A 70,082-nucleotide genomic window follows, 5' to 3' on the forward strand; every position below is an offset into this window, starting at 1 on the left:
ACGTTTGTTGATATGGTTCTGAGGAAGAGTGTATGACAGTGCCGTGCCGTCCATGTTCGTGTGCCCTCCCATTGTGTGTATGCTATTGTCTGTGTACTTGAATGATGTATGTAGGTGTTAGTGGACATGTTTTACCAGTGGGGGGAAATGGATCGTCGATAGTTGCCGTCACTCTGTCACGGTCGAGATGACGCACCCTCCGTACAGAAAGGTGTCGGGAAAGTGTGTGTGTGCGTCCGTGAATTGGCAGTGTTTGGAGGTGGGCGTGCCCTGCATGTGGCCCGGAAAAGGCTGTTCGTTAGGCGGTAGTGTTGTGTGGACAGGGGAGGGGCATGCGTAACGCTGCTGGCATGGCATTTCGGGAGATGGGAGGGGGCAAACGAGGAAACGAGGAGCGGCGGCCAAAGACGGGACGGGGAGGGGCGCGGTGTGGGTGGCTTGCGCCTGTGCTCGGCGTTGTGGTTTGTGCAAAAGAGGAGGAGAAAAACAATGTGAGTTGCCAGGGAGGGGAGCGGTGTTGTGTTGTGGTTGTCGTGGTGTAGCCGCAGACGCGGCTGTCAGTGAACGTGGCGAGACGGACGGATGCGCGGAGGGGCGGGGGCGGCGCATTTCGCCGGTGCCGTGCCGTGCCGTGCCATGCCTGAAAGCCGCGTGGTCGCTGTGTTGTTGGTGGCGTGGGGGCGAGGAGAGTACCGTACGGGTGTGCTTGTGCGCCGGAAATGGCACACTGCGCCCGCCCGTCTTGGAGGCTGATGGCTGTGGTGTGGAAATGGGGCGCGGTGATGTTGAAGAACAGAAAAGAAACCAAGAAAACGGAAGGCGTGATGCGGCGGTGGTGGTGAGAGCGGGAAAAACAAAACAAAAAAAAAAAAAAAACAACAAGAAACAAAAAAGAAAACAAAAAGTCTATCAATATTAAAATGTAAATGGAAATGGAAATGGACCCAGGTATAACCTCCCTGCACAAATAGCAGAGAGTCCGATGATAATAAAAATGTGCCAGAATGTTAACGTCCCTACAAAACAAACCCAACGATAATATTAATGAAAGAGTGAACCGTATGTAACATTGCAACAGACATAATGAAACCTGATAAATTGTATAAGGGCAGCAGCGTTGACCTTTGGCCCTGTATTCAGAATAAAAAGAGCCAAAGATCGTTACCCCAATGAAAAAGACACTGAAACACGTATGTAACATAGTAGCGATGGCGAGACATTGTAGCATCTGTGACCAGAGAGTTTGCGCTGGACTGCGCGAGTGTTGCGAGCGGTTCTCAGTCAGTCAGTCTGTCAGTAGTCGTTGCGAGTCCGTAGCTCTGTGTAGTTGAGGGCTGTACTCTGTCAGTAGTCGTCGCGTGCAGTACGCTAATAGTCGTCATGCAGAGCGGTCGGTCAGTAGTAGCAGCCGAGTGCGGTTGTGTGATGTAGGCGGTCGGCAACACTGGTCAAGATGGTGAATAAGGTATACTGTTAATTAATATAATCATTAGATAATGAAAAATTGTAATTATTCTCCAACAAGTTCCCCAATAATAATCTTTATTTCAAAAGCATTTTTCAAACATTTAATTTTTTATTGAACTAAAGAGTTCGTTGCACTTCACATTTCATTCCACGTCTTTGAAGAAAAATGTCACTAAAATCACAAAAAAAGAGAATATTATTATTTGCAATGCAGTTCCTCCAAGCGCTGCGCAACAACCAGAGCAGAAATGTGACATCCATTTATTCGGAGGTAAGACTTTAATTCTGATTGTTTTGCACAGGGCCAAAGACCGATATTTCGGTTTAATTGAAGTTTCTTGTCACTGAACGGACTTTTGTAAATGTTGTGTGAAGACTTTATATTTGAGTCAGATTGCGAATTTCACATTTTTGTTGCCATTTTCAATACCTCTCATTGTGGGCGAGGTTACAATTAGCGCAATGTCCATTAGCATCCGTAAATAACATTGTCCATTATTTTAAATTTTGCTGGGAGGTTACAACACACACACAAAAAAAAAACAAAAAAATTGCATTTATATCCGCTCCTCAATTGTAGATACCCCTTACACAGCTGTGTGCAATGAATGAGTGCTGGCTGGTAATTAATTGCACTCCTTGGAGGGAAATGCCATAGGAAGTAGTCTTTAAAAAGTGAATGTTTTTCGTTAAGAGACAAAAGTTACTTTAGAAAAAAAGTAATAGTGGGGCTTTTGTTGTTGAACAAAAGAAGTACAATGAACATACGTTATCAGATTTGCGCAATGCAGCGTCACACCACCTTTTTGATTATAACACAATATACTATACATCGTCCCGAACCGTGACCAGAGTCGCGAGACGAGCAGAGCACGCCGCCGACGCCCGCTCAGTACAACCGTCCACCCGCTACTACTGTCGACCGACTACTACCTCTCCCGACTCGCGCTACAATATATATAACAACTGTTCCTGGCGACCCGGTGCGTGCCACTACTGTCGTCTGGCGCGGTCCAAGCGCCGACTAGCAGCGATAAAGAACTCTCTGGTCAGACAGAGATGCTGTCATGCCTCGCCATCGCTCTGGTAATGAATACATACGTGTTGCAGCGTGCGTACCACCGGAACACGCAGTGGCGGAGCCAAAGACTGTGTTGTCGAGGTCGAGTGCGAGTGGGAAGAGAGGCAGCGTCGGCACGGAGATGCAAGCGAGCGCGAGACGCACGGGGGCTGCGGCGTGGCGCGTTTGCGGTCGGCGCCTTTGGTGGCAACGGCCGGGACAAGCAGCGGTGTATGGTGTGGTGCGGGGCGGACAGGGGCGGCGGTGGACGGGGAGGAGGCGGCGCGACGACGGCATGGGGGCGAAAACGGGACGGGGGACGGCGGATGTTGAGAGGCGTCACGCGCGGACAGGACACAGACACAGAGACACACAGATTGGAAAGGGAGGGTGCGCGGTAGTAGTTGGGAATGTGCGTACCGTGCGGGATGGGAGTGGGCGAGGAACACGGTCGTGGCCCCTGTTTTGGGTGCGTGTGATGACGTCGGTGTGTTGTGGGAAGGGAAGGTGCTGTGGCGGCGGCGCGTAATGGGCGTAGGCCGAAAAGAGAAAGGAACGTGGGCAGTGTGTTGGCAAGCGTCGGTTCGACTGCGACGTTGATGGGCAGGGCAGGGCAAGGTTAATGGTGGTAGGAGTAGGCGTGTGGGCGCAAAAAATCTGCCGCTGCAGGCGGTGCCGTAACCGCCATGGCGGGAAGGAGAGAGGGCCAAAGAAAGAAAGAAAGAAAGAAAGAAAGAAGAAAACAAAAAAAAAAAAAAAAAAAAAGGAGGGGGGGGGGGCGAAAGTGGAGAGGCGGTGGTGTGAGAAGGGCGGGGGCGGAAGGAAGGCAGGAAGGACAAGAGGCGAGGCGACGGCTTGCTTTGTGTATCGGTCGGTCTCTGGCTATGCTTCGTTTTCTGCAGCAGGGTCGGTGCGCGGCGTGGCTCGCGGCAGTGGGAACGCCTGGTGGCTGGACGGCCAGCAATGCGGTTGGATGGGCGGCCACAGCACCGCACCTGTGCCCGAGGAGGAGACGCTGGCGGCGGGCCCTGAGGTGAGGCCGGCTCGGCTGGGGCTGTGGATGTGTAGGTGTGCGCCGCTGCTGCAACAACGAGTAAAACGCGAGAAGGAGGGATGGCGGTAGAGAGAAAAAAAAAAAAAAAAAGGTCGTGTTGTGTTGATGCGCAGGCAGACGCGTACAGAGGGACGAGCCCGGTCTGCAGCAGGGTGTGGCCGTGCCGAGTGCAGAGCAGCGGCGGCTCGGTTCGGTTCGGCCCGGCCCGGCCCGGCGGGCCGCGCTGTTGTCGCGGACGTGAGCGCCCCCTGGCGGGTGGCCGGAGGCGGCGCGGCGTGTTGGACGTGTGGCTGGTGGCAGTGCACAATTTGCGAGTGGCTGGCGGTGTGGTGTGGCGGTTGGCGCGTCGGGCGGCGGAGAGGTATGTGTTGCGGGCGCCCTTTGCTGCGCTGCGTCGTTGCGTGTGCCGTACAGGGCGGGCGCTTGTCGACTGTGTGGGCGGTGTGGCGAATTGGCGTGAAACGGCTGCCGAGAGGTGTGTGGTAGCGAGCCGGTCGGTGGTGTCAGTGCGAAGGGGAATGTGCGTGCGTTTGGCGGTTTCGGTGTGCTTTTTGCGGCGTGAGAGTGGGAATTAGTGGGGCCGGCTGTTGTGTTGGTTCCTTGTGTCTTGTGTCGCGTAGCTTGATGGCAACGTGGAAGGACGCCGGTTTCGTTTCGAGCCTTGCGTGTGGTTGTCGACGTTGACTGGTTGGCGTGTGCCGATGCACGTGCATGTGTGGGTCGCGAGTGCGTTTTTGGCTGGCTGTGTGTGTGTGTGTGTTTTGGGGGGGAAGGGGGAGGCGGTGGTGAAAGTGCAGTCGTTGCCACGGGCGTCGTCGGGTGGGGCTGGGGCTGTGCGTCGTGGCGGAAAGGTGGTAGGTTGCGGGAAGCGAGCCCGTCGTTGACGGTGTCGCGTGAGTTGTGAATCGAGTGGGGCGCGGGGCGCGGGACAGGAGCAGCGTGCCGCTGCGTCGTGGTCGTCAGCAGAGGCTGTGCGTGTGCTTGTCCTTTTTGTGGGCGGTTCGTGCGAGGCGTTTTTGTTTTGTGTTGCCCTAGTTGTTAGTTTATTTTGTTTGTGTTTGTTATTTTGAGACGACGACTGGTTGGTGGCGTGCGCGCGAAGTGGCGGTGTGCGCTTCCCGTGTCGTTTGTGTTGTTTGGTTTTTTTGTTTTTGTGTGTTTTTTTTTTTTTTTTTTTTTTGCACTGGGCCCCGGTGGGTGGGTGCGTGTGTGTCGATTGCCGGCTGGCGAAAGGTGCGCCATCGGCGGGGTGGGTCGCCGGCACAAGTAGAGGCGGCGGCGTTGTTGCTGTTGCTGTTGTTGTGTGGTGTTTGTTTTGTTCGGCTGTGTCGGCGAGCTGTGTTGCGGTGCGTGTGAATGGTGGTGCAAAAGTGCTGGCGTTGGGGCTGCGACTGCGACGGCGGCGAGCCGCGGGCGCGCCATTGATAGTGATGTTGTGAACAGCGGCTGTGTACGGTAGTGGTGTTGTTGTAGCACGACGTGCATCCGGGCCGGCGCGGAAAGCGCAGTTGCGGGCGGTTGCCCTTCGGTGCCAGCCATGTCGCGTGAGCGGCGGGTTGCTCTGGTGTCGACACGTGGTGCTCTGGGTTGTTGTGTGGTGCCCTTTGGCCGGTGGGGGTGGTTCGCGTGTGTCTCGTTCGCGCTCGGTGTCTGGTCGTGGTCGTGCTGCTCCCCCGTCTGTCGGCGGTTTCCGACGTCGTCTGTACGTTTTTGTTCGTTTGCGGCGTGCCTGCCGACGTCGTCCCGTCGCGACCTTTCAACCGAAAGTGTGGCGCCCGAAGGTGAACGAACGTAACCCTGACCTCGGCGCTTTACGCTGAGCCGAGCGAACCGAACCGAACCGAACCGAACCTAACCTGTGGTGTGGCGAGGTGAGCTCAGCCTGTGAGCCCCTAACGTCTACGTAAGGTAAGCTGTCCGGCTCACGCCTCACGTTTGAACGCTTTTTTAACCTACGTTTGACGCTTCTTAACCTAGCACTGACCCCTTAACCTAACGTGTAACCTAACCTAACCTAACCTAACCTAACCTAACCTAACCTAACCCAACCTAACCTAACCTCTGACGCCTGACGTGTTTGAATGCTTAACCTAAGTTTGACGCTTAACCTAACCCAAGTCCCCTTAACCTAACCCACGTCCACCTAACCTAACCTAACGTAGACGTGTAAACGTAATGTGTAACGCGTAACGTGTAAGGTCGGCTGTCGTGTGTGCTTGACGGCAGATTGGGTTGGTCTGTAGATTCGGATTGCGGTTTGCCTCGGTCGAGGGGTTGGGTCGGAAGCGGCGAGGGGCGGCGGCGCCTGTTGCGCAGGCGGCGTCCGTTTGCGGCGGGCAATTGTTGAGAAACGGCTGTGAATGTTGGCGGGCGAGAGGAGGAGGACGGCGCGCGATGTGGCCCGACGGCTGCGGGCCGATCGGGAAACGGCGGGAGGGCGACGGAAGGCGATGGGGCGGCGGAGGCGCGTTTGCACGGCCGTCATCGCCGCACGCCTCGGCTTGTGTGGCTGTGGCGCCGGCCGCGCTGGCCGGGCTGCCGCGGCGACGGTGTGGGAGTTTTGCCGAAGGTTTGGCCATTGTGGCGGGTCGTCGGCTGGGGCTGTGGGGGCGGCATTTGGGCGGGGGCGGCGATTCTCGGCGGGCCGACCCAGGCTGTAGCGCGCGGTAGCTGCAGTTTGGCCGTGGTTTGCGGCGCTGCCGTGGCGACTGGTTGGCGACTGTGGTGTGGCTGTGTGTAGCCCCATCCTCGGTGGTTTGAAAGGCGCGGGCGGTTGTGGCGCAGGTTTGGGGCTGCTCCGCACAGGCTGTCGGACGTTGGGCGGTAGCAAGCGCGGGAGGCGCGGCGCGGCGGCGCGCAGAGTGGCGGCCGCTCTCTCGGCCGTCCGCGCCCGCCCGCGACACTGGCTGGGCCTTGTGATTCTCTGCTCTGCTGCTGTGCTGTGCTTGCGTGCCTGCCGTCCCGCTCGCTCTCGCTGTGTGTTACGCGCGTCGTCGAAATGGCAGATCAGGCGGCTACGAACGAGACTGCTGCGGCACCCGCCGCCACCGGCACTACGAAGAAGGCCAAGTCTGCGTCGTCTGCGAAGAAGCCGCGCGCCAAGCCTGCGCACCCGCGCACCTCTGAGATGGTGACGGCCGCCATCAAGAGTCTGAAGGAGCGCGGCGGGTCGTCGCTGCAGGCGATCAAGAAGTACATAGCCGCGCACTACAAGCTGGACGCGGAGAAGCTGGCGCCGTTTATCAAGAAGTACCTCAAGTCGGCCGTCGTGGCGGGCGAGCTGGTGCAGACGAAGGGGAAGGGCGCGTCCGGCTCGTTCAAGCTTGCCGGCGCCGGCGGCGGGGGGGCGGCCGAGGGCGGCAAGGCTCGTGCCGGCGGTGCCAAGAAGAAGCGCGCCGCTCCGGCCAGCAAGGAGAAGAAGGGCGCCCGTGCGGCCGGCGCAAAGAAGGCTGGTGGCGTGAAGGCGGCGACCGGTCGGAAGGCGGGCGCCGCCAAGAAGGCGTCTGCGGCGTCGGCCGCTCCCGCGGGTGCGAAGAAGGCGGCTGCGGCCAAGCCGGCCAAGGCCAAGTCGCCGTCGAAGGCGAAGAAGGCCGCCAAGGTTCCGACGAAGAAGCCGAAGGCGCCGCGCCCGAAGAAGGCGACGACGCCGTCTAAGGCGAAGGCTTCGCCCAAGAAGAAGAAGTAGAGTAGAGGAGAAAGAGATGGGAAAGGAAGGGTTTGGCGCTTGACTCCGTCGTCCCCACCCCCCGTCGTCGTCTAGTGGCGCGCAAGAGACGCGCGGCCCAAAACGGCCCTTCTCAGGGCCATCAAAGCACGTCGGGGAAGGTTTTGATTGTCGTGTTGCGTTTGGTGTGGGTGTCTGTCTGGCGTTTCTGTATGCCCGTGGGGATGCTGTTTGCGTGCCGTGGTGGTTGGATTGCGGGGGTCGGTGGCGGGTGTGGGCGGCGGTAGCGGTAAGCGGTGTTGTTGTTGTTGTTGTTGTTGTTGTTGTCGTGGTTGATTGTCGCCGTGTTTGTGGCGGCGGCCGACGGTTGGTTTTCTGTCACGTTGTTTTGTTTGAATACGTTGGTTGGCTTGCCTGCGTTCGTTCTTCTCGGATGTCTGTCTTGTCGAGTCGTGTCTGGTCTTTGTTTTGTTTTGTTCCTTTGTGTGTGTGTGTGTGTGTGTGTGTGTGTGTGTGTGTGTGTGTGTGTGTTATGTTTTGCAACGGGGGGCACGTTGAGATGCGGAAGGAGTCGGCGGGGATTTCGGTGGCGTGTAGAGCGAGCGAGCGCGCCTGCCTGGCCGTTGGCCGTCGGAGTGGAGTGCGGGTTGTTTTGTTTTCGAAACGAAAGCGGCGGCCGGCCAGCCACCCGTGCGGTGTGACGTCGGCCGTTGGGTATTGTGCGCTTTGAGCGCCGGGGAGGGATGATGTGTGATTGTTGCGCGCTGCTAGCAGGCAGGCAGAGTGAGCGGGTGTGGCGGACGGACGGGAAGTGGTGGTTTTTGTTTTTGGGTTGCGGGGCGAGAGGCAGGCGACCGACAAAGTTTGCTCGCGACGGAGAGATGTTAGTGGCCCTGAAAAGGGCCGTTTTTGTTTGTGCGGTGCGGTGCCGCGGCGCGGTTTAGGCGCGCTCGCCGCGGATGCGGCGCGCGAGCTGGATGTCCTTGGGCATGATGGTGACGCGCTTGGCGTGGATTGCGCACAGGTTGGTGTCTTCGAAGAGGCCGACGAGGTAGGCCTCGCTGGCCTCCTGCAGGGCCATGACTGCGGAGCTCTGGAAGCGCAGGTCGGTCTTGAAGTCCTGGGCGATCTCGCGCACTAGGCGCTGGAATGGCAGCTTGCGGATGAGCAGCTCTGTGCTCTTCTGGTAGCGCCTGATTTCTCGCAGGGCGACGGTGCCCGGCCTGTAGCGGTGGGGCTTCTTGACGCCTCCGGTGGCGGGCGCGCTCTTCCTCGCCGCCTTGGTGGCGAGCTGTTTGCGCGGCGCCTTTCCGCCGGTGGACTTGCGGGCCGTTTGCTTTGTGCGGGCCATGGCGGTAGCGGTAGCGGTAGCGGAGCGGCGTGCGTGGAGGTTAGGTGCGGCGCGGCGTCCGGTGCTGCCTTGACAACGGGCCCGCGCGCCTCCGTGCTGCGCTTATATGCCCTCGGTTGCGCGTGGTGGGGGGAGGGCGGGCCAGAGTCTATATAGGGGGGCGGCGGGCGCGCTGGGCGCAGACCGTAGCCGACTCGCCAGCCGCTGCAGCTGCTGTTTGTGCACGTTTTGCTTTGCCCGAGGAAGGAAGGATGACAGGCCGCGGCAAGGGAGGAAAGGGGCTCGGCAAGGGTGGCGCCAAGCGGCACCGCAAGGTGTTGCGCGACAACATCCAGGGCATCACGAAGCCCGCCATCCGCCGCCTGGCTCGCAGGGGCGGCGTGAAGCGCATCTCTGGTCTGATCTACGAGGAGACCCGCGGGGTGCTGAAGGTGTTCCTGGAGAACGTGATCCGCGACGCGGTGACGTACACTGAGCACGCCAAGCGCAAGACTGTGACGGCCATGGACGTGGTGTACGCCCTGAAGAGGCAGGGGCGCACCCTGTACGGTTTCGGCGGTTAGGCTGCGTCGCAGCGGGCGCTGGCCTTCCCGCGGCCGTGCTTGTGGGTGGGAGAGACTAGAAAACGGCCCTTTTCAGGGCCACCACACTGTTCGGAAGTTGAAAAGTGCGAAAGAGTCTGTGTTGTTGCTGCGTGTGTGCGCTGTGTTGTTTGTTTGTTTGTTTCTTTCTTTCTTTCCGTTTGAGCGACGTGATGTGACTGGGAGGGGAGAAGGAAAGGAAACGTGTCATGTGGCTGGCTGTGTGTGGAGCTGCTTCGTTTGTGTGTTTGTTATTGTGTGTCTTTGTATCGATCGCGACGGAGATGGCGGGCTGTGTGTTGTTGTGCGAGAGGCGGTGATTATTTGCTTGCGTGGTTTGTCTCTGTGTGTTTGTTTGCGGCGGCGTTGGGGTTTCCGAGGCAAGGCGTGTGGGCATAGGCGGCCGGATCAGCTGTTTCGTTCGTGTCGACGGCCGTTGCGCGCGGGAGTGGAGGGCGGTGTGTCGACACGCCTCCCTTTAACAATGGTCATTATTGCTGCCGTTGTCGGTTTGGAAGGCGACTGCGACCGTGCAAAATGTGTGTGTGTGTGTGTGTGTGTGTGTGTGTGTGTGTGTTGGGCCACACGGGCTGTGTGGACGACAAGATGGCGGACGTGCGCCGGCGGCGGCTGTGCTGTGACAGTGCAAAGTTAAAACAAAACAAGGTGCGGCGAGGACGACTGAAATTTTGCTTTGGACGTAGGTGTGTGTGGTGGCCCTGAAAAGGGCCGATTGTTGTGGGCCGAGCCGGCAAAGCGCGTTGCGTGCAGGGGAGCACGCGGCGCTGCGATTGCCTGGCCTCCTTTAGGCCTTCTTCTCGGTCTTCTTTGGCAGCAGGACGGCCTGGATGTTGGGCAGGACACCACCCTGTGCGATGGTGACGCCCGACAGGAGCTTGTTGAGCTCCTCGTCGTTGCGGATGGCAAGCTGCAGGTGGCGCGGGATGATGCGCGTCTTCTTGTTGTCGCGGGCCGCGTTTCCGGCCAGCTCGAGCACCTCAGCCGCGAGGTACTCCATGACGGCGGCGAGGTAGACGGGCGCCCCGGCGCCGACGCGCTCTGCGTAGTTTCCCTTGCGCAGGAGGCGGTGGATTCTGCCGACCGGGAACTGGAGCCCAGCCCTGCTTGAGCGGGACTTTGACTTGCCCTTGACTTTGCCTCCCTTTCCGCGTCCGGACATGGCGATGGGCTAGCGACGGTGCACACGAAACGGAAACGAAAACGACCGGTGCGAGCGGCAGCGAGTCGAGCAGCGGAGTGCGTGCCGGCGCGCGCGCGGCCTCCTTTCGTCTGGACTGGGTGTGGAACATCCCAGGCTATCGTGAACGTAGGGTTTACCTAGAGGCATTTCCTACCAAGGCTGCAGGGTGTGGTTGGTTGTGGTCAGCGCGTATGATATCTGGAAATCGCTGAGAGGAAGAAGTGGTGGTGAGTCTTCTGGGCTGACCTGATTATTCGATCAGGGCAACGGGCCGCCTGTAGTGGTCGTGAGGGTCATTATGGCGTCCTAACCTCCGGACGAGGGGATTGTCTGAAGTGCGGGTGGCAGTATAAAACCGGCGCGCTGCGTCTTTAAATCTCTCCCGGACGAGGGGTTCCTCAGCCGCCTGATGGAGGGGGCGATGAGGGAAATCACGCGGCACATGGTAAACTCGGCGCAAGAGCTTGTTTTGTAGTTGCTGGAGCCTCTGAATATGGGAGGGGGCAGCATTGCCCCAGACTTCACAGGCATAGTCCATAACCGGACGAATGCACGTGCGATAGATATGCAGTCCGTTGGCGACAGGGAGCGAGGAAGTTTCGTTGAGCATGGGGTACAATGCCCCAGCCCTCTGAGATGTCTTCCGGTGGACAGCGGTGACGTGAGGCTTCCATGTCAGGGTGCGATCGAGAATGACCCCGAGGTAGGTAGCAGTCGTGGTCCAGGTGATGGCCTGATTACAAAGCACCAGGGGCGGCACGTCAGGTGGGAGACGGCGAGTGAGGAGCATCGCCTGAGATTTGGTGGCGTTGAAGCCGATCCGCCAGTCGGCGGCCCAGCGCTCGAGGTCCTGCAGAGCAGCTTGCAGACGTCGGAGGACGGCGTCGATGTTGCGATGGCGCGAGAAAAGGGCCGTGTCATCAGCATAGATGGCACGACCAACCCTCGGGGAAATCGGCAGGTCAGAGGTGTAGACAGCATACAATATCGGGCCCAGAACACTCCCTTGTGGCACTCCAGCAAGGACCGGGCGAACAGAGGAAGTCGTGCTGCCAACTCGGACGACAAATGTACGGCCCTCAAGGTAGGTGCCAAGTAGGCGGACGAAGCACGAAGGGATGCCGAGATGGAACAACTTGAAGAGCAGGCCGTGGTGCCAGACGGTGTCAAAGGCCTTGGACACATCAAGCAAGACAAGGCCGCAAAACTCCCGATTGTTGAACGCCAGTGTCGCCTCCTCGACGACGCGGAGCAACTGTTGAGTGGTGGAGTGGTGCTGGCGGAAGCCAAACTGTTCCCGAGGAATGATGTTGTCCTGGTGAAGCAGCCGGCCGAACCTAGAGAGGAGGATCCTCTCAAAAACTTTGCTCAGCGTCGGGAGGAGACTAATGGGGCGATAATGCTCCGGTACTGTCCTGTTTTTGCCCGGCTTCGGGACGGCCACAACGACAGCCTTCTTCCAAGCTTCTGGGTACTGCAGTTGGTGAAAGACGGCGTTGAAGAGAGCGACCACGTACAGGATGGCAATCCTGGGCAGCATGCGGAGGACTCTCCCGTCAACGTTGTCGTGCCCCGGGGCCTTCGTCTGGGGAAGCCGGCGAAGATGGTCAGTGACCTCCCTTTCCGACGTTGGCACAATGGTGGCGTCACCGTGGTCGCCGTGGAGGAAGGCATCAAGTCTGGTCTCAACTGTGCGGACGTTCTCGTTGTCGACCGGCGCCGCAAGGGGCCGGAAGTTGGCCTCAAAAGTCGTCGCCAGGGCCTCGGCTTTAGCGGCGGGCGTGGAAGCAGGTCCATCGGTAGTTGTGAGCGGCGGCATGTGTGGGCGATGCCGTGTGAGGGAACGGACCAACTCCCACGTGTCGGCCCCAGGATCAACTGAGGCAAGCTTCTCCTCCCACCGGCGGATACGGTGAGCAGCAAGGGCAGCCTTGATGACGCGGCGGAGATGATTGATGCGCCGCTTCAGCACGGGCTGGCGTGTTTCATGCCAAACTCTGTTGAGACGGTTTCGTTCTCGGATAAGGTCCCTTAAGTCGGCAGGGAGTGCTGGAGCTGCCACTGAAGAAACCCGTGGAGGCGGAGTGGAGTCAGCAACAGCCGTGGTGAGAGCCGCAGTCAGGGTGTGAAGAGCAGCATTAACATCCGTGTCCAGTGGAGGTGACTCATCTGGGAGGCGTTGCAGAACAAGCTGCCGGAAGCGCGGCCAGTCGGTCTTCCGGGTGTCGAGCTTCGCCGCTGGTGGAAGCGGAGTGACATGTAGTCGAAAGAGCACCGGCAAGTGGTCGGAGCTCAAGGCGTGCAGAACGTCAGGGGTGACAAACCAGTCGACACCCTTGACGAGACAAATGTCCAAAACGTCTGGAGCAGAGCCGTTCGAAGGGTAGTGCGTCGGCTCAGCAGGTCCATACACAGAAGCTCGTGCCCTCTCAGCAGCGTGATAGAGCCGCCTCCCACTGACGTTCAGCGTCCGAGAATTCCAGAGCTGGTGCTTGGCATTCAGGTCTCCGGCGAGGAAGAGCTTGACCCCAGCACGAAGGAGAGTGTCAGCATCATGGACGGTGAGGTGGCCTCGTGGCGGCCGGTACACGGAGAGAAAGATGACCGTTCCAAGGGACGTCTCCACTGCAACGGCCGTGGCTTCACAGGAGTCCAACCTCGGCAGAGGGACACGATAGTGTCGGAGTGTCCGCTTGACATAGATGGCTGTCCCACCGCCAGCCGTCAGCCTGTCGTCGCGATAGCAGACGTAATTCGGTGCGTTCGCTCGAAGTCCAGGCTTGAGATGGGTCTCGGTGAGGAGACACACATCCACGCTGTAATCCTGGAGGAACTGCCGGAATTCGAGAAGCGCAGGAAAGAGGCCATTCGCGTTCCACGTTACAGCCGTGAAGGTCTGGTGGCGCCTAAGGTTGTGAGCCATGGCCAGCGGATGCGATCGCCGTGGCAGTGGGGAAACTTCGGAGGGCTGCATGGACTGCAGCAGTGATGGCGGTCGGCAGCTGGGCCAGAGCGGCAGAAACAGCCACGAGGGTGGCCTGGACTTCTTGCAAGACCGCGATGAAATCAGCAGCTGCAGCAGGTGGAGCAGGCCCGTCTTCAGAGCGTCGCAGAGGCTGGACAGCAGGGGCAGGAGGAGGCGTCGTCCGGCCCTGGAGGACGTCGGCGTAGCCAAGGTCCGCCCGAGCAGCAAGCAGGCGCCGCTGGGCGGGTTGCCGCGGAGGAGTAGCAGGTGGAGCAGGCGGTGGCGCAGCTCGGCGCCGCTGCTGTTGACCATCGGAGCGGGACGTCGGCCGCAAGGGAGGTAGTCCACGCTGGCGGCGGCTGGCTGCCTTGTGGACAGCGCAACCGCGGTAACTCGCAGGATGAGCCCGCTTGCACAGGGCACAGGTGGCTGGTTCGTCCCGGGACCGGGTACACTGCTGGCTGAGGTGACCCTCGCCACACTTGACACATCGGGGCCTCATGCGACAGAGGCGGGAAGTGTGGCCCGGCTCCTGGCAATTGTAGCATTGGACGAGGCCCTTCCGTGCGCGTAACTTCTCGACAGTCACCGAGAGGTCATAAAACCGGGTGACTTGGTAGATTTGCCTGTTATCAGGCGTATCAGGCAACACGATCTCCATCAAAGGGATGGGGCGCTGGGTACCAGGCATCTTCATCCGGGTGACTGCAGTAGGCGCGAAACCCATGGTGATGAGGCCGTCCTTAAAGGCGTCCGCCTTCATCTTCAGCGGGATGCCTCGCATGGCAATCTTGAGAACTTTGGGTCGTACGGTGGGGAAGGTGTAGTTTGGGATCCCACGTGCGCGTGCCGGCGCAGCCGGGGTGGGGGTGCTTTATGGGGTCGGGTGCGGCGGCCGGTTGCGCGCGCGCCCCATTGGTCGGCGGCCGCAACAGGGCGAGCTGGTAAAGGTGCGGCGGCGGCTGGCGGCGGGTGCCACTGTGTGGGGAGACGCTGACTAGAGCGGAGCGCTTGCTACTGGTGTTGCTGCTGCCGTACGTTGGTTCGAGATGCCGCCCAAGACTAGCGGGAAGGCCGCCAAGAAGGCTGGCAAGGCGCAGAAGAACATTTCGAAGGGCGACAAGAAGAAGAAGCGCAAGAGGAAGGAGAGCTATGCCATCTACATCTACAAGGTGCTGAAGCAGGTGCACCCTGACACGGGCATCTCGTCGAAGGCGATGAGCATCATGAACAGCTTCGTGAACGACATTTTCGAGCGCATTGCGGCCGAGGCTTCTCGCCTGGCGCACTACAACAAGCGCTCGACCATCACGTCCCGCGAGATCCAGACCGCTGTGCGGCTGTTGCTGCCTGGCGAGCTGGCCAAGCACGCCGTGAGCGAGGGCACGAAGGCGGTGACCAAGTACACGAGCTCCAAGTAAGGAGGTGGCTCTGGAATGGAAGGAAGGATGGAGAAGGCTCCTCCGTTGCGAGAGCGGCAAAACGGCCCTTTTCAGGGCCACCAACTTGCCTTTTGCGGGAAGGGCGGAATTGTTGTTGTTGTTTGTGTGGACGGCTGTGATGTATGTGTGCATTTTGATTGTGGGTGGGGGGGCGCGTCAAAGCGTGTTGCGCGGGGTACGGCCACGAGGTTGGTCGCCGTGGCGTGGAATGGTGGCACGCCTCGTTGGCGTGGTTTTTGACCCATTGGTGTTGTTGGTGTGTGTGTGTGTGTGTGTGTGTGTGTTACCCGTCTGCGAGGGGGGACAGTGTGATCGGCGACTTTTGTGTCACCGTAACGACGGCCGTTTGCGGGTTTGTTTTTTTGCACATCATACATGGCGAGGGTGAAATGTGAAATGTTTTTGTTTGGTTTTTTTTGCCGCCCACTATTCCCTTTGCTGTACGCCGAGTTTGACAATGGTGCGACGTAACTGCAGCGTGGAGGTGTGTGAGTGACGTTGAAATGAACGTGCCATTAAGACGCATTGTTTTGTTGTTGTATTGTACTGTACGTGTACGGCGACACGCACGATGATGTACCATTCGACTCTGATGTTTGATAGCCGTGTCTGACTGATTGCGTACGACGCACGCACACCGATGTCGTCATTCAAGATGCACGCTAGACGACGACGGCGGCGGCGGCGGTCGTTTGTTTGGCGAATGTCTGTACACGTGTTTGTCTGTGTCCATCCGGTATGTATTTGTTTGTTTGAAAGTGTTTTGTGTGTCGGTGACGTGGTCCGATCCGTCGCCCCCTGAGTAACTGTCGATCGGCGCGATAGACCGGCGTCACGCAACTGAACCGAAGTCTTGGGCACACCCGTCATACTGTTGTACACCGTCGCGCTGAGAACGGTAACGAAAGGTTGACTTTGATCGGTCGAATGTCTGGGCAGAACGTGAGGAATGAGGCAAGAGTGCAAGGAGGGGGGGCAAAAGAGAGAGGAAGGGAAAAAGGGGAGGAAACGCATTCGTAGAGCAACGGAACGTTCCCGTGTCGGAGGCGTATTGGAGCCGCACTGAAATGCGTTTAACGGCGGCGCGGCTGCAAGTGTCTGCCGTGGTGAACGTTACCTTTGACGGCTGCATTGGGCTTTGCCTTTGCTTTTGCTTTCGCTTTCGCGTTCGCTTTCGCTTTCCCGGATGTACGTAACGTTTGTTGATATGGTTCTGAGGAAGAGTGTATGACAGTGCCGTGCCGTCCATGTTCGTGTGCCCTCCCATTGTGTGTATGCTATTGTCTGTGTACTTGAATGATGTATGTAGGTGTTAGTGGACATGTTTTACCAGTGGGGGGAAATGGATCGTCGATAGTTGCCGTCACTCTGTCACGGTCGAGATGACGCACCCTCCGTACAGAAAGGTGTCGGGAAAGTGTGTGTGTGCGTCCGTGAATTGGCAGTGTTTGGAGGTGGGCGTGCCCTGCATGTGGCCCGGAAAAGGCTGTTCGTTAGGCGGTAGTGTTGTGTGGACAGGGGAGGGGCATGCGTAACGCTGCTGGCATGGCATTTCGGGAGATGGGAGGGGGCAAACGAGGAAACGAGGAGCGGCGGCCAAAGACGGGACGGGGAGGGGCGCGGTGTGGGTGGCTTGCGCCTGTGCTCGGCGTTGTGGTTTGTGCAAAAGAGGAGGAGAAAAACAATGTGAGTTGCCAGGGAGGGGAGCGGTGTTGTGTTGTGGTTGTCGTGGTGTAGCCGCAGACGCGGCTGTCAGTGAACGTGGCGAGACGGACGGATGCGCGGAGGGGCGGGGGCGGCGCATTTCGCCGGTGCCGTGCCGTGCCGTGCCATGCCTGAAAGCCGCGTGGTCGCTGTGTTGTTGGTGGCGTGGGGGCGAGGAGAGTACCGTACGGGTGTGCTTGTGCGCCGGAAATGGCACACTGCGCCCGCCCGTCTTGGAGGCTGATGGCTGTGGTGTGGAAATGGGGCGCGGTGATGTTGAAGAACAGAAAAGAAACCAAGAAAACGGAAGGCGTGATGCGGCGGTGGTGGTGAGAGCGGGAAAAACAAAACAAAAAAAAAAAAAAAAACAACAAGAAACAAAAAAGAAAACAAAAAGTCTATCAATATTAAAATGTAAATGGAAATGGAAATGGACCCAGGTATAACCTCCCTGCACAAATAGCAGAGAGTCCGATGATAATAAAAATGTGCCAGAATGTTAACGTCCCTACAAAACAAACCCAACGATAATATTAATGAAAGAGTGAACCGTATGTAACATTGCAACAGACATAATGAAACCTGATAAATTGTATAAGGGCAGCAGCGTTGACCTTTGGCCCTGTATTCAGAATAAAAAGAGCCAAAGATCGTTACCCCAATGAAAAAGACACTGAAACACGTATGTAACATAGTAGCGATGGCGAGACATTGTAGCATCTGTGACCAGAGAGTTTGCGCTGGACTGCGCGAGTGTTGCGAGCGGTTCTCAGTCAGTCAGTCTGTCAGTAGTCGTTGCGAGTCCGTAGCTCTGTGTAGTTGAGGGCTGTACTCTGTCAGTAGTCGTCGCGTGCAGTACGCTAATAGTCGTCATGCAGAGCGGTCGGTCAGTAGTAGCAGCCGAGTGCGGTTGTGTGATGTAGGCGGTCGGCAACACTGGTCAAGATGGTGAATAAGGTATACTGTTAATTAATATAATCATTAGATAATGAAAAATTGTAATTATTCTCCAACAAGTTCCCCAATAATAATCTTTATTTCAAAAGCATTTTTCAAACATTTAATTTTTTATTGAACTAAAGAGTTCGTTGCACTTCACATTTCATTCCACGTCTTTGAAGAAAAATGTCACTAAAATCACAAAAAAAGAGAATATTATTATTTGCAATGCAGTTCCTCCAAGCGCTGCGCAACAACCAGAGCAGAAATGTGACATCCATTTATTCGGAGGTAAGACTTTAATTCTGATTGTTTTGCACAGGGCCAAAGACCGATATTTCGGTTTAATTGAAGTTTCTTGTCACTGAACGGACTTTTGTAAATGTTGTGTGAAGACTTTATATTTGAGTCAGATTGCGAATTTCACATTTTTGTTGCCATTTTCAATACCTCTCATTGTGGGCGAGGTTACAATTAGCGCAATGTCCATTAGCATCCGTAAATAACATTGTCCATTATTTTAAATTTTGCTGGGAGGTTACAACACACACACAAAAAAAAAAAACAAAAAAATTGCATTTATATCCGCTCCTCAATTGTAGATACCCCTTACACAGCTGTGTGCAATGAATGAGTGCTGGCTGGTAATTAATTGCACTCCTTGGAGGGAAATGCCATAGGAAGTAGTCTTTAAAAAGTGAATGTTTTTCGTTAAGAGACAAAAGTTACTTTAGAAAAAAAGTAATAGTGGGGCTTTTGTTGTTGAACAAAAGAAGTACAATGAACATACGTTATCAGATTTGCGCAATGCAGCGTCACACCACCTTTTTGATTATAACACAATATACTATACATCGTCCCGAACCGTGACCAGAGTCGCGAGACGAGCAGAGCACGCCGCCGACGCCCGCTCAGTACAACCGTCCACCCGCTACTACTGTCGACCGACTACTACCTCTCCCGACTCGCGCTACAATATATATAACAACTGTTCCTGGCGACCCGGTGCGTGCCACTACTGTCGTCTGGCGCGGTCCAAGCGCCGACTAGCAGCGATAAAGAACTCTCTGGTCAGACAGAGATGCTGTCATGCCTCGCCATCGCTCTGGTAATGAATACATACGTGTTGCAGCGTGCGTACCACCGGAACACGCAGTGGCGGAGCCAAAGACTGTGTTGTCGAGGTCGAGTGCGAGTGGGAAGAGAGGCAGCGTCGGCACGGAGATGCAAGCGAGCGCGAGACGCACGGGGGCTGCGGCGTGGCGCGTTTGCGGTCGGCGCCTTTGGTGGCAACGGCCGGGACAAGCAGCGGTGTATGGTGTGGTGCGGGGCGGACAGGGGCGGCGGTGGACGGGGAGGAGGCGGCGCGACGACGGCATGGGGGCGAAAACGGGACGGGGGACGGCGGATGTTGAGAGGCGTCACGCGCGGACAGGACACAGACACAGAGACACACAGATTGGAAAGGGAGGGTGCGCGGTAGTAGTTGGGAATGTGCGTACCGTGCGGGATGGGAGTGGGCGAGGAACACGGTCGTGGCCCCTGTTTTGGGTGCGTGTGATGACGTCGGTGTGTTGTGGGAAGGGAAGGTGCTGTGGCGGCGGCGCGTAATGGGCGTAGGCCGAAAAGAGAAAGGAACGTGGGCAGTGTGTTGGCAAGCGTCGGTTCGACTGCGACGTTGATGGGCAGGGCAGGGCAAGGTTAATGGTGGTAGGAGTAGGCGTGTGGGCGCAAAAAATCTGCCGCTGCAGGCGGTGCCGTAACCGCCATGGCGGGAAGGAGAGAGGGCCAAAGAAAGAAAGAAAGAAAGAAAGAAAGAAGAAAACAAAAAAAAAAAAAAAAAAAAGGAGGGGGGGGGGGCGAAAGTGGAGAGGCGGTGGTGTGAGAAGGGCGGGGGCGGAAGGAAGGCAGGAAGGACAAGAGGCGAGGCGACGGCTTGCTTTGTGTATCGGTCGGTCTCTGGCTATGCTTCGTTTTCTGCAGCAGGGTCGGTGCGCGGCGTGGCTCGCGGCAGTGGGAACGCCTGGTGGCTGGACGGCCAGCAATGCGGTTGGATGGGCGGCCACAGCACCGCACCTGTGCCCGAGGAGGAGACGCTGGCGGCGGGCCCTGAGGTGAGGCCGGCTCGGCTGGGGCTGTGGATGTGTAGGTGTGCGCCGCTGCTGCAACAACGAGTAAAACGCGAGAAGGAGGGATGGCGGTAGAGAGAAAAAAAAAAAAAAAAAAGGTCGTGTTGTGTTGATGCGCAGGCAGACGCGTACAGAGGGACGAGCCCGGTCTGCAGCAGGGTGTGGCCGTGCCGAGTGCAGAGCAGCGGCGGCTCGGTTCGGTTCGGCCCGGCCCGGCCCGGCGGGCCGCGCTGTTGTCGCGGACGTGAGCGCCCCCTGGCGGGTGGCCGGAGGCGGCGCGGCGTGTTGGACGTGTGGCTGGTGGCAGTGCACAATTTGCGAGTGGCTGGCGGTGTGGTGTGGCGGTTGGCGCGTCGGGCGGCGGAGAGGTATGTGTTGCGGGCGCCCTTTGCTGCGCTGCGTCGTTGCGTGTGCCGTACAGGGCGGGCGCTTGTCGACTGTGTGGGCGGTGTGGCGAATTGGCGTGAAACGGCTGCCGAGAGGTGTGTGGTAGCGAGCCGGTCGGTGGTGTCAGTGCGAAGGGGAATGTGCGTGCGTTTGGCGGTTTCGGTGTGCTTTTTGCGGCGTGAGAGTGGGAATTAGTGGGGCCGGCTGTTGTGTTGGTTCCTTGTGTCTTGTGTCGCGTAGCTTGATGGCAACGTGGAAGGACGCCGGTTTCGTTTCGAGCCTTGCGTGTGGTTGTCGACGTTGACTGGTTGGCGTGTGCCGATGCACGTGCATGTGTGGGTCGCGAGTGCGTTTTTGGCTGGCTGTGTGTGTGTGTGTGTTTTGGGGGGGAAGGGGGAGGCGGTGGTGAAAGTGCAGTCGTTGCCACGGGCGTCGTCGGGTGGGGCTGGGGCTGTGCGTCGTGGCGGAAAGGTGGTAGGTTGCGGGAAGCGAGCCCGTCGTTGACGGTGTCGCGTGAGTTGTGAATCGAGTGGGGCGCGGGGCGCGGGACAGGAGCAGCGTGCCGCTGCGTCGTGGTCGTCAGCAGAGGCTGTGCGTGTGCTTGTCCTTTTTGTGGGCGGTTCGTGCGAGGCGTTTTTGTTTTGTGTTGCCCTAGTTGTTAGTTTATTTTGTTTGTGTTTGTTATTTTGAGACGACGACTGGTTGGTGGCGTGCGCGCGAAGTGGCGGTGTGCGCTTCCCGTGTCGTTTGTGTTGTTTGGTTTTTTTGTTTTTGTGTGTTTTTTTTTTTTTTTTTTGCACTGGGCCCCGGTGGGTGGGTGCGTGTGTGTCGATTGCCGGCTGGCGAAAGGTGCGCCATCGGCGGGGTGGGTCGCCGGCACAAGTAGAGGCGGCGGCGTTGTTGCTGTTGCTGTTGTTGTGTGGTGTTTGTTTTGTTCGGCTGTGTCGGCGAGCTGTGTTGCGGTGCGTGTGAATGGTGGCGCAAAAGTGCTGGCGTTGGGGCTGCGACTGCGACGGCGGCGAGCCGCGGGCACGCCATTGATAGTGATGTTGTGAACAGCGGCTGTGTACGGTAGTGGTGTTGTTGTAGCACGACGTGCATCCGGGCCGGCGCGGAAAGCGCAGTTGCGGGCGGTTGCCCTTCGGTGCCAGCCATGTCGCGTGAGCGGCGGGTTGCTCTGGTGTCGACACGTGGTGCTCTGGGTTGTTGTGTGGTGCCCTTTGGCCGGTGGGGGTGGTTCGCGTGTGTCTCGTTCGCGCTCGGTGTCTGGTCGTGGTCGTGCTGCTCCCCCGTCTGTCGGCGGTTTCCGACGTCGTCTGTACGTTTTTGTTCGTTTGTGGCGTGCCTGCCGACGTCGTCCCGTCGCGACCTTTCAACCGAAAGTGTGGCGCCCGAAGGTGAACGAACGTAACCCTGACCTCGGCGCTTTACGCTGAGCCGAGCGAACCGAACCGAACCGAACCGAACCTAACCTGTGGTGTGGCGAGGTGAGCTCAGCCTGTGAGCCCCTAACGTCTACGTAAGGTAAGCTGTCCGGCTCACGCCTCACGTTTGAACGCTTTTTTAACCTACGTTTGACGCTTCTTAACCTAGCACTGACCCCTTAACCTAACGTGTAACCTAACCTAACCTAACCTAACCTAACCTAACCTAACCTAACCTAACCTAACCTAACCCAACCTAACCTAACCTCTGACGCCTGACGTGTTTGAATGCTTAACCTAAGTTTGACGCTTAACCTAACCCAAGTCCCCTTAACCTAACCCACGTCCACCTAACCTAACCTAACGTAGACGTGTAAACGTAATGTGTAACGCGTAACGTGTAAGGTCGGCTGTCGTGTGTGCTTGACGGCAGATTGGGTTGGTCTGTAGATTCGGATTGCGGTTTGCCTCGGTCGAGGGGTTGGGTCGGAAGCGGCGAGGGGCGGCGGCGCCTGTTGCGCAGGCGGCGTCCGTTTGCGGCGGGCAATTGTTGAGAAACGGCTGTGAATGTTGGCGGGCGAGAGGAGGAGGACGGCGCGCGATGTGGCCCGACGGCTGCGGGCCGATCGGGAAACGGCGGGAGGGCGACGGAAGGCGATGGGGCGGCGGAGGCGCGTTTGCACGGCCGTCATCGCCGCACGCCTCGGCTTGTGTGGCTGTGGCGCCGGCCGCGCTGGCCGGGCTGCCGCGGCGACGGTGTGGGAGTTTTGCCGAAGGTTTGGCCATTGTGGCGGGTCGTCGGCTGGGGCTGTGGGGGCGGCATTTGGGCGGGGGCGGCGATTCTCGGCGGGCCGACCCAGGCTGTAGCGCGCGGTAGCTGCAGTTTGGCCGTGGTTTGCGGCGCTGCCGTGGCGACTGGTTGGCGACTGTGGTGTGGCTGTGTGTAGCCCCATCCTCGGTGGTTTGAAAGGCGCGGGCGGTTGTGGCGCAGGTTTGGGGCTGCTCCGCACAGGCTGTCGGACGTTGGGCGGTAGCAAGCGCGGGAGGCGCGGCGCGGCGGCGCGCAGAGTGGCGGCCGCTCTCTCGGCCGTCCGCGCCCGCCCGCGACACTGGCTGGGCCTTGTGATTCTCTGCTCTAACAACAGGAGAGGCGGCCGCCGAGGCAGGGCAACGACCGCAAAAGCGCGCCAAGTCGCAGACAATGCGGCGCCACAAAATGGAGTCCCCGCTCCGCGCGCATCGGCGAGAAATGGCGGACAGACTCCACCTACCGTAGCCCAGCCGGCAGCTGGCCCATCTGCAGGACAAAGCGCCGTTGCCCCGCCCACAGCGCTGCCGCGCAGGCAGGTAGTCCCGGCCGCTGCACCCCAGCAGCGCCAGGCTCCCCTCCCTGCAGCGACCCAGCGCGTCGCGGACCAATCATCGCGAGCCTTCCCGGCCCCGCCGGCACGCGCAGCGGACCAACCACCGGCAGCCGCGCCTAACCTTGCGAGCCCGAAGGACTTCCCGGAGCCAAGATGGCGGCGTCCCACGGCGCCCCGCCATACTGTCGGCGCCCGACAAGATGGCGGACAAATGGAGACCAACGCGCGCCATGTTGTCGGCGGCAACGCTGCCAATGAAGCCCGCGTGGAACGGATGCTCAGCTGCATGGAAACAATGATGCAGCAGATGACTGAGCTCCTGGCCGTGGTGCAGAAAGTTGCATCCGCCATCCAACCATGCAGCCATCATGCCTGAAGCGCTAAGGAGTTTAACAGCCTGCGTCTTCAACGCCGAGGGACTCATTAAGCAGGCAGGCGAATTCCGGCAGCTTATACGGGACGAGAACATCGACGTATGTCTCGTCACCGAAACGTGGCTTAAGCCTGGCGTCCGAGTCGGCGTAGCGAACTACGAATGCTACAGGGACGACAGGCCAACACACGGAGGCGGCACAGCGGTGTATGTACGGAGGACGCTACGACACCACCGAGTCCAAATACCGGAACTGGCAACGACAGAAGCGACTGCCGTATCAGTGGAGACGGCACACGGCGCCATAACGTTCGTCGCTGTCTACAGACCGCCTAGAGGAGCGCTCCTACCGGGAGACTACAACAAGTTGCTGGCTCTCCCCGGAAAAATCATACTGGGGGGAGACTTCAACGCGAAGCATGCGGTCTGGAACAGCAGGACGACCAACACAAGCGGGCGGCGCTTACTCCATGTCGCGGAACGCCACGAAGCTGTCGTCATCGGTCCTCATGAACCGACAATATATCCACGGAACCGGGGCCACCCGGATATCCTGGATATCATGATCATCAAGGGCGCTCGCCTGCACGTCACGGCCGGTACGCGGCCAAAGATGTCCTCCGACCACGTACCGGTCATATTTGACCTCGACGCCGACGCTCTCCCAAGACAGCGGAGAGGGCTCGACATACGAGACATCAGCTGGGACGAGTTCCGCAACGCCGTCGCCGATTCCCTTGAGGCCACACCGGACGCGGCGGAACACGGAGCAGACGCAGCACTTCAACACATCAGGCAGTCGATAGTTGACGCCGCGGCAGCGGCCACGCCTGTCAGAGACGACGCCAACATCGACTGCCGGCCACACCCTCTGCCACGACACATCCGGGAGGCTATAGCGCAAAAGAACCGCCTACAGCGCGAGTGGCAGAGGACAAGAAATCGAGCCACAAAGCGCGAATTAAATAGATTGTGCCGGCATATCAAGGCCGATGTAGACACGCACCGCAATCAGGAGTGGGCGCGCAAGGTGGAGCAACTAAACATCGATGACGGCTCGGCGTGGAAAGCCGTAAAAGGCTACCTGCGCCGTATGCAACGGATTCCGCCGCTGCAAGTGGGAGCCGAATTCGTGAGCGAGCCGAACGCGAAGGCAGAAGCCCTAGCGGACGCGTTCGCCGCGAATTTCACTCCGATCGACGACCCGATAGACGCCGCCCACATCCAGATGGTAGAAGAACGCCTCCCCGTCTTCCTCGATGCGGAGTATGACGAGGTAGAAGACGCCATTCCGCCGATCTCAGCCGACGAAGTCAAGCTGCAGCTTCGCCACCTAAATGCTAAAAAAGCAGGTGGACCAGATGACGTAACGAACATAATGCTGAAGCAGCTACCAGACACGGCAGCCGACGTCCTCGCGTCAACCTTCAACCAGGTGCTGCTCAGCAAACAGTTCCCGTCGTGCTGGAAGCATGCTGAAATAGTAGCCCTCCCCAAGCCAGGGAAGGACATTCGAAGGGCGAAAAACTACAGGCCAATCAGCCTGCTTCCAGCACTTTCGAAAATATTCGAACGCCTGTATCTGGTCCGCCTGCGGGCGATCATCGAGGCAGAACAACTCCTACCAAACGAACAGTTTGGCTTCAGGAGTCAACACGCCACGACACACCAGCTGCTGCGCCTAACAGAGGAGGCGTTCGGTGCCATCGACCGACGCGAGTATTTCGGCGCTCTCCTGCTCGACGTGTCGCGTGCCTTCGACTCCGTGTGGCATCGGGGCCTCCTGTTCAAACTATTTGACCTGGGCGTCCCGGTGTCGCACGTGAAGCTCTTACAGAGCTACCTCGAGGGCAGAACGTTCCACGTCAGAGCAGACTTTTTTTTTTTTTTTTTTTTTTTTTTTTTTTACATTTAACCACATTCGAAACCCACCGCCTTGATAACTATGGTGGGTTGTTAGCTTACTGACTTCAGTATGTCTGCAGCAAGTCATGGTCTCTTAGCCGTTGCAGATGCTCACAAATGGTTTGTTTGCGAGTAGCTGCACCGTTCCCGTCCCTAGCCACGTGGAGGCGGACCAGATCTGAGCTATTACATGCTGCATGCGTGGTTTGCTATTTCACTTACACAGTGTTATCATGTTAATAATATTTAATATAAAAAAAAATAAAACTGAATAAAAAAAAAATAACAAAAATATTAACGTATTGATTTATAAGAAGCAAATATACAATATAGAACTACGTAGGATATCAAGGAAATATGAAACATCGTGATTTACAAAAGAAAAGAAAAAATAAAAGCACTATTACTTCACACAAATAGAATCAGGAAGATATTTACATCTATGAGAGTTGCTTATAGGAGTTGCTTTGAAATTATAGCTTGGAATCTTGGTTAAAAACAGAAAAGCACTGTTACTTTACACAATTAGAATAAGGAAAATATTTACATCTATGAGAGTTGCTATAGGAGTTGCTTTGAGATTGTTGCTTAGAAGCTTGGTTAACACAATTACACAATTACACAATTACACAATTAGAATAAGGAAAATATTTACATCTATGAGAGTTGCTGTAGGAGTTGCTTTGAGATTGTAGCTTAGAAGCTTGGTTAAAAACAGGGTCACATTCCTATTACAGACTACATTGTCTACTTCAGCAAGGGGCAGAGTCGCTGCCGTATTACAATTTGTTTACATACACCCTAGTCTCATTATATCCTGTTTTAGAACATTTAATGTAATCCTTAATAATGTACTCATACTGGTATTAATCAAGGCCTGTCACACTCTCTTACGACTAATAAAACTGATAACATGTTAACATATAAATTTTGAGATTGGTTATTGCAGCTAGCTTCAAACAGTTACTAATATTTACACAAATTTACTGATAGTCATACAATTGGTCTTCTAATGGGTCCTGGCCCCATCTAGTTAAAGACTGCACTACAAAGATATAAAACATTTTCATAGATATAATACATAAAGGGGGGGAATGTGGCTCTAGGTGGTGCAAGTATATGTAAGATATAAACATAAAGGTTCTAAGCAGTACACTTATATACAACACCATACAATTGGTCTTCTGAAGGGTCCTGGCACCATCTAGTTAAAACTGCATTAAAAAGATATAAAACATTTTAATAGATATAATACGTAAAGGGGGGAATGTGGCTCTGGGTATTGCAAGTATACGTATGATATAAACACTAAGGTTCTAAGCAGTACACTTATCTACAACACCCATAACAGCTGGCACAGGCCCTTCAAAAGTAGCTACTTTGGAAATTATAGTTCCTGTTCTGGGCATTACAAAAATAAAACAAATTTACTGATATTTATACAATCTTCCTTCTGTAGGGTCCTGCCACCATCTAGTTCAAATTGCATTTAAAAGATGTACAAAGAAAATTAATGATACACAAACATAAAAGGGTATCTGCAGTACAATTGTGTTTAATGCACATCAGAGCAGGCACAGGCCCTTCAAGTACAGCTACTTTATGATATAGTACAATTACTAAGGGTGTAGTGGGTTTTTACGCCTTCAGACATTTCCAGATCTTTGTTTTGAGTCTGATTCAGTCCTTTCTAGTGTGGAGTTTTCCTATAGCTGACGAACCTTCATAATTAGTGCCAAGCTAGATGCTTCAATTTAGTCTCATTCTAGGTCCATTTCACTTTGTGTATCACTTTCAGAATTAGTATCAGTACTTGTTTCTGTAGTGTAATTTAGGCCTTGTGTACAATGATGTCTCTGTCTCCTACCATTGGGATTCTGCCTTCTAAAAAGGTCATACATTTCTGTAGAGACCTTGTCTGTTATGTCATTGAGTGTGTTCCATGAGTCTTGGTTACGTATTTGTTGTTTTATATGTGTGTCATCTAGAACTTGCCGTACATGCGTAAGGGTGTTACACGTAAGTGCGACATGTTCAGGGGTCCCCAGGTCCCCACAGACACACATGTCACTCTCGGCTAATCCAACACGTGTTAAATGTACTGGATACGGCCCATGACCCGTTAAAAAGTGGACCATCCCACGGCTTGGGTCCACATGTGTTAGTCTCAGCCTCTCCTCAATATCTGGAAAAAAGGAATAGACGCGACGCCCCTTATCTGAAGAGTCCCATTCCCTTTGCCATGTTACATTACGCCATTTTTTGAGTCCCAGTCTGTCCCTGATCTCTTCCCCAGTTATCTCCCGCACCTTATCTCCTCTTCGTTTTTGAAGCCAATAGGAGGCAGCCCTATATTTTATTGTGATGTCAATGGGGTAGATTCCCATGACCACACACAGGGCTTCCGCAGATGTCGTGCTGAAAGCGCCAGTCATTCTCAGTAGCGTACTTCTCTGTCCTCTTCTAATTAGAGTTTTATTGGTTTGCAACAATAATCGGTGTGCCCAGGTACTTGCTGCAAAACATGCTATGGCCTCAAAGATTGCTATGTGATATGTCCGTAGTAGCTTTAGTGGCAGTCTGTACTGCGTCGAGTTTAATCTGGCGAGCTTGTGCATGATTTTACTGGCTTTATCTATTGTTAGTTTCATGTGTTCGCTGAAATTTTGCTTCTCATCTAAGTGTAGGCCGAGGTAGCGCGTAACTTGTTTTCTCTGTATGTTAACATCGTTTAGTTTCAGAATCGGATTTCTCTGCAGCACTCCTTTGAGTAATATGTAAACTGTTTTATTTGCAGCAATATGAAGTCTGTTTTTCTTACACCAACCGTCGATTTTCATGAGGAGTTGCGTGCCGTTCTGTTCCAGTGCGGCTCGTGAGTTCGCCGACGTCAGAAGTAGAAGATCGTCAGCATAAGCCACCACCCCTCTTACACGGTGATCTTGGGCCATAATATCCAAGAGGGGCTCAAAGACGATGTCCCAAAAAATCGGGCCACATATCGAGCCTTGTGGGCAGCCTTTACTAATACGTCTCACTACCTTTCTTGTGCCTCCTCTCCACTCCACTACTCTGTTACGACAGTAGTCTAGTAGACTGTTGTATAAAGATGTAGGTAACTGGATCTCTCTGAGGCGAGCAAACAGTGATGGCCACCATAGATTGTCAAAGGCTCCAGCCACATCAATAAGTATAGCCATCACGTACTTGTCCAGAGTGCTGTTCGTAATCTGTAGTGCTTGATTGATAGCATCGTCTATGCACTTCTCCTCTCTGAAGCCATACTGGAAGGGTGTAAGGCCGGTAAGACGTCTTTGGGACTGTAGCCTATCACACAATAGCCTTTCCTGCACCTTTGCCAGTGTGTTTAATAAACATAGAGGACGGTATGTTTTAGGATCCGTCGGGTCCTTGTCCTCGGACTTTTTAATAATGACCGCCTCGGCTGTTTTCCACAAATGTGGGATTCTACCTGTGCTTAAAGCATCATTAAACAATTTTGTGAGAAATGGCGTAATTTGGATAACTGCCTGTTTTATTGTTTCTGGGAAGATTTTATCTGGGCCAGGTGCTTTACCACTCTTAAGTTTTTTGATTGCTATTGCGACTTCTTCTTGTGAGAATGGCAAGGTAATTCTGTCACTTATGTAAGTTTCCTTCATTTTACGTCTGAGATCTATGTGACACTGATCATCTTGTGTGTGGTCGTCATTTGGCAGCAGTCTGCTTAAGAGATACTCAGCCGAGCTCCGCCATCCCTCCGTCATGGTGCCATCAGATTGTTTTAGTGTCGAGAGTACAGTCGGTGTCCTTAGGCGTTCTGACTGAAGTTTATACGGCTGCCCCCATATATCTTTTTGTAATTCTGTTTTAACAAAGTTTGTCCAATGATTGATCCTGGTTTTGTGTAATTCCTCTTTGTACTTATGTCTTGCATTTCTATAGAGTTGAAGCCTTATTTGTCTCTCCGGCGCCGTTTTCGCGGTCTGGTAGTGTTTACGTTTTACTCTAGATTCTCTACGCAGTCTGGTTAGTTCCGCTGACCATGGAAGCTGCTTTCCACCCTTATCATGTACCGTGGGGATACTTGCACGCTGCGCCTTCTGTAGGACACTAGTTAGAACGTGCGTCCTGTAGTCTATGCTGCCATTGACGGTTGACAAAGATGCTGCCGTGACCATATCCCTGAGTTTTGGCCAATTTGCCTTACTCATCAATAAACGCTGATGTTGAGCGTCCCTATTTTGTATGGACATAGGACGGTTTATCTCAATGATAATGGGATTATGGTCACTACATATGGCTCCATCCATAACCTCCCAGGTATTGATGAGTGGTATAGACTTGGTGTTCGCTAGTGAGATGTCAATATTGGTTTCACCTCCGGCATGTCCACGAAAAGTTGGTGGTTGTCCTGCTTTATTTAGGACGAAAAGGTTGCATTCATTAATCACATCTGTCACTGTTTGCCCCCTCTCATCCGTTCTGCTCGAATGCCACAACGTCGACTTTGCATTTATATCTGCCACAATTAAAAGTTTTTTGTCTTTTGAGAATTGAGCTATGTCCCTTATTTTATCAACAAAAGGTTGGATATCGTAGGAAAATTGAGCATAAATTGAGGATATTATCCATATATCTCGTCCTATGGCTATTTCGGCGGTGGCCACATGCTCGGAACATAACTGAGCAATCTTTGTGACTGCAATACTTTTATTTACTACTATTATGGCCGACTTCGCGCCAGACGTGCCAGCAACTGTTATGTAATTAGAGGGTAGCTCTGGGATCTTGCCGCCACGCAGGAGAGGTTCCTGAACACAGAGGACGTCTGCTTTTACTTCTCCCAAGAACCTGCCTAGTTCCATACTAACTGTGGAACTCCTCATACAATTCAGTTGGATCACCTTCAAGGCGGATTTTCCAGAGAAGGAAAACTCACAAGCTGTTTAGGGTCGAGGGAGACTCGTCCATGTATTCTAGCCAGATCCATAGAGAGTATGTGCAGGTAATGGGAAACTCGTCTGTGGACACATAGAGGTTTGCTGGCGTGAAATTTGTTGTTTATTACAATGCACCACATTGGGTCTGAGCTTCGCCTACCACTAGTTGTTCGCTGTAGAAAACCTAACCCGTTATTTAATGTTTTATGTTTGAGCCAACTACTATTATCCGACTCTGCATCAGTAAGTTTATAAATTCTGACATGTGCTTTTCGGGGAGTTATTTTGGTGTGGTTACTGTAGCTTCCTTCTTGGTTATTGTACGTTGTTAACGGTTTCATATTCTGTACGCTCAATCTGCCTTTCGTATAGCTGTCTATATGTCGGACACTCAGGGCCCCCCCCTTTATTACATACCCTGTTTCTGTACATACATGGTATACATCCCACTGTAGTCTCCTCTTGGCACTCAAGTTGTTTATGGCCTGTTTTTGCACATTTGCCACATACTATGGGTTTTTCACAGTACCTCGGTGAGTGCCCAAGACCCCAGCATTTGGAGCATTTTTGGACAGCTACGTAATCTTCAATGTGAAGTGACTCAAACTGTATGTAGACTCTTTCTTTTTGCAAGAGAAGTAGTCTAACCCTTGGTGTTACTTCAAGAATATTATTGACAGTTCGTCTTCCCCTTACACCCTTTTTAAATTTAATTTTAACCTCATTTTGGAACTCCTCCTTGTTTATATGCTCACTGAGATTTATTTCATACAGCTCCTCTAGGAACTCTTCATCTGTAAGGGATGTTCCTACTCTGTAAACTGCAAGGAGAGGTCTGAATTTCCTAGGTTCCTCACATCTAATGTTTTGTAGGTGTGCCGTTTTTTCTATTAGCTTTTGTTTGTCCTGTTGTGTTTCGGTTTCTATTATTACTGTATTTGCTGTAGATCGTATTGCCTTAATTTTAAGCTTGTCTTGCTTGGGGTTTACACTCTGGGTGATTACCTCACGTATGGCTCTGGCATCCTGATTTGTTTCTGATTTAAAGAAGAGAGTACTTGACTGTTTGAATTTTGCCTTCTGTATATGCTCCTGTACCCTGTTTGATGGTCTTGTGCTTGTGGCAGTTACAGCCGCAAAGGACAATGGAAAGGATTTGCTTTCATTTTTAAGTTTCTGATTTTCTAACTTGAGCTCCATAATTTCGGCTTCTAGTTTTTGTATACGCTCTAACGAATCGGGAGGTGCAGCCGCCGCGAGTTCTTTACGAAGTTCCGCGTTTTCGGATCGGAGCTCCTCATTTTGACCATGCAGCCTGACTTGCCCTAGCGCTAACGCCCAGATCTTATCCCTTACTTGCGATGTGACTGTGGATGACACTTTTTTCTGCTTTAGTTCTTGCTGAAAGTCAGCTAGGATCTCGTCAACCGCCTGTATCATCCGCGATTCCATTTCAGATCTTTGCGGAATTGATTCAATGGGATATGTCCGCCTTATGGCGCCTGTGTTTCTGGCCACAGGCGTTCCATCACTACTTCGCCTGCTGTTAGACGCAATGGTGATATTTGTACCAGGTGTACAATCACCACGAGCCTTAGCGGAAGCCAGCTCTGCCCAACTGGTTCTCTCCAGTGTCCGAGTATTTCGGACAGGCAGGGGTTTTTTAAAAAATTATGTGAATACCTCCCAAAGTACTAAGCAAGATACGACAGAAATAGCATACTGTGCAAGTTATAGAATTTATAGTTATGAGTTAGCTTATTAGTAGTCTTACATCTATCCAAAAGAAAAGTGTAATGGTCGTAATATGTCTTATTTACGTAGGTTGGAGAAGGCAATGTGCTAACTACAGCGCAGCACGACAACCAATCGTATAACTACGTGCACTAGCAACCAGCTATTATGTGATAAATAACTAACAGCGGCCGTCATGTACAATCTGACCACTTTATAGAAAAATGTTTACCATTAACAACTGAGGATTAATTATCATAAATGCACAACAGTTGACCAAAGGCAGAATTTAATTACTGCTGTTCTCAGATAAATAAAAGATCTTGGAACATTAAGAGAAGTTTTTCAATTACATATTGTCCATTTCGTAATCTCAAAATCTTCACAGGAAACAAAACAACAGTTACTATGAAAACAAACCGTATTATGTTTTTATTTGTGTTTACTTTGAGTATTGATAGTTTATAGTTAGAAACCCTTCTTCCTGGTTTTCTTATTTCACAGGAATAGCTTGGAGTGTTACAGTTATTCTCTGTAGAAGTTGATATCACTTTCGTTGGTACTACTTAAAAGTTGTCCAAAAGGGCCTGTTTCTAGTGCACAAAGTGTTAGCTAGGTTCCCATTAAACCATCACTCAGGATTAAGGTACCACATTTATGTCAAACAACAATACTAAAACCACTTCTGAAGTTCACTCGCAGATCGTTAGTGTTACTTAATAAGTTTCACTTACTTTTGTAGAGGTCCTTTTGCAATTGCTTCTTGCTACAGTTGCGAAAATACACATCCCTCACATCTGGAGTCACATTTTTCACACATGAAGAGTCGCACCAGGTGTTCGGAAGGATCGGAAGGATTCAGCTTCCTGTTGAGGTGACGTTGAATGACGGACAGCAGTGTTACAGTCTTCCTTCTAGTGCCTGCGTGGTTTACCGCATTTCACTGCGGCTCGAAGTGTTTACCGACGGAGAGCACTCAAAGCACGTCCACTAGGCCCGATGTATAGGGACAGCGGGAATGTCGCATATACTGTCAGAGCAGACAGTGGAATCTCCACGGAGCGTCGTATACTCGCGGGTGTACCTCAAGGCTCGGTCGTTGGGCCGACGCTCTACTCTCTGTACACGGCCGACCCACCGCGCACAGCCCACGTCAACCTGGCGCTGTATGCGGACGACACGGCCGTGTACAGCCGCAGCAGATGCGTCGAGGCGTTGCAGCGGAAACTTCAGACGGCCACCGACGCCCTCACTGACTGGGCGAAAAAATGGCGCCTGGCTTACAATGGGGAGAAGTCCCAGGCCATCGTCATTGCGACGAGACACGTCAAGGACGACGCGCCCACAGTCTCGGTCCGAGGCGTCCCGGTCCCGTGGAACGGTACTGCGAAGTACCTGGGCGTCACACTGGACCGGCACCTCACCTGGAGGCCACACGTGGAGAGCATCAGGGGCAAAGCACTGGGTAGACTAAGACTCCTCTACCCACTGCTAAACCCCACTACGACGCTGCCTACCTGCGTCGGCCTCACGCTATATAAGTCCGTAATTCGACCTCTCCTCGAATACGCGGCGGTAGTGTGGGGCAACACGGCGCAAACTAACCTGGAGCGGCTGCAAAAACTGCAGAATAGGGCTCTCAGGTTAGCTCTTCACCTCCCAAGGGACTTCCCGACGGAGGACACTCACGTGGTCGCAGACATCGAACCGCTACGCAGGCGGTTCGAAGAAGCGGCCACAAACTTCTACAACAAAGCGGGTACATCCACCAACCCGCTGATAAGGAATCTGGGACGACGTCCACACTGGCGACGCACACTCCGCTGGCCGGACCTGCTGAGACGGCCAGCAGACGTTGCCGCCCTACCAGATTAGAAGACACTGCTACGTAACAAGTAGCGCCTAGCCACATCTGCTGCGGGAAAAAAAAAAAAAAAAAAAAAAAAAAAAAAAAAAAAAAAAAAACCGCAGCAAGCATCAATTATCAAATTGCCCACGAAGCAGGGCAGCATAGACACCCAAAAGCTTCTCTCTAAGAAAAACCTGGAAGGACACTGATGTCCCACTTGTTGAAGGAAGGGTAGAGCGATTCTACCAGAACTTCACCCACACACCAGTAGTGTCAACCTGGAGGACACTACACCATGATGCGACAGCATTCTCTGCTCTGCTGCTGTGCTGTGCTTGCGTGCCTGCCGTCCCGCTCGCTCTCGCTGTGTGTTACGCGCGTCGTCGAAATGGCAGATCAGGCGGCTACGAACGAGACTGCTGCGGCACCCGCCGCCACCGGCACTACGAAGAAGGCCAAGTCTGCGTCGTCTGCGAAGAAGCCGCGCGCCAAGCCTGCGCACCCGCGCACCTCTGAGATGGTGACGGCCGCCATCAAGAGTCTGAAGGAGCGCGGCGGGTCGTCGCTGCAGGCGATCAAGAAGTACATAGCCGCGCACTACAAGCTGGACGCGGAGAAGCTGGCGCCGTTTATCAAGAAGTACCTCAAGTCGGCCGTCGTGGCGGGCGAGCTGGTGCAGACGAAGGGGAAGGGCGCGTCCGGCTCGTTCAAGCTTGCCGGCGCCGGCGGCGGGGGGGCGGCCGAGGGCGGCAAGGCTCGTGCCGGCGGTGCCAAGAAGAAGCGCGCCGCTCCGGCCAGCAAGGAGAAGAAGGGCGCCCGTGCGGCCGGCGCAAAGAAGGCTGGTGGCGTGAAGGCGGCGACCGGTCGGAAGGCGGGCGCCGCCAAGAAGGCGTCTGCGGCGTCGGCCGCTCCCGCGGGTGCGAAGAAGGCGGCTGCGGCCAAGCCGGCCAAGGCCAAGTCGCCGTCGAAGGCGAAGAAGGCCGCCAAGGTTCCGACGAAGAAGCCGAAGGCGCCGCGCCCGAAGAAGGCGACGACGCCGTCTAAGGCGAAGGCTTCGCCCAAGAAGAAGAAGTAGAGTAGAGGAGAAAGAGATGGGAAAGGAAGGGTTTGGCGCTTGACTCCGTCGTCCCCACCCCCCGTCGTCGTCTAGTGGCGCGCAAGAGACGCGCGGCCCAAAACGGCCCTTCTCAGGGCCATCAAAGCACGTCGGGGAAGGTTTTGATTGTCGTGTTGCGTTTGGTGTGGGTGTCTGTCTGGCGTTTCTGTATGCCCGTGGGGATGCTGTTTGCGTGCCGTGGTGGTTGGATTGCGGGGGTCGGTGGCGGGTGTGGGCGGCGGTAGCGGTAAGCGGTGTTGTTGTTGTTGTTGTTGTTGTTGTTGTCGTGGTTGATTGTCGCCGTGTTTGTGGCGGCGGCCGACGGTTGGTTTTCTGTCACGTTGTTTTGTTTGAATACGTTGGTTGGCTTGCCTGCGTTCGTTCTTCTCGGATGTCTGTCTTGTCGAGTCGTGTCTGGTCTTTGTTTTGTTTTGTTCCTTTGTGTGTGTGTGTGTGTGTGTGTGTGTGTGTGTGTGTGTGTTATGTTTTGCAACGGGGGGCACGTTGAGATGCGGAAGGAGTCGGCGGGGATTTCGGTGGCGTGTAGAGCGAGCGAGCGCGCCTGCCTGGCCGTTGGCCGTCGGAGTGGAGTGCGGGTTGTTTTGTTTTCGAAACGAAAGCGGCGGCCGGCCAGCCACCCGTGCGGTGTGACGTCGGCCGTTGGGTATTGTGCGCTTTGAGCGCCGGGGAGGGATGATGTGTGATTGTTGCGCGCTGCTAGCAGGCAGGCAGAGTGAGCGGGTGTGGCGGACGGACGGGAAGTGGTGGTTTTTGTTTTTGGGTTGCGGGGCGAGAGGCAGGCGACCGACAAAGTTTGCTCGCGACGGAGAGATGTTAGTGGCCCTGAAAAGGGCCGTTTTTGTTTGTGCGGTGCGGTGCCGCGGCGCGGTTTAGGCGCGCTCGCCGCGGATGCGGCGCGCGAGCTGGATGTCCTTGGGCATGATGGTGACGCGCTTGGCGTGGATTGCGCACAGGTTGGTGTCTTCGAAGAGGCCGACGAGGTAGGCCTCGCTGGCCTCCTGCAGGGCCATGACTGCGGAGCTCTGGAAGCGCAGGTCGGTCTTGAAGTCCTGGGCGATCTCGCGCACTAGGCGCTGGAATGGCAGCTTGCGGATGAGCAGCTCTGTGCTCTTCTGGTAGCGCCTGATTTCTCGCAGGGCGACGGTGCCCGGCCTGTAGCGGTGGGGCTTCTTGACGCCTCCGGTGGCGGGCGCGCTCTTCCTCGCCGCCTTGGTGGCGAGCTGTTTGCGCGGCGCCTTTCCGCCGGTGGACTTGCGGGCCGTTTGCTTTGTGCGGGCCATGGCGGTAGCGGTAGCGGTAGCGGAGCGGCGTGCGTGGAGGTTAGGTGCGGCGCGGCGTCCGGTGCTGCCTTGACAACGGGCCCGCGCGCCTCCGTGCTGCGCTTATATGCCCTCGGTTGCGCGTGGTGGGGGGAGGGCGGGCCAGAGTCTATATAGGGGGGCGGCGGGCGCGCTGGGCGCAGACCGTAGCCGACTCGCCAGCCGCTGCAGCTGCTGTTTGTGCACGTTTTGCTTTGCCCGAGGAAGGAAGGATGACAGGCCGCGGCAAGGGAGGAAAGGGGCTCGGCAAGGGTGGCGCCAAGCGGCACCGCAAGGTGTTGCGCGACAACATCCAGGGCATCACGAAGCCCGCCATCCGCCGCCTGGCTCGCAGGGGCGGCGTGAAGCGCATCTCTGGTCTGATCTACGAGGAGACCCGCGGGGTGCTGAAGGTGTTCCTGGAGAACGTGATCCGCGACGCGGTGACGTACACTGAGCACGCCAAGCGCAAGACTGTGACGGCCATGGACGTGGTGTACGCCCTGAAGAGGCAGGGGCGCACCCTGTACGGTTTCGGCGGTTAGGCTGCGTCGCAGCGGGCGCTGGCCTTCCCGCGGCCGTGCTTGTGGGTGGGAGAGACTAGAAAACGGCCCTTTTCAGGGCCACCACACTGTTCGGAAGTTGAAAAGTGCGAAAGAGTCTGTGTTGTTGCTGCGTGTGTGCGCTGTGTTGTTTGTTTGTTTGTTTCTTTCTTTCTTTCCGTTTGAGCGACGTGATGTGACTGGGAGGGGAGAAGGAAAGGAAACGTGTCATGTGGCTGGCTGTGTGTGGAGCTGCTTCGTTTGTGTGTTTGTTATTGTGTGTCTTTGTATCGATCGCGACGGAGATGGCGGGCTGTGTGTTGTTGTGCGAGAGGCGGTGATTATTTGCTTGCGTGGTTTGTCTCTGTGTGTTTGTTTGCGGCGGCGTTGGGGTTTCCGAGGCAAGGCGTGTGGGCATAGGCGGCCGGATCAGCTGTTTCGTTCGTGTCGACGGCCGTTGCGCGCGGGAGTGGAGGGCGGTGTGTCGACACGCCTCCCTTTAACAATGGTCATTATTGCTGCCGTTGTCGGTTTGGAAGGCGACTGCGACCGTGCAAAATGTGTGTGTGTGTGTGTGTGTGTGTGTGTGTGTGTGTGTGTGTGTTGGGCCACACGGGCTGTGTGGACGACAAGATGGCGGACGTGCGCCGGCGGCGGCTGTGCTGTGACAGTGCAAAGTTAAAACAAAACAAGGTGCGGCGAGGACGACTGAAATTTTGCTTTGGACGTAGGTGTGTGTGGTGGCCCTGAAAAGGGCCGATTGTTGTGGGCCGAGCCGGCAAAGCGCGTTGCGTGCAGGGGAGCACGCGGCGCTGCGATTGCCTGGCCTCCTTTAGGCCTTCTTCTCGGTCTTCTTTGGCAGCAGGACGGCCTGGATGTTGGGCAGGACACCACCCTGTGCGATGGTGACGCCCGACAGGAGCTTGTTGAGCTCCTCGTCGTTGCGGATGGCAAGCTGCAGGTGGCGCGGGATGATGCGCGTCTTCTTGTTGTCGCGGGCCGCGTTTCCGGCCAGCTCGAGCACCTCAGCCGCGAGGTACTCCATGACGGCGGCGAGGTAGACGGGCGCCCCGGCGCCGACGCGCTCTGCGTAGTTTCCCTTGCGCAGGAGGCGGTGGATTCTGCCGACCGGGAACTGGAGCCCAGCCCTGCTTGAGCGGGACTTTGACTTGCCCTTGACTTTGCCTCCCTTTCCGCGTCCGGACATGGCGATGGGCTAGCGACGGTGCACACGAAACGGAAACGAAAACGACCGGTGCGAGCGGCAGCGAGTCGAGCAGCGGAGTGCGTGCCGGCGCAGCCGTGGTGGGGGTGCTTTATGGGCTCGGGTGCGGCGGCCGGTTGCGCGCGCGCCCCATTGGTCGGCGGCCGCAACAGGGCGAGCTGGTAAAGGTGCGGCGGCGGCTGGCGGCGGGTGCCACTGTGTGGGGAGACGCTGACTAGAGCGGAGCGCTTGCTACTGGTGTTGCTGCTGCCGTACGTTGGTTCGAGATGCCGCCCAAGACTAGCGGGAAGGCCGCCAAGAAGGCTGGCAAGGCGCAGAAGAACATTTCGAAGGGCGACAAGAAGAAGAAGCGCAAGAGGAAGGAGAGCTATGCCATCTACATCTACAAGGTGCTGAAGCAGGTGCACCCTGACACGGGCATCTCGTCGAAGGCGATGAGCATCATGAACAGCTTCGTGAACGACATTTTCGAGCGCATTGCGGCCGAGGCTTCTCGCCTGGCGCACTACAACAAGCGCTCGACCATCACGTCCCGCGAGATCCAGACCGCTGTGCGGCTGTTGCTGCCTGGCGAGCTGGCCAAGCACGCCGTGAGCGAGGGCACGAAGGCGGTGACCAAGTACACGAGCTCCAAGTAAGGAGGTGGCTCTGGAATGGAAGGAAGGATGGAGAAGGCTCCTCCGTTGCGAGAGCGGCAAAACGGCCCTTTTCAGGGCCACCAACTTGCCTTTTGCGGGAAGGGCGGAATTGTTGTTGTTGTTTGTGTGGACGGCTGTGATGTATGTGTGCATTTTGATTGTGGGTGGGGGGGCGCGTCAAAGCGTGTTGCGCGGGGTACGGCCACGAGGTTGGTCGCCGTGGCGTGGAATGGTGGCACGCCTCGTTGGCGTGGTTTTTGACCCATTGGTGTTGTTGGTGTGTGTGTGTGTGTGTGTTACCCGTCTGCGAGGGGGGACAGTGTGATCGGCGACTTTTGTGTCACCGTAACGACGGCCGTTTGCGGGTTTGTTTTTTTGCACATCATACATGGCGAGGGTGAAATGTGAAATGTTTTTGTTTGGTTTTTTTTGCCGCCCACTATTCCCTTTGCTGTACGCCGAGTTTGACAATGGTGCGACGTAACTGCAGCGTGGAGGTGTGTGAGTGACGTTGAAATGAACGTGCCATTAAGACGCATTGTTTTGTTGTTGTATTGTACTGTACGTGTACGGCGACACGCACGATGATGTACCATTCGACTCTGATGTTTGATAGCCGTGTCTGACTGATTGCGTACGACGCACGCACACCGATGTCGTCATTCAAGATGCACGCTAGACGACGACGGCGGCGGCGGCGGTCGTTTGTTTGGCGAATGTCTGTACACGTGTTTGTCTGTGTCCATCCGGTATGTATTTGTTTGTTTGAAAGTGTTTTGTGTGTCGGTGACGTGGTCCGATCCGTCGCCCCCTGAGTAACTGTCGATCGGCGCGATAGACCGGCGTCACGCAACTGAACCGAAGTCTTGGGCACACCCGTCATACTGTTGTACACCGTCGCGCTGAGAACGGTAACGAAAGGTTGACTTTGATCGGTCGAATGTCTGGGCAGAACGTGAGGAATGAGGCAAGAGTGCAAGGAGGGGGGGCAAAAGAGAGAGGAAGGGAAAAAGGGGAGGAAACGCATTCGTAGAGCAACGGAACGTTCCCGTGTCGGAGGCGTATTGGAGCCGCACTGAAATGCGTTTAACGGCGGCGCGGCTGCAAGTGTCTGCCGTGGTGAACGTTACCTTTGACGGCTGCATTGGGCTTTGCCTTTGCTTTTGCTTTCGCTTTCGCGTTCGCTTTCGCTTTCCCGGATGTACGTAACGTTTGTTGATATGGTTCTGAGGAAGAGTGTATGACAGTGCCGTGCCGTCCATGTTCGTGTGCCCTCCCATTGTGTGTATGCTATTGTCTGTGTACTTGAATGATGTATGTAGGTGTTAGTGGACATGTTTTACCAGTGGGGGGAAATGGATCGTCGATAGTTGCCGTCACTCTGTCACGGTCGAGATGACGCACCCTCCGTACAGAAAGGTGTCGGGAAAGTGTGTGTGTGCGTCCGTGAATTGGCAGTGTTTGGAGGTGGGCGTGCCCTGCATGTGGCCCGGAAAAGGCTGTTCGTTAGGCGGTAGTGTTGTGTGGACAGGGGAGGGGCATGCGTAACGCTGCTGGCATGGCATTTCGGGAGATGGGAGGGGGCAAACGAGGAAACGAGGAGCGGCGGCCAAAGACGGGACGGGGAGGGGCGCGGTGTGGGTGGCTTGCGCCTGTGCTCGGCGTTGTGGTTTGTGCAAAAGAGGAGGAGAAAAACAATGTGAGTTGCCAGGGAGGGGAGCGGTGTTGTGTTGTGGTTGTCGTGGTGTAGCCGCAGACGCGGCTGTCAGTGAACGTGGCGAGACGGACGGATGCGCGGAGGGGCGGGGGCGGCGCATTTCGCCGGTGCCGTGCCGTGCCGTGCCATGCCTGAAAGCCGCGTGGTCGCTGTGTTGTTGGTGGCGTGGGGGCGAGGAGAGTACCGTACGGGTGTGCTTGTGCGCCGGAAATGGCACACTGCGCCCGCCCGTCTTGGAGGCTGATGGCTGTGGTGTGGAAATGGGGCGCGGTGATGTTGAAGAACAGAAAAGAAACCAAGAAAACGGAAGGCGTGATGCGGCGGTGGTGGTGAGAGCGGGAAAAACAAAACAAAAAAAAAAAAAAACAACAAGAAACAAAAAAGAAAACAAAAAGTCTATCAATATTAAAATGTAAATGGAAATGGAAATGGACCCAGGTATAACCTCCCTGCACAAATAGCAGAGAGTCCGATGATAATAAAAATGTGCCAGAATGTTAACGTCCCTACAAAACAAACCCAACGATAATATTAATGAAAGAGTGAACCGTATGTAACATTGCAACAGACATAATGAAACCTGATAAATTGTATAAGGGCAGCAGCGTTGACCTTTGGCCCTGTATTCAGAATAAAAAGAGCCAAAGATCGTTACCCCAATGAAAAAGACACTGAAACACGTATGTAACATAGTAGCGATGGCGAGACATTGTAGCATCTGTGACCAGAGAGTTTGCGCTGGACTGCGCGAGTGTTGCGAGCGGTTCTCAGTCAGTCAGTCTGTCAGTAGTCGTTGCGAGTCCGTAGCTCTGTGTAGTTGAGGGCTGTACTCTGTCAGTAGTCGTCGCGTGCAGTACGCTAATAGTCGTCATGCAGAGCGGTCGGTCAGTAGTAGCAGCCGAGTGCGGTTGTGTGATGTAGGCGGTCGGCAACACTGGTCAAGATGGTGAATAAGGTATACTGTTAATTAATATAATCATTAGATAATGAAAAATTGTAATTATTCTCCAACAAGTTCCCCAATAATAATCTTTATTTCAAAAGCATTTTTCAAACATTTAATTTTTTATTGAACTAAAGAGTTCGTTGCACTTCACATTTCATTCCACGTCTTTGAAGAAAAATGTCACTAAAATCACAAAAAAAGAGAATATTATTATTTGCAATGCAGTTCCTCCAAGCGCTGCGCAACAACCAGAGCAGAAATGTGACATCCATTTATTCGGAGGTAAGACTTTAATTCTGATTGTTTTGCACAGGGCCAAAGACCGATATTTCGGTTTAATTGAAGTTTCTTGTCACTGAACGGACTTTTGTAAATGTTGTGTGAAGACTTTATATTTGAGTCAGATTGCGAATTTCACATTTTTGTTGCCATTTTCAATACCTCTCATTGTGGGCGAGGTTACAATTAGCGCAATGTCCATTAGCATCCGTAAATAACATTGTCCATTATTTTAAATTTTGCTGGGAGGTTACAACACACACACAAAAAAAAAACAAAAAAATTGCATTTATATCCGCTCCTCAATTGTAGATACCCCTTACACAGCTGTGTGCAATGAATGAGTGCTGGCTGGTAATTAATTGCACTCCTTGGAGGGAAATGCCATAGGAAGTAGTCTTTAAAAAGTGAATGTTTTTCGTTAAGAGACAAAAGTTACTTTAGAAAAAAAGTAATAGTGGGGCTTTTGTTGTTGAACAAAAGAAGTACAATGAACATACGTTATCAGATTTGCGCAATGCAGCGTCACACCACCTTTTTGATTATAACACAATATACTATACATCGTCCCGAACCGTGACCAGAGTCGCGAGACGAGCAGAGCACGCCGCCGACGCCCGCTCAGTACAACCGTCCACCCGCTACTACTGTCGACCGACTACTACCTCTCCCGACTCGCGCTACAATATATATAACAACTGTTCCTGGCGACCCGGTGCGTGCCACTACTGTCGTCTGGCGCGGTCCAAGCGCCGACTAGCAGCGATAAAGAACTCTCTGGTCAGACAGAGATGCTGTCATGCCTCGCCATCGCTCTGGTAATGAATACATACGTGTTGCAGCGTGCGTACCACCGGAACACGCAGTGGCGGAGCCAAAGACTGTGTTGTCGAGGTCGAGTGCGAGTGGGAAGAGAGGCAGCGTCGGCACGGAGATGCAAGCGAGCGCGAGACGCACGGGGGCTGCGGCGTGGCGCGTTTGCGGTCGGCGCCTTTGGTGGCAACGGCCGGGACAAGCAGCGGTGTATGGTGTGGTGCGGGGCGGACAGGGGCGGCGGTGGACGGGGAGGAGGCGGCGCGACGACGGCATGGGGGCGAAAACGGGACGGGGGACGGCGGATGTTGAGAGGCGTCACGCGCGGACAGGACACAGACACAGAGACACACAGATTGGAAAGGGAGGGTGCGCGGTAGTAGTTGGGAATGTGCGTACCGTGCGGGATGGGAGTGGGCGAGGAACACGGTCGTGGCCCCTGTTTTGGGTGCGTGTGATGACGTCGGTGTGTTGTGGGAAGGGAAGGTGCTGTGGCGGCGGCGCGTAATGGGCGTAGGCCGAAAAGAGAAAGGAACGTGGGCAGTGTGTTGGCAAGCGTCGGTTCGACTGCGACGTTGATGGGCAGGGCAGGGCAAGGTTAATGGTGGTAGGAGTAGGCGTGTGGGCGCAAAAAATCTGCCGCTGCAGGCGGTGCCGTAACCGCCATGGCGGGAAGGAGAGAGGGCCAAAGAAAGAAAGAAAGAAAGAAAGAAAGAAGAAAACAAAAAAAAAAAAAAAAAAAAAAAGGAGGGGGGGGGGCGAAAGTGGAGAGGCGGTGGTGTGAGAAGGGCGGGGGCGGAAGGAAGGCAGGAAGGACAAGAGGCGAGGCGACGGCTTGCTTTGTGTATCGGTCGGTCTCTGGCTATGCTTCGTTTTCTGCAGCAGGGTCGGTGCGCGGCGTGGCTCGCGGCAGTGGGAACGCCTGGTGGCTGGACGGCCAGCAATGCGGTTGGATGGGCGGCCACAGCACCGCACCTGTGCCCGAGGAGGAGACGCTGGCGGCGGGCCCTGAGGTGAGGCCGGCTCGGCTGGGGCTGTGGATGTGTAGGTGTGCGCCGCTGCTGCAACAACGAGTAAAACGCGAGAAGGAGGGATGGCGGTAGAGAGAAAAAAAAAAAAAAAAAAGGTCGTGTTGTGTTGATGCGCAGGCAGACGCGTACAGAGGGACGAGCCCGGTCTGCAGCAGGGTGTGGCCGTGCCGAGTGCAGAGCAGCGGCGGCTCGGTTCGGTTCGGCCCGGCCCGGCCCGGCGGGCCGCGCTGTTGTCGCGGACGTGAGCGCCCCCTGGCGGGTGGCCGGAGGCGGCGCGGCGTGTTGGACGTGTGGCTGGTGGCAGTGCACAATTTGCGAGTGGCTGGCGGTGTGGTGTGGCGGTTGGCGCGTCGGGCGGCGGAGAGGTATGTGTTGCGGGCGCCCTTTGCTGCGCTGCGTCGTTGCGTGTGCCGTACAGGGCGGGCGCTTGTCGACTGTGTGGGCGGTGTGGCGAATTGGCGTGAAACGGCTGCCGAGAGGTGTGTGGTAGCGAGCCGGTCGGTGGTGTCAGTGCGAAGGGGAATGTGCGTGCGTTTGGCGGTTTCGGTGTGCTTTTTGCGGCGTGAGAGTGGGAATTAGTGGGGCCGGCTGTTGTGTTGGTTCCTTGTGTCTTGTGTCGCGTAGCTTGATGGCAACGTGGAAGGACGCCGGTTTCGTTTCGAGCCTTGCGTGTGGTTGTCGACGTTGACTGGTTGGCGTGTGCCGATGCACGTGCATGTGTGGGTCGCGAGTGCGTTTTTGGCTGGCTGTGTGTGTGTGTGTGTTTTGGGGGGGAAGGGGGAGGCGGTGGTGAAAGTGCAGTCGTTGCCACGGGCGTCGTCGGGTGGGGCTGGGGCTGTGCGTCGTGGCGGAAAGGTGGTAGGTTGCGGGAAGCGAGCCCGTCGTTGACGGTGTCGCGTGAGTTGTGAATCGAGTGGGGCGCGGGGCGCGGGACAGGAGCAGCGTGCCGCTGCGTCGTGGTCGTCAGCAGAGGCTGTGCGTGTGCTTGTCCTTTTTGTGGGCGGTTCGTGCGAGGCGTTTTTGTTTTGTGTTGCCCTAGTTGTTAGTTTATTTTGTTTGTGTTTGTTATTTTGAGACGACGACTGGTTGGTGGCGTGCGCGCGAAGTGGCGGTGTGCGCTTCCCGTGTCGTTTGTGTTGTTTGGTTTTTTTGTTTTTGTGTGTTTTTTTTTTTTTTTTTTTTTTGCACTGGGCCCCGGTGGGTGGGTGCGTGTGTGTCGATTGCCGGCTGGCGAAAGGTGCGCCATCGGCGGGGTGGGTCGCCGGCACAAGTAGAGGCGGCGGCGTTGTTGCTGTTGCTGTTGTTGTGTGGTGTTTGTTTTGTTCGGCTGTGTCGGCGAGCTGTGTTGCGGTGCGTGTGAATGGTGGTGCAAAAGTGCTGGCGTTGGGGCTGCGACTGCGACGGCGGCGAGCCGCGGGCGCGCCATTGATAGTGATGTTGTGAACAGCGGCTGTGTACGGTAGTGGTGTTGTTGTAGCACGACGTGCATCCGGGCCGGCGCGGAAAGCGCAGTTGCGGGCGGTTGCCCTTCGGTGCCAGCCATGTCGCGTGAGCGGCGGGTTGCTCTGGTGTCGACACGTGGTGCTCTGGGTTGTTGTGTGGTGCCCTTTGGCCGGTGGGGGTGGTTCGCGTGTGTCTCGTTCGCGCTCGGTGTCTGGTCGTGGTCGTGCTGCTCCCCCGTCTGTCGGCGGTTTCCGACGTCGTCTGTACGTTTTTGTTCGTTTGCGGCGTGCCTGCCGACGTCGTCCCGTCGCGACCTTTCAACCGAAAGTGTGGCGCCCGAAGGTGAACGAACGTAACCCTGACCTCGGCGCTTTACGCTGAGCCGAGCGAACCGAACCGAACCGAACCGAACCTAACCTGTGGTGTGGCGAGGTGAGCTCAGCCTGTGAGCCCCTAACGTCTACGTAAGGTAAGCTGTCCGGCTCACGCCTCACGTTTGAACGCTTTTTTAACCTACGTTTGACGCTTCTTAACCTAGCACTGACCCCTTAACCTAACGTGTAACCTAACCTAACCTAACCTAACCTAACCTAACCTAACCTAACCTAACCTAACCTAACCCAACCTAACCTAACCTCTGACGCCTGACGTGTTTGAATGCTTAACCTAAGTTTGACGCTTAACCTAACCCAAGTCCCCTTAACCTAACCCACGTCCACCTAACCTAACCTAACGTAGACGTGTAAACGTAATGTGTAACGCGTAACGTGTAAGGTCGGCTGTCGTGTGTGCTTGACGGCAGATTGGGTTGGTCTGTAGATTCGGATTGCGGTTTGCCTCGGTCGAGGGGTTGGGTCGGAAGCGGCGAGGGGCGGCGGCGCCTGTTGCGCAGGCGGCGTCCGTTTGCGGCGGGCAATTGTTGAGAAACGGCTGTGAATGTTGGCGGGCGAGAGGAGGAGGACGGCGCGCGATGTGGCCCGACGGCTGCGGGCCGATCGGGAAACGGCGGGAGGGCGACGGAAGGCGATGGGGCGGCGGAGGCGCGTTTGCACGGCCGTCATCGCCGCACGCCTCGGCTTGTGTGGCTGTGGCGCCGGCCGCGCTGGCCGGGCTGCCGCGGCGACGGTGTGGGAGTTTTGCCGAAGGTTTGGCCATTGTGGCGGGTCGTCGGCTGGGGCTGTGGGGGCGGCATTTGGGCGGGGGCGGCGATTCTCGGCGGGCCGACCCAGGCTGTAGCGCGCGGTAGCTGCAGTTTGGCCGTGGTTTGCGGCGCTGCCGTGGCGACTGGTTGGCGACTGTGGTGTGGCTGTGTGTAGCCCCATCCTCGGTGGTTTGAAAGGCGCGGGCGGTTGTGGCGCAGGTTTGGGGCTGCTCCGCACAGGCTGTCGGACGTTGGGCGGTAGCAAGCGCGGGAGGCGCGGCGCGGCGGCGCGCAGAGTGGCGGCCGCTCTCTCGGCCGTCCGCGCCCGCCCGCGACACTGGCTGGGCCTTGTGATTCTCTGCTCTGCTGCTGTGCTGTGCTTGCGTGCCTGCCGTCCCGCTCGCTCTCGCTGTGTGTTACGCGCGTCGTCGAAATGGCAGATCAGGCGGCTACGAACGAGACTGCTGCGGCACCCGCCGCCACCGGCACTACGAAGAAGGCCAAGTCTGCGTCGTCTGCGAAGAAGCCGCGCGCCAAGCCTGCGCACCCGCGCACCTCTGAGATGGTGACGGCCGCCATCAAGAGTCTGAAGGAGCGCGGCGGGTCGTCGCTGCAGGCGATCAAGAAGTACATAGCCGCGCACTACAAGCTGGACGCGGAGAAGCTGGCGCCGTTTATCAAGAAGTACCTCAAGTCGGCCGTCGTGGCGGGCGAGCTGGTGCAGACGAAGGGGAAGGGCGCGTCCGGCTCGTTCAAGCTTGCCGGCGCCGGCGGCGGGGGGGCGGCCGAGGGCGGCAAGGCTCGTGCCGGCGGTGCCAAGAAGAAGCGCGCCGCTCCGGCCAGCAAGGAGAAGAAGGGCGCCCGTGCGGCCGGCGCAAAGAAGGCTGGTGGCGTGAAGGCGGCGACCGGTCGGAAGGCGGGCGCCGCCAAGAAGGCGTCTGCGGCGTCGGCCGCTCCCGCGGGTGCGAAGAAGGCGGCTGCGGCCAAGCCGGCCAAGGCCAAGTCGCCGTCGAAGGCGAAGAAGGCCGCCAAGGTTCCGACGAAGAAGCCGAAGGCGCCGCGCCCGAAGAAGGCGACGACGCCGTCTAAGGCGAAGGCTTCGCCCAAGAAGAAGAAGTAGAGTAGAGGAGAAAGAGATGGGAAAGGAAGGGTTTGGCGCTTGACTCCGTCGTCCCCACCCCCCGTCGTCGTCTAGTGGCGCGCAAGAGACGCGCGGCCCAAAACGGCCCTTCTCAGGGCCATCAAAGCACGTCGGGGAAGGTTTTGATTGTCGTGTTGCGTTTGGTGTGGGTGTCTGTCTGGCGTTTCTGTATGCCCGTGGGGATGCTGTTTGCGTGCCGTGGTGGTTGGATTGCGGGGGTCGGTGGCGGGTGTGGGCGGCGGTAGCGGTAAGCGGTGTTGTTGTTGTTGTTGTTGTCGTGGTTGATTGTCGCCGTGTTTGTGGCGGCGGCCGACGGTTGGTTTTCTGTCACGTTGTTTTGTTTGAATACGTTGGTTGGCTTGCCTGCGTTCGTTCTTCTCGGATGTCTGTCTTGTCGAGTCGTGTCTGGTCTTTGTTTTGTTTTGTTCCTTTGTGTGTGTGTGTGTGTGTGTGTGTGTGTGTGTGTGTGTGTGTGTGTTATGTTTTGCAACGGGGGGCACGTTGAGATGCGGAAGGAGTCGGCGGGGATTTCGGTGGCGTGTAGAGCGAGCGAGCGCGCCTGCCTGGCCGTTGGCCGTCGGAGTGGAGTGCGGGTTGTTTTGTTTTCGAAACGAAAGCGGCGGCCGACCAGCCACCCGTGCGGTGTGACGTCGGCCGTTGGGTATTGTGCGCTTTGAGCGCCGGGGAGGGATGATGTGTGATTGTTGCGCGCTGCTAGCAGGCAGGCAGAGTGAGCGGGTGTGGCGGACGGACGGGAAGTGGTGGTTTTTGTTTTTGGGTTGCGGGGCGAGAGGCAGGCGACCGACAAAGTTTGCTCGCGACGGAGAGATGTTAGTGGCCCTGAAAAGGGCCGTTTTTGTTTGTGCGGTGCGGTGCCGCGGCGCGGTTTAGGCGCGCTCGCCGCGGATGCGGCGCGCGAGCTGGATGTCCTTGGGCATGATGGTGACGCGCTTGGCGTGGATTGCGCACAGGTTGGTGTCTTCGAAGAGGCCGACGAGGTAGGCCTCGCTGGCCTCCTGCAGGGCCATGACTGCGGAGCTCTGGAAGCGCAGGTCGGTCTTGAAGTCCTGGGCGATCTCGCGCACTAGGCGCTGGAATGGCAGCTTGCGGATGAGCAGCTCTGTGCTCTTCTGGTAGCGCCTGATTTCTCGCAGGGCGACGGTGCCCGGCCTGTAGCGGTGGGGCTTCTTGACGCCTCCGGTGGCGGGCGCGCTCTTCCTCGCCGCCTTGGTGGCGAGCTGTTTGCGCGGCGCCTTTCCGCCGGTGGACTTGCGGGCCGTTTGCTTTGTGCGGGCCATGGCGGTAGCGGCAGCGGTAGCGGAGCGGCGTGCGTGGAGGTTAGGTGCGGCGCGGCGTCCGGTGCTGCCTTGACAACGGGCCCGCGCGCCTCCGTGCTGCGCTTATATGCCCTCGGTTGCGCGTGGTGGGGGGAGGGCGGGCCAGAGTCTATATAGGGGGGCGGCGGGCGCGCTGGGCGCAGACCGTAGCCGACTCGCCAGCCGCTGCAGCTGCTGTTTGTGCACGTTTTGCTTTGCCCGAGGAAGGAAGGATGACAGGCCGCGGCAAGGGAGGAAAGGGGCTCGGCAAGGGTGGCGCCAAGCGGCACCGCAAGGTGTTGCGCGACAACATCCAGGGCATCACGAAGCCCGCCATCCGCCGCCTGGCTCGCAGGGGCGGCGTGAAGCGCATCTCTGGTCTGATCTACGAGGAGACCCGCGGGGTGCTGAAGGTGTTCCTGGAGAACGTGATCCGCGACGCGGTGACGTACACTGAGCACGCCAAGCGCAAGACTGTGACGGCCATGGACGTGGTGTACGCCCTGAAGAGGCAGGGGCGCACCCTGTACGGTTTCGGCGGTTAGGCTGCGTCGCAGCGGGCGCTGGCCTTCCCGCGGCCGTGCTTGTGGGTGGGAGAGACTAGAAAACGGCCCTTTTCAGGGCCACCACACTGTTCGGAAGTTGAAAAGTGCGAAAGAGTCTGTGTTGTTGCTGCGTGTGTGCGCTGTGTTGTTTGTTTGTTTGTTTCTTTCTTTCTTTCCGTTTGAGCGACGTGATGTGACTGGGAGGGGAGAAGGAAAGGAAACGTGTCATGTGGCTGGCTGTGTGTGGAGCTGCTTCGTTTGTGTGTTTGTTATTGTGTGTCTTTGTATCGATCGCGACGGAGATGGCGGGCTGTGTGTTGTTGTGCGAGAGGCGGTGATTATTTGCTTGCGTGGTTTGTCTCTGTGTGTTTGTTTGCGGCGGCGTTGGGGTTTCCGAGGCAAGGCGTGTGGGCATAGGCGGCCGGATCAGCTGTTTCGTTCGTGTCGACGGCCGTTGCGCGCGGGAGTGGAGGGCGGTGTGTCGACACGCCTCCCTTTAACAATGGTCATTATTGCTGCCGTTGTCGGTTTGGAAGGCGACTGCGACCGTGCAAAATGTGTGTGTGTGTGTGTGTGTGTGTGTGTGTGTGTGTGTGTTGGGCCACACGGGCTGTGTGGACGACAAGATGGCGGACGTGCGCCGGCGGCGGCTGTGCTGTGACAGTGCAAAGTTAAAACAAAACAAGGTGCGGCGAGGACGACTGAAATTTTGCTTTGGACGTAGGTGTGTGTGGTGGCCCTGAAAAGGGCCGATTGTTGTGGGCCGAGCCGGCAAAGCGCGTTGCGTGCAGGGGAGCACGCGGCGCTGCGATTGCCTGGCCTCCTTTAGGCCTTCTTCTCGGTCTTCTTTGGCAGCAGGACGGCCTGGATGTTGGGCAGGACACCACCCTGTGCGATGGTGACGCCCGACAGGAGCTTGTTGAGCTCCTCGTCGTTGCGGATGGCAAGCTGCAGGTGGCGCGGGATGATGCGCGTCTTCTTGTTGTCGCGGGCCGCGTTTCCGGCCAGCTCGAGCACCTCAGCCGCGAGGTACTCCATGACGGCGGCGAGGTAGACGGGCGCCCCGGCGCCGACGCGCTCTGCGTAGTTTCCCTTGCGCAGGAGGCGGTGGATTCTGCCGACCGGGAACTGGAGCCCAGCCCTGCTTGAGCGGGACTTTGACTTGCCCTTGACTTTGCCTCCCTTTCCGCGTCCGGACATGGCGATGGGCTAGCGACGGTGCACACGAAACGGAAACGAAAACGACCGGTGCGAGCGGCAGCGAGTCGAGCAGCGGAGTGCGTGCCGGCGCAGCCTGCCTGCCTGCTGCTCCTTTTCTGACTTCCTCACTGTGAGGAGGTTCAGGTGGAAGTTTGTGGCCTGTTGGCCTTTACTCCCCTGGGATGATTGATGAGTCTTCTTTCTTGACTTGTAGGTTGTTCTGTACTGGCAAGGAGTGCCGATAACCTATTTTCTGTATTTGTCGGTGTGACGACTTTTCTTCTTCTTCTTCTTACTTGAGGGCTCTCCCTCGGTTGGGATAGTGGATACAGTGTATCCAGCTTTCTCATACTCTCCGTGGACGAGAGCGAAGATGACGTAGCGCATTTGCCACTCTGTGAAAATTGGGAAGGAATTGATCAGATCGTAATCCTCCTTGGAAAGACCAACAAGGCCTTCTGGATATTCGATTGGTTGGTGTGGAGGTGAAGGTTTAGAAAGGTTAGGAGGAACGAAGGGATAAGGGTTGTCGTGGTGGGGATATGTACCATCGCGAAGCGATGCAGCTATCTTCTGCGTCACAGCGCTTGCGCTGTACATGTCGGGAAGCGGGAGGAATGGGACTTCTTCCCACCCTTCTTCTTGCGCTTCTGCTTCTGCGTCCGTCTTGGGCAGTGTTGCCTCCCCTTCGGCAGGCACGTCGGTCTGCGTGGCCACCGTCGCAAACTTCTTCTCTCGAGGAGGAGTCGTCTGGCTGGCGGTGTCGACCGCTGTGGCGGAAGCTGCCTTAGCTGAGCGAAGCTCCTGCGTCAGCTCAGCAATCTGACGCCGAGCCTCGCCCAGTTCCGCCAGCATGGCCGCCCTCTCTTCCGCCATGGCGGATTTGAAGGCGGACATGGCTTCTTCTACGGCGTCGCTGAGGCGCCTGGTGATGGCGTCTTCTGAGCGAGTGACCACCTCTTCGCGTGTGGTGGTCACTTGCTTCTGCGTCTTCTCTGGTCCGCGCCAATTTCTCCTGTACGCGCAGGAACGGGCGTTAGCCGCGTGTGCGCCACCGCAGTTGGCGCATGTGCAGGGGGCGTCCTTCGGCTTCTTGCAGTCGCGTGTGTCGTGTGCTTGCGCACACCTCAAACACGCGACTGCTCCGCTGCAGTGCTTGGCGACGTGGCCAAGCTTTTGGCAGCGAAAGCACTGCGGTGTAGACTTCTTCTTCTTCTTCCCGGCAGGTCCTGCTAACGTGAGCAGCAACTCAGCCAAGGCAGCAGCTTTGCGTCCACTTCCGCGTCCCGACATCACGATAACCAACAGCGACAACGAACTAACGTGTACTCTCCGCGGCGTGAGCGGGAATGCCGGCGCAGCCGGGGTGGGGGTGCTTTATGGGCTCGGGTGCGGCGGCCGGTTGCGCGCGCGCCCCATTGGTCGGCGGCCGCAACAGGGCGAGCTGGTAAAGGTGCGGCGGCGGCTGGCGGCGGGTGCCACTGTGTGGGGAGACGCTGACTAGAGCGGAGCGCTTGCTACTGGTGTTGCTGCTGCCGTACGTTGGTTCGAGATGCCGCCCAAGACTAGCGGGAAGGCCGCCAAGAAGGCTGGCAAGGCGCAGAAGAACATTTCGAAGGGCGACAAGAAGAAGAAGCGCAAGAGGAAGGAGAGCTATGCCATCTACATCTACAAGGTGCTGAAGCAGGTGCACCCTGACACGGGCATCTCGTCGAAGGCGATGAGCATCATGAACAGCTTCGTGAACGACATTTTCGAGCGCATTGCGGCCGAGGCTTCTCGCCTGGCGCACTACAACAAGCGCTCGACCATCACGTCCCGCGAGATCCAGACCGCTGTGCGGCTGTTGCTGCCTGGCGAGCTGGCCAAGCACGCCGTGAGCGAGGGCACGAAGGCGGTGACCAAGTACACGAGCTCCAAGTAAGGAGGTGGCTCTGGAATGGAAGGAAGGATGGAGAAGGCTCCTCCGTTGCGAGAGCGGCAAAACGGCCCTTTTCAGGGCCACCAACTTGCCTTTTGCGGGAAGGGCGGAATTGTTGTTGTTGTTTGTGTGGACGGCTGTGATGTATGTGTGCATTTTGATTGTGGGTGGGGGGGCGCGTCAAAGCGTGTTGCGCGGGGTACGGCCACGAGGTTGGTCGCCGTGGCGTGGAATGGTGGCACGCCTCGTTGGCGTGGTTTTTGACCCATTGGTGTTGTTGGTGTGTGTGTGTGTGTGTGTGTGTGTTACCCGTCTGCGAGGGGGGACAGTGTGATCGGCGACTTTTGTGTCACCGTAACGACGGCCGTTTGCGGGTTTGTTTTTTTGCACATCATACATGGCGAGGGTGAAATGTGAAATGTTTTTGTTTGGTTTTTTTTGCCGCCCACTATTCCCTTTGCTGTACGCCGAGTTTGACAATGGTGCGACGTAACTGCAGCGTGGAGGTGTGTGAGTGACGTTGAAATGAACGTGCCATTAAGACGCATTGTTTTGTTGTTGTATTGTACTGTACGTGTACGGCGACACGCACGATGATGTACCATTCGACTCTGATGTTTGATAGCCATGTCTGACTGATTGCGTACGACGCACGCACACCGATGTCGTCATTCAAGATGCACGCTAGACGACGACGGCGGCGGCGGCGGTCGTTTGTTTGGCGAATGTCTGTACACGTGTTTGTCTGTGTCCATCCGGTATGTATTTGTTTGTTTGAAAGTGTTTTGTGTGTCGGTGACGTGGTCCGATCCGTCGCCCCCTGAGTAACTGTCGATCGGCGCGATAGACCGGCGTCACGCAACTGAACCGAAGTCTTGGGCACACCCGTCATACTGTTGTACACCGTCGCGCTGAGAACGGTAACGAAAGGTTGACTTTGATCGGTCGAATGTCTGGGCAGAACGTGAGGAATGAGGCAAGAGTGCAAGGAGGGGGGGCAAAAGAGAGAGGAAGGGAAAAAGGGGAGGAAACGCATTCGTAGAGCAACGGAACGTTCCCGTGTCGGAGGCGTATTGGAGCCGCACTGAAATGCGTTTAACGGCGGCGCGGCTGCAAGTGTCTGCCGTGGTGAACGTTACCTTTGACGGCTGCATTGGGCTTTGCCTTTGCTTTTGCTTTCGCTTTCGCGTTCGCTTTCGCTTTCCCGGATGTACGTAACGTTTGTTGATATGGTTCTGAGGAAGAGTGTATGACAGTGCCGTGCCGTCCATGTTCGTGTGCCCTCCCATTGTGTGTATGCTATTGTCTGTGTACTTGAATGATGTATGTAGGTGTTAGTGGACATGTTTTACCAGTGGGGGGAAATGGATCGTCGATAGTTGCCGTCACTCTGTCACGGTCGAGATGACGCACCCTCCGTACAGAAAGGTGTCGGGAAAGTGTGTGTGTGCGTCCGTGAATTGGCAGTGTTTGGAGGTGGGCGTGCCCTGCATGTGGCCCGGAAAAGGCTGTTCGTTAGGCGGTAGTGTTGTGTGGACAGGGGAGGGGCATGCGTAACGCTGCTGGCATGGCATTTCGGGAGATGGGAGGGGGCAAACGAGGAAACGAGGAGCGGCGGCCAAAGACGGGACGGGGAGGGGCGCGGTGTGGGTGGCTTGCGCCTGTGCTCGGCGTTGTGGTTTGTGCAAAAGAGGAGGAGAAAAACAATGTGAGTTGCCAGGGAGGGGAGCGGTGTTGTGTTGTGGTTGTCGTGGTGTAGCCGCAGACGCGGCTGTCAGTGAACGTGGCGAGACGGACGGATGCGCGGAGGGGCGGGGGCGGCGCATTTCGCCGGTGCCGTGCCGTGCCGTGCCATGCCTGAAAGCCGCGTGGTCGCTGTGTTGTTGGTGGCGTGGGGGCGAGGAGAGTACCGTACGGGTGTGCTTGTGCGCCGGAAATGGCACACTGCGCCCGCCCGTCTTGGAGGCTGATGGCTGTGGTGTGGAAATGGGGCGCGGTGATGTTGAAGAACAGAAAAGAAACCAAGAAAACGGAAGGCGTGATGCGGCGGTGGTGGTGAGAGCGGGAAAAACAAAACAAAAAAAAAAAAAAAACAACAAGAAACAAAAAAGAAAACAAAAAGTCTATCAATATTAAAATGTAAATGGAAATGGAAATGGACCCAGGTATAACCTCCCTGCACAAATAGCAGAGAGTCCGATGATAATAAAAATGTGCCAGAATGTTAACGTCCCTACAAAACAAACCCAACGATAATATTAATGAAAGAGTGAACCGTATGTAATATTGCAACAGACATAATGAAACCTGATAAATTGTATAAGGGCAGCAGCGTTGACCTTTGGCCCTGTATTCAGAATAAAAAGAGCCAAAGATCGTTACCCCAATGAAAAAGACACTGAAACACGTATGTAACATAGTAGCGATGGCGAGACATTGTAGCATCTGTGACCAGAGAGTTTGCGCTGGACTGCGCGAGTGTTGCGAGCGGTTCTCAGTCAGTCAGTCTGTCAGTAGTCGTTGCGAGTCCGTAGCTCTGTGTAGTTGAGGGCTGTACTCTGTCAGTAGTCGTCGCGTGCAGTACGCTAATAGTCGTCATGCAGAGCGGTCGGTCAGTAGTAGCAGCCGAGTGCGGTTGTGTGATGTAGGCGGTCGGCAACACTGGTCAAGATGGTGAATAAGGTATACTGTTAATTAATATAATCATTAGATAATGAAAAATTGTAATTATTCTCCAACAAGTTCCCCAATAATAATCTTTATTTCAAAAGCATTTTTCAAACATTTAATTTTTTATTGAACTAAAGAGTTCGTTGCACTTCACATTTCATTCCACGTCTTTGAAGAAAAATGTCACTAAAATCACAAAAAAAGAGAATATTATTATTTGCAATGCAGTTCCTCCAAGCGCTGCGCAACAACCAGAGCAGAAATGTGACATCCATTTATTCGGAGGTAAGACTTTAATTCTGATTGTTTTGCACAGGGCCAAAGACCGATATTTCGGTTTAATTGAAGTTTCTTGTCACTGAACGGACTTTTGTAAATGTTGTGTGAAGACTTTATATTTGAGTCAGATTGCGAATTTCACATTTTTGTTGCCATTTTCAATACCTCTCATTGTGGGCGAGGTTACAATTAGCGCAATGTCCATTAGCATCCGTAAATAACATTGTCCATTATTTTAAATTTTGCTGGGAGGTTACAACACACACACAAAAAAAAAACAAAAAAATTGCATTTATATCCGCTCCTCAATTGTAGATACCCCTTACACAGCTGTGTGCAATGAATGAGTGCTGGCTGGTAATTAATTGCACTCCTTGGAGGGAAATGCCATAGGAAGTAGTCTTTAAAAAGTGAATGTTTTTCGTTAAGAGACAAAAGTTACTTTAGAAAAAAAGTAATAGTGGGGCTTTTGTTGTTGAACAAAAGAAGTACAATGAACATACGTTATCAGATTTGCGCAATGCAGCGTCACACCACCTTTTTGATTATAACACAATATACTATACATCGTCCCGAACCGTGACCAGAGTCGCGAGACGAGCAGAGCACGCCGCCGACGCCCGCTCAGTACAACCGTCCACCCGCTACTACTGTCGACCGACTACTACCTCTCCCGACTCGCGCTACAATATATATAACAACTGTTCCTGGCGACCCGGTGCGTGCCACTACTGTCGTCTGGCGCGGTCCAAGCGCCGACTAGCAGCGATAAAGAACTCTCTGGTCAGACAGAGATGCTGTCATGCCTCGCCATCGCTCTGGTAATGAATACATACGTGTTGCAGCGTGCGTACCACCGGAACACGCAGTGGCGGAGCCAAAGACTGTGTTGTCGAGGTCGAGTGCGAGTGGGAAGAGAGGCAGCGTCGGCACGGAGATGCAAGCGAGCGCGAGACGCACGGGGGCTGCGGCGTGGCGCGTTTGCGGTCGGCGCCTTTGGTGGCAACGGCCGGGACAAGCAGCGGTGTATGGTGTGGTGCGGGGCGGACAGGGGCGGCGGTGGACGGGGAGGAGGCGGCGCGACGACGGCATGGGGGCGAAAACGGGACGGGGGACGGCGGATGTTGAGAGGCGTCACGCGCGGACAGGACACAGACACAGAGACACACAGATTGGAAAGGGAGGGTGCGCGGTAGTAGTTGGGAATGTGCGTACCGTGCGGGATGGGAGTGGGCGAGGAACACGGTCGTGGCCCCTGTTTTGGGTGCGTGTGATGACGTCGGTGTGTTGTGGGAAGGGAAGGTGCTGTGGCGGCGGCGCGTAATGGGCGTAGGCCGAAAAGAGAAAGGAACGTGGGCAGTGTGTTGGCAAGCGTCGGTTCGACTGCGACGTTGATGGGCAGGGCAGGGCAAGGTTAATGGTGGTAGGAGTAGGCGTGTGGGCGCAAAAAATCTGCCGCTGCAGGCGGTGCCGTAACCGCCATGGCGGGAAGGAGAGAGGGCCAAAGAAAGAAAGAAAGAAAGAAAGAAAGAAGAAAACAAAAAAAAAAAAAAAAAAAAAAAGGAGGGGGGGGGGCGAAAGTGGAGAGGCGGTGGTGTGAGAAGGGCGGGGGCGGAAGGAAGGCAGGAAGGACAAGAGGCGAGGCGACGGCTTGCTTTGTGTATCGGTCGGTCTCTGGCTATGCTTCGTTTTCTGCAGCAGGGTCGGTGCGCGGCGTGGCTCGCGGCAGTGGGAACGCCTGGTGGCTGGACGGCCAGCAATGCGGTTGGATGGGCGGCCACAGCACCGCACCTGTGCCCGAGGAGGAGACGCTGGCGGCGGGCCCTGAGGTGAGGCCGGCTCGGCTGGGGCTGTGGATGTGTAGGTGTGCGCCGCTGCTGCAACAACGAGTAAAACGCGAGAAGGAGGGATGGCGGTAGAGAGAAAAAAAAAAAAAAAAAAGGTCGTGTTGTGTTGATGCGCAGGCAGACGCGTACAGAGGGACGAGCCCGGTCTGCAGCAGGGTGTGGCCGTGCCGAGTGCAGAGCAGCGGCGGCTCGGTTCGGTTCGGCCCGGCCCGGCCCGGCCCGGCGGGCCGCGCTGTTGTCGCGGACGTGAGCGCCCCCTGGCGGGTGGCCGGAGGCGGCGCGGCGTGTTGGACGTGTGGCTGGTGGCAGTGCACAATTTGCGAGTGGCTGGCGGTGTGGTGTGGCGGTTGGCGCGTCGGGCGGCGGAGAGGTATGTGTTGCGGGCGCCCTTTGCTGCGCTGCGTCGTTGCGTGTGCCGTACAGGGCGGGCGCTTGTCGACTGTGTGGGCGGTGTGGCGAATTGGCGTGAAACGGCTGCCGAGAGGTGTGTGGTAGCGAGCCGGTCGGTGGTGTCAGTGCGAAGGGGAATGTGCGTGCGTTTGGCGGTTTCGGTGTGCTTTTTGCGGCGTGAGAGTGGGAATTAGTGGGGCCGGCTGTTGTGTTGGTTCCTTGTGTCTTGTGTCGCGTAGCTTGATGGCAACGTGGAAGGACGCCGGTTTCGTTTCGAGCCTTGCGTGTGGTTGTCGACGTTGACTGGTTGGCGTGTGCCGATGCACGTGCATGTGTGGGTCGCGAGTGCGTTTTTGGCTGGCTGTGTGTGTGTGTGTGTTTTGGGGGGGAAGGGGGAGGCGGTGGTGAAAGTGCAGTCGTTGCCACGGGCGTCGTCGGGTGGGGCTGGGGCTGTGCGTCGTGGCGGAAAGGTGGTAGGTTGCGGGAAGCGAGCCCGTCGTTGACGGTGTCGCGTGAGTTGTGAATCGAGTGGGGCGCGGGGCGCGGGACAGGAGCAGCGTGCCGCTGCGTCGTGGTCGTCAGCAGAGGCTGTGCGTGTGCTTGTCCTTTTTGTGGGCGGTTCGTGCGAGGCGTTTTTGTTTTGTGTTGCCCTAGTTGTTAGTTTATTTTGTTTGTGTTTGTTATTTTGAGACGACGACTGGTTGGTGGCGTGCGCGCGAAGTGGCGGTGTGCGCTTCCCGTGTCGTTTGTGTTGTTTGGTTTTTTTGTTTTTGTGTGTTTTTTTTTTTTTTTTTTTTGCACTGGGCCCCGGTGGGTGGGTGCGTGTGTGTCGATTGCCGGCTGGCGAAAGGTGCGCCATCGGCGGGGTGGGTCGCCGGCACAAGTAGAGGCGGCGGCGTTGTTGCTGTTGCTGTTGTTGTGTGGTGTTTGTTTTGTTCGGCTGTGTCGGCGAGCTGTGTTGCGGTGCGTGTGAATGGTGGTGCAAAAGTGCTGGCGTTGGGGCTGCGACTGCGACGGCGGCGAGCCGCGGGCGCGCCATTGATAGTGATGTTGTGAACAGCGGCTGTGTACGGTAGTGGTGTTGTTGTAGCACGACGTGCATCCGGGCCGGCGCGGAAAGCGCAGTTGCGGGCGGTTGCCCTTCGGTGCCAGCCATGTCGCGTGAGCGGCGGGTTGCTCTGGTGTCGACACGTGGTGCTCTGGGTTGTTGTGTGGTGCCCTTTGGCCGGTGGGGGTGGTTCGCGTGTGTCTCGTTCGCGCTCGGTGTCTGGTCGTGGTCGTGCTGCTCCCCCGTCTGTCGGCGGTTTCCGACGTCGTCTGTACATTTTTGTTCGTTTGCGGCGTGCCTGCCGACGTCGTCCCGTCGCGACCTTTCAACCGAAAGTGTGGCGCCCGAAGGTGAACGAACGTAACCCTGACCTCGGCGCTTTACGCTGAGCCGAGCGAACCGAACCGAACCGAACCGAACCTAACCTGTGGTGTGGCGAGGTGAGCTCAGCCTGTGAGCCCCTAACGTCTACGTAAGGTAAGCTGTCCGGCTCACGCCTCACGTTTGAACGCTTTTTTAACCTACGTTTGACGCTTCTTAACCTAGCACTGACCCCTTAACCTAACGTGTAACCTAACCTAACCTAACCTAACCTAACCTAACCTAACCTAACCTAACCTAACCTAACCCAACCTAACCTAACCTCTGACGCCTGACGTGTTTGAATGCTTAACCTAAGTTTGACGCTTAACCTAACCCAAGTCCCCTTAACCTAACCCACGTCCACCTAACCTAACCTAACGTAGACGTGTAAACGTAATGTGTAACGCGTAACGTGTAAGGTCGGCTGTCGTGTGTGCTTGACGGCAGATTGGGTTGGTCTGTAGATTCGGATTGCGGTTTGCCTCGGTCGAGGGGTTGGGTCGGAAGCGGCGAGGGGCGGCGGCGCCTGTTGCGCAGGCGGCGTCCGTTTGCGGCGGGCAATTGTTGAGAAACGGCTGTGAATGTTGGCGGGCGAGAGGAGGAGGACGGCGCGCGATGTGGCCCGACGGCTGCGGGCCGATCGGGAAACGGCGGGAGGGCGACGGAAGGCGATGGGGCGGCGGAGGCGCGTTTGCACGGCCGTCATCGCCGCACGCCTCGGCTTGTGTGGCTGTGGCGCCGGCCGCGCTGGCCGGGCTGCCGCGGCGACGGTGTGGGAGTTTTGCCGAAGGTTTGGCCATTGTGGCGGGTCGTCGGCTGGGGCTGTGGGGGCGGCATTTGGGCGGGGGCGGCGATTCTCGGCGGGCCGACCCAGGCTGTAGCGCGCGGTAGCTGCAGTTTGGCCGTGGTTTGCGGCGCTGCCGTGGCGACTGGTTGGCGACTGTGGTGTGGCTGTGTGTAGCCCCATCCTCGGTGGTTTGAAAGGCGCGGGCGGTTGTGGCGCAGGTTTGGGGCTGCTCCGCACAGGCTGTCGGACGTTGGGCGGTAGCAAGCGCGGGAGGCGCGGCGCGGCGGCGCGCAGAGTGGCGGCCGCTCTCTCGGCCGTCCGCGCCCGCCCGCGACACTGGCTGGGCCTTGTGATTCTCTGCTCTGCTGCTGTGCTGTGCTTGCGTGCCTGCCGTCCCGCTCGCTCTCGCTGTGTGTTACGCGCGTCGTCGAAATGGCAGATCAGGCGGCTACGAACGAGACTGCTGCGGCACCCGCCGCCACCGGCACTACGAAGAAGGCCAAGTCTGCGTCGTCTGCGAAGAAGCCGCGCGCCAAGCCTGCGCACCCGCGCACCTCTGAGATGGTGACGGCCGCCATCAAGAGTCTGAAGGAGCGCGGCGGGTCGTCGCTGCAGGCGATCAAGAAGTACATAGCCGCGCACTACAAGCTGGACGCGGAGAAGCTGGCGCCGTTTATCAAGAAGTACCTCAAGTCGGCCGTCGTGGCGGGCGAGCTGGTGCAGACGAAGGGGAAGGGCGCGTCCGGCTCGTTCAAGCTTGCCGGCGCCGGCGGCGGGGGGGCGGCCGAGGGCGGCAAGGCTCGTGCCGGCGGTGCCAAGAAGAAGCGCGCCGCTCCGGCCAGCAAGGAGAAGAAGGGCGCCCGTGCGGCCGGCGCAAAGAAGGCTGGTGGCGTGAAGGCGGCGACCGGTCGGAAGGCGGGCGCCGCCAAGAAGGCGTCTGCGGCGTCGGCCGCTCCCGCGGGTGCGAAGAAGGCGGCTGCGGCCAAGCCGGCCAAGGCCAAGTCGCCGTCGAAGGCGAAGAAGGCCGCCAAGGTTCCGACGAAGAAGCCGAAGGCGCCGCGCCCGAAGAAGGCGACGACGCCGTCTAAGGCGAAGGCTTCGCCCAAGAAGAAGAAGTAGAGTAGAGGAGAAAGAGATGGGAAAGGAAGGGTTTGGCGCTTGACTCCGTCGTCCCCACCCCCCGTCGTCGTCTAGTGGCGCGCAAGAGACGCGCGGCCCAAAACGGCCCTTCTCAGGGCCATCAAAGCACGTCGGGGAAGGTTTTGATTGTCGTGTTGCGTTTGGTGTGGGTGTCTGTCTGGCGTTTCTGTATGCCCGTGGGGATGCTGTTTGCGTGCCGTGGTGGTTGGATTGCGGGGGTCGGTGGCGGGTGTGGGCGGCGGTAGCGGTAAGCGGTGTTGTTGTTGTTGTTGTTGTTGTTGTTGTTGTTGTCGTGGTTGATTGTCGCCGTGTTTGTGGCGGCGGCCGACGGTTGGTTTTCTGTCACGTTGTTTTGTTTGAATACGTTGGTTGGCTTGCCTGCGTTCGTTCTTCTCGGATGTCTGTCTTGTCGAGTCGTGTCTGGTCTTTGTTTTGTTTTGTTCCTTTGTGTGTGTGTGTGTGTGTGTGTGTGTGTGTGTGTGTGTGTGTGTGTTATGTTTTGCAACGGGGGGCACGTTGAGATGCGGAAGGAGTCGGCGGGGATTTCGGTGGCGTGTAGAGCGAGCGAGCGCGCCTGCCTGGCCGTTGGCCGTCGGAGTGGAGTGCGGGTTGTTTTGTTTTCGAAACGAAAGCGGCGGCCGGCCAGCCACCCGTGCGGTGTGACGTCGGCCGTTGGGTATTGTGCGCTTTGAGCGCCGGGGAGGGATGATGTGTGATTGTTGCGCGCTGCTAGCAGGCAGGCAGAGTGAGCGGGTGTGGCGGACGGACGGGAAGTGGTGGTTTTTGTTTTTGGGTTGCGGGGCGAGAGGCAGGCGACCGACAAAGTTTGCTCGCGACGGAGAGATGTTAGTGGCCCTGAAAAGGGCCGTTTTTGTTTGTGCGGTGCGGTGCCGCGGCGCGGTTTAGGCGCGCTCGCCGCGGATGCGGCGCGCGAGCTGGATGTCCTTGGGCATGATGGTGACGCGCTTGGCGTGGATTGCGCACAGGTTGGTGTCTTCGAAGAGGCCGACGAGGTAGGCCTCGCTGGCCTCCTGCAGGGCCATGACTGCGGAGCTCTGGAAGCGCAGGTCGGTCTTGAAGTCCTGGGCGATCTCGCGCACTAGGCGCTGGAATGGCAGCTTGCGGATGAGCAGCTCTGTGCTCTTCTGGTAGCGCCTGATTTCTCGCAGGGCGACGGTGCCCGGCCTGTAGCGGTGGGGCTTCTTGACGCCTCCGGTGGCGGGCGCGCTCTTCCTCGCCGCCTTGGTGGCGAGCTGTTTGCGCGGCGCCTTTCCGCCGGTGGACTTGCGGGCCGTTTGCTTTGTGCGGGCCATGGCGGTAGCGGTAGCGGTAGCGGAGCGGCGTGCGTGGAGGTTAGGTGCGGCGCGGCGTCCGGTGCTGCCTTGACAACGGGCCCGCGCGCCTCCGTGCTGCGCTTATATGCCCTCGGTTGCGCGTGGTGGGGGGAGGGCGGGCCAGAGTCTATATAGGGGGGCGGCGGGCGCGCTGGGCGCAGACCGTAGCCGACTCGCCAGCCGCTGCAGCTGCTGTTTGTGCACGTTTTGCTTTGCCCGAGGAAGGAAGGATGACAGGCCGCGGCAAGGGAGGAAAGGGGCTCGGCAAGGGTGGCGCCAAGCGGCACCGCAAGGTGTTGCGCGACAACATCCAGGGCATCACGAAGCCCGCCATCCGCCGCCTGGCTCGCAGGGGCGGCGTGAAGCGCATCTCTGGTCTGATCTACGAGGAGACCCGCGGGGTGCTGAAGGTGTTCCTGGAGAACGTGATCCGCGACGCGGTGACGTACACTGAGCACGCCAAGCGCAAGACTGTGACGGCCATGGACGTGGTGTACGCCCTGAAGAGGCAGGGGCGCACCCTGTACGGTTTCGGCGGTTAGGCTGCGTCGCAGCGGGCGCTGGCCTTCCCGCGGCCGTGCTTGTGGGTGGGAGAGACTAGAAAACGGCCCTTTTCAGGGCCACCACACTGTTCGGAAGTTGAAAAGTGCGAAAGAGTCTGTGTTGTTGCTGCGTGTGTGCGCTGTGTTGTTTGTTTGTTTGTTTCTTTCTTTCTTTCCGTTTGAGCGACGTGATGTGACTGGGAGGGGAGAAGGAAAGGAAACGTGTCATGTGGCTGGCTGTGTGTGGAGCTGCTTCGTTTGTGTGTTTGTTATTGTGTGTCTTTGTATCGATCGCGACGGAGATGGCGGGCTGTGTGTTGTTGTGCGAGAGGCGGTGATTATTTGCTTGCGTGGTTTGTCTCTGTGTGTTTGTTTGCGGCGGCGTTGGGGTTTCCGAGGCAAGGCGTGTGGGCATAGGCGGCCGGATCAGCTGTTTCGTTCGTGTCGACGGCCGTTGCGCGCGGGAGTGGAGGGCGGTGTGTCGACACGCCTCCCTTTAACAATGGTCATTATTGCTGCCGTTGTCGGTTTGGAAGGCGACTGCGACCGTGCAAAATGTGTGTGTGTGTGTGTGTGTGTGTGTGTGTGTGTGTGTGTGTTGGGCCACACGGGCTGTGTGGACGACAAGATGGCGGACGTGCGCCGGCGGCGGCTGTGCTGTGACAGTGCAAAGTTAAAACAAAACAAGGTGCGGCGAGGACGACTGAAATTTTGCTTTGGACGTAGGTGTGTGTGGTGGCCCTGAAAAGGGCCGATTGTTGTGGGCCGAGCCGGCAAAGCGCGTTGCGTGCAGGGGAGCACGCGGCGCTGCGATTGCCTGGCCTCCTTTAGGCCTTCTTCTCGGTCTTCTTTGGCAGCAGGACGGCCTGGATGTTGGGCAGGACACCACCCTGTGCGATGGTGACGCCCGACAGGAGCTTGTTGAGCTCCTCGTCGTTGCGGATGGCAAGCTGCAGGTGGCGCGGGATGATGCGCGTCTTCTTGTTGTCGCGGGCCGCGTTTCCGGCCAGCTCGAGCACCTCAGCCGCGAGGTACTCCATGACGGCGGCGAGGTAGACGGGCGCCCCGGCGCCGACGCGCTCTGCGTAGTTTCCCTTGCGCAGGAGGCGGTGGATTCTGCCGACCGGGAACTGGAGCCCAGCCCTGCTTGAGCGGGACTTTGACTTGCCCTTGACTTTGCCTCCCTTTCCGCGTCCGGACATGGTGATGGGCTAGCGACGGTGCACACGAAACGGAAACGAAAACGACCGGTGCGAGCGGCAGCGAGTCGAGCAGCGGAGTGCGTGCCGGCGCAGCCGGGGTGGGGGTGCTTTATGGGCTCGGGTGCGGCGGCCGGTTGCGCGCGCGCCCCATTGGTCGGCGGCCGCAACAGGGCGAGCTGGTAAAGGTGCGGCGGCGGCTGGCGGCGGGTGCCACTGTGTGGGGAGACGCTGACTAGAGCGGAGCGCTTGCTACTGGTGTTGCTGCTGCCGTACGTTGGTTCGAGATGCCGCCCAAGACTAGCGGGAAGGCCGCCAAGAAGGCTGGCAAGGCGCAGAAGAACATTTCGAAGGGCGACAAGAAGAAGAAGCGCAAGAGGAAGGAGAGCTATGCCATCTACATCTACAAGGTGCTGAAGCAGGTGCACCCTGACACGGGCATCTCGTCGAAGGCGATGAGCATCATGAACAGCTTCGTGAACGACATTTTCGAGCGCATTGCGGCCGAGGCTTCTCGCCTGGCGCACTACAACAAGCGCTCGACCATCACGTCCCGCGAGATCCAGACCGCTGTGCGGCTGTTGCTGCCTGGCGAGCTGGCCAAGCACGCCGTGAGCGAGGGCACGAAGGCGGTGACCAAGTACACGAGCTCCAAGTAAGGAGGTGGCTCTGGAATGGAAGGAAGGATGGAGAAGGCTCCTCCGTTGCGAGAGCGGCAAAACGGCCCTTTTCAGGGCCACCAACTTGCCTTTTGCGGGAAGGGCGGAATTGTTGTTGTTGTTTGTGTGGACGGCTGTGTTGTATGTGTGCATTTTGATTGTGGGTGGGGGGGCGCGTCAAAGCGTGTTGCGCGGGGTACGGCCACGAGGTTGGTCGCCGTGGCGTGGAATGGTGGCACGCCTCGTTGGCGTGGTTTTTGACCCATTGGTGTTGTTGGTGTGTGTGTGTGTGTGTGTGTGTGTGTTACCCGTCTGCGAGGGGGGACAGTGTGATCGGCGACTTTTGTGTCACCGTAACGACGGCCGTTTGCGGGTTTGTTTTTTTGCACATCATACATGGCGAGGGTGAAATGTGAAATGTTTTTGTTTGGTTTTTTTTGCCGCCCACTATTCCCTTTGCTGTACGCCGAGTTTGACAATGGTGCGACGTAACTGCAGCGTGGAGGTGTGTGAGTGACGTTGAAATGAACGTGCCATTAAGACGCATTGTTTTGTTGTTGTATTGTACTGTACGTGTACGGCGACACGCACGATGATGTACCATTCGACTCTGATGTTTGATAGCCGTGTCTGACTGATTGCGTACGACGCACGCACACCGATGTCGTCATTCAAGATGCACGCTAGACGACGACGGCGGCGGCGGCGGTCGTTTGTTTGGCGAATGTCTGTACACGTGTTTGTCTGTGTCCATCCGGTATGTATTTGTTTGTTTGAAAGTGTTTTGTGTGTCGGTGACGTGGTCCGATCCGTCGCCCCCTGAGTAACTGTCGATCGGCGCGATAGACCGGCGTCACGCAACTGAACCGAAGTCTTGGGCACACCCGTCATACTGTTGTACACCGTCGCGCTGAGAACGGTAACGAAAGGTTGACTTTGATCGGTCGAATGTCTGGGCAGAACGTGAGGAATGAGGCAAGAGTGCAAGGAGGGGGGGCAAAAGAGAGAGGAAGGGAAAAAGGGGAGGAAACGCATTCGTAGAGCAACGGAACGTTCCCGTGTCGGAGGCGTATTGGAGCCGCACTGAAATGCGTTTAACGGCGGCGCGGCTGCAAGTGTCTGCCGTGGTGAACGTTACCTTTGACGGCTGCATTGGGCTTTGCCTTTGCTTTTGCTTTCGCTTTCGCGTTCGCTTTCGCTTTCCCGGATGTACGTAACGTTTGTTGATATGGTTCTGAGGAAGAGTGTATGACAGTGCCGTGCCGTCCATGTTCGTGTGCCCTCCCATTGTGTGTATGCTATTGTCTGTGTACTTGAATGATGTATGTAGGTGTTAGTGGACATGTTTTACCAGTGGGGGGAAATGGATCGTCGATAGTTGCCGTCACTCTGTCACGGTCGAGATGACGCACCCTCCGTACAGAAAGGTGTCGGGAAAGTGTGTGTGTGCGTCCGTGAATTGGCAGTGTTTGGAGGTGGGCGTGCCCTGCATGTGGCCCGGAAAAGGCTGTTCGTTAGGCGGTAGTGTTGTGTGGACAGGGGAGGGGCATGCGTAACGCTGCTGGCATGGCATTTCGGGAGATGGGAGGGGGCAAACGAGGAAACGAGGAGCGGCGGCCAAAGACGGGACGGGGAGGGGCGCGGTGTGGGTGGCTTGCGCCTGTGCTCGGCGTTGTGGTTTGTGCAAAAGAGGAGGAGAAAAACAATGTGAGTTGCCAGGGAGGGGAGCGGTGTTGTGTTGTGGTTGTCGTGGTGTAGCCGCAGACGCGGCTGTCAGTGAACGTGGCGAGACGGACGGATGCGCGGAGGGGCGGGGGCGGCGCATTTCGCCGGTGCCGTGCCGTGCCGTGCCATGCCTGAAAGCCGCGTGGTCGCTGTGTTGTTGGTGGCGTGGGGGCGAGGAGAGTACCGTACGGGTGTGCTTGTGCGCCGGAAATGGCACACTGCGCCCGCCCGTCTTGGAGGCTGATGGCTGTGGTGTGGAAATGGGGCGCGGTGATGTTGAAGAACAGAAAAGAAACCAAGAAAACGGAAGGCGTGATGCGGCGGTGGTGGTGAGAGCGGGAAAAACAAAACAAAAAAAAAAAAAAAACAACAAGAAACAAAAAAGAAAACAAAAAGTCTATCAATATTAAAATGTAAATGGAAATGGAAATGGACCCAGGTATAACCTCCCTGCACAAATAGCAGAGAGTCCGATGATAATAAAAATGTGCCAGAATGTTAACGTCCCTACAAAACAAACCCAACGATAATATTAATGAAAGAGTGAACCGTATGTAACATTGCAACAGACATAATGAAACCTGATAAATTGTATAAGGGCAGCAGCGTTGACCTTTGGCCCTGTATTCAGAATAAAAAGAGCCAAAGATCGTTACCCCAATGAAAAAGACACTGAAACACGTATGTAACATAGTAGCGATGGCGAGACATTGTAGCATCTGTGACCAGAGAGTTTGCGCTGGACTGCGCGAGTGTTGCGAGCGGTTCTCAGTCAGTCAGTCTGTCAGTAGTCGTTGCGAGTCCGTAGCTCTGTGTAGTTGAGGGCTGTACTCTGTCAGTAGTCGTCGCGTGCAGTACGCTAATAGTCGTCATGCAGAGCGGTCGGTCAGTAGTAGCAGCCGAGTGCGGTTGTGTGATGTAGGCGGTCGACAACACTGGTCAAGATGGTGAATAAGGTATACTGTTAATTAATATAATCATTAGATAATGAAAAATTGTAATTATTCTCCAACAAGTTCCCCAATAATAATCTTTATTTCAAAAGCATTTTTCAAACATTTAATTTTTTATTGAACTAAAGAGTTCGTTGCACTTCACATTTCATTCCACGTCTTTGAAGAAAAATGTCACTAAAATCACAAAAAAAGAGAATATTATTATTTGCAATGCAGTTCCTCCAAGCGCTGCGCAACAACCAGAGCAGAAATGTGACATCCATTTATTCGGAGGTAAGACTTTAATTCTGATTGTTTTGCACAGGGCCAAAGACCGATATTTCGGTTTAATTGAAGTTTCTTGTCACTGAACGGACTTTTGTAAATGTTGTGTGAAGACTTTATATTTGAGTCAGATTGCGAATTTCACATTTTTGTTGCCATTTTCAATACCTCTCATTGTGGGCGAGGTTACAATTAGCGCAATGTCCATTAGCATCCGTAAATAACATTGTCCATTATTTTAAATTTTGCTGGGAGGTTACAACACACACACAAAAAAAAAACAAAAAAATTGCATTTATATCCGCTCCTCAATTGTAGATACCCCTTACACAGCTGTGTGCAATGAATGAGTGCTGGCTGGTAATTAATTGCACTCCTTGGAGGGAAATGCCATAGGAAGTAGTCTTTAAAAAGTGAATGTTTTTCGTTAAGAGACAAAAGTTACTTTAGAAAAAAAGTAATAGTGGGGCTTTTGTTGTTGAACAAAAGAAGTACAATGAACATACGTTATCAGATTTGCGCAATGCAGCGTCACACCACCTTTTTGATTATAACACAATATACTATACATCGTCCCGAACCGTGACCAGAGTCGCGAGACGAGCAGAGCACGCCGCCGACGCCCGCTCAGTACAACCGTCCACCCGCTACTACTGTCGACCGACTACTACCTCTCCCGACTCGCGCTACAATATATATAACAACTGTTCCTGGCGACCCGGTGCGTGCCACTACTGTCGTCTGGCGCGGTCCAAGCGCCGACTAGCAGCGATAAAGAACTCTCTGGTCAGACAGAGATGCTGTCATGCCTCGCCATCGCTCTGGTAATGAATACATACGTGTTGCAGCGTGCGTACCACCGGAACACGCAGTGGCGGAGCCAAAGACTGTGTTGTCGAGGTCGAGTGCGAGTGGGAAGAGAGGCAGCGTCGGCACGGAGATGCAAGCGAGCGCGAGACGCACGGGGGCTGCGGCGTGGCGCGTTTGCGGTCGGCGCCTTTGGTGGCAACGGCCGGGACAAGCAGCGGTGTATGGTGTGGTGCGGGGCGGACAGGGGCGGCGGTGGACGGGGAGGAGGCGGCGCGACGACGGCATGGGGGCGAAAACGGGACGGGGGACGGCGGATGTTGAGAGGCGTCACGCGCGGACAGGACACAGACACAGAGACACACAGATTGGAAAGGGAGGGTGCGCGGTAGTAGTTGGGAATGTGCGTACCGTGCGGGATGGGAGTGGGCGAGGAACACGGTCGTGGCCCCTGTTTTGGGTGCGTGTGATGACGTCGGTGTGTTGTGGGAAGGGAAGGTGCTGTGGCGGCGGCGCGTAATGGGCGTAGGCCGAAAAGAGAAAGGAACGTGGGCAGTGTGTTGGCAAGCGTCGGTTCGACTGCGACGTTGATGGGCAGGGCAGGGCAAGGTTAATGGTGGTAGGAGTAGGCGTGTGGGCGCAAAAAATCTGCCGCTGCAGGCGGTGCCGTAACCGCCATGGCGGGAAGGAGAGAGGGCCAAAGAAAGAAAGAAGAAAACAAAAAAAAAAAAAAAAAAAAAGGAGGGGGGGGGGGCGAAAGTGGAGAGGCGGTGGTGTGAGAAGGGCGGGGGCGGAAGGAAGGCAGGAAGGACAAGAGGCGAGGCGACGGCTTGCTTTGTGTATCGGTCGGTCTCTGGCTATGCTTCGTTTTCTGCAGCAGGGTCGGTGCGCGGCGTGGCTCGCGGCAGTGGGAACGCCTGGTGGCTGGACGGCCAGCAATGCGGTTGGATGGGCGGCCACAGCACCGCACCTGTGCCCGAGGAGGAGACGCTGGCGGCGGGCCCTGAGGTGAGGCCGGCTCGGCTGGGGCTGTGGATGTGTAGGTGTGCGCCGCTGCTGCAACAACGAGTAAAACGCGAGAAGGAGGGATGGCGGTAGAGAGAAAAAAAAAAAAAAAAAAGGTCGTGTTGTGTTGATGCGCAGGCAGACGCGTACAGAGGGACGAGCCCGGTCTGCAGCAGGGTGTGGCCGTGCCGAGTGCAGAGCAGCGGCGGCTCGGTTCGGTTCGGCCCGGCCCGGCCCGGCGGGCCGCGCTGTTGTCGCGGACGTGAGCGCCCCCTGGCGGGTGGCCGGAGGCGGCGCGGCGTGTTGGACGTGTGGCTGGTGGCAGTGCACAATTTGCGAGTGGCTGGCGGTGTGGTGTGGCGGTTGGCGCGTCGGGCGGCGGAGAGGTATGTGTTGCGGGCGCCCTTTGCTGCGCTGCGTCGTTGCGTGTGCCGTACAGGGCGGGCGCTTGTCGACTGTGTGGGCGGTGTGGCGAATTGGCGTGAAACGGCTGCCGAGAGGTGTGTGGTAGCGAGCCGGTCGGTGGTGTCAGTGCGAAGGGGAATGTGCGTGCGTTTGGCGGTTTCGGTGTGCTTTTTGCGGCGTGAGAGTGGGAATTAGTGGGGCCGGCTGTTGTGTTGGTTCCTTGTGTCTTGTGTCGCGTAGCTTGATGGCAACGTGGAAGGACGCCGGTTTCGTTTCGAGCCTTGCGTGTGGTTGTCGACGTTGACTGGTTGGCGTGTGCCGATGCACGTGCATGTGTGGGTCGCGAGTGCGTTTTTGGCTGGCTGTGTGTGTGTGTGTGTTTTGGGGGGGAAGGGGGAGGCGGTGGTGAAAGTGCAGTCGTTGCCACGGGCGTCGTCGGGTGGGGCTGGGGCTGTGCGTCGTGGCGGAAAGGTGGTAGGTTGCGGGAAGCGAGCCCGTCGTTGACGGTGTCGCGTGAGTTGTGAATCGAGTGGGGCGCGGGGCGCGGGACAGGAGCAGCGTGCCGCTGCGTCGTGGTCGTCAGCAGAGGCTGTGCGTGTGCTTGTCCTTTTTGTGGGCGGTTCGTGCGAGGCGTTTTTGTTTTGTGTTGCCCTAGTTGTTAGTTTATTTTGTTTGTGTTTGTTATTTTGAGACGACGACTGGTTGGTGGCGTGCGCGCGAAGTGGCGGTGTGCGCTTCCCGTGTCGTTTGTGTTGTTTGGTTTTTTTGTTTTTGTGTGTTTTTTTTTTTTTTTTTTTTGCACTGGGCCCCGGT

This window comes from Schistocerca americana, chromosome 8 (genome assembly GCF_021461395.2).
Source record: "Schistocerca americana isolate TAMUIC-IGC-003095 chromosome 8, iqSchAmer2.1, whole genome shotgun sequence".
Lineage (NCBI taxonomy): Eukaryota > Metazoa > Arthropoda > Insecta > Orthoptera > Acrididae > Schistocerca > Schistocerca americana.